The following is a 70,817-nucleotide window of genomic DNA, read 5'->3' as shown; positions in this document are numbered from 1 at the left end:
AGCTCTTGTGTCATCTCTAATCTACACTCGGCACCACATTGACCGACAGTCCAATCATGTATGTGCCTTTGCTGGCAGCCTGCTTCTAATTCACCAAAGTTTGATTTTGTTTATCCATTTTTTTTTTCTTCCTGGCACAAAAAGAATGTCCAAATCTGCCAATATTTCAGAAGCACACACAAACTCCTAAAGCGATCTCCTAATAAATAGCACTTGATTTAAGTTTTACAGCACGACCCATCAACAGGAAGAGCGGGCGGCATGACTTGGGGCCAACAGCTTTAATTGGCTGTCTGCAGGAATTTGGGCTGTGGCAAACTAATTGACCCGCAACTCCCTGGTGCTTTATCAACAATGCCAGGAACGCCACGAGGCTGATAAGCAGCCAGCCTTGTAAACCAATATATAACCATTGGCCAATTTGAAACATGTGTTATTGACTATTTTTGGAGGATTCCTCTCTTCTATTTGACTGAATGTTAGCCTCTAAGCGGACTTCTGAAAGATTTAATAACTGGTGTAAAGCTCTACTGGCTGCTATCTGAAAAAGCCCTAATTAAAAAAAAAAAAAAAAAAAAAAGTATTATTATTATTATTATTATTTTAAAGAATGAAATAATCATAATAAAATTTTTTGAATTGAATTGAGATTGAAGTGATTATTATTATTATTATTATTATTATTATTATTATTATTATTATTATTATTATTATTATTATTATTATTATTATTATTAATAATTAAAAATAATTTAGGTCATTGTTATTTTTTTTATTTTATTTTTTTCTGCTTTTATTTTTGTCTAACAATAGAACATGTTCACTTTCAATGCTTACTGTTATGTAACGTCTTTAAGCTATATAAACTGACCGTCTAGGCGTATTCTCGCAAGCTCGTGTAGGGTCACTGACCTTTTGACTCGGGACAAGAAAAATGATGCCATAAACGCCCTGAGTGGGTGCGACAGGTCGCAGTGATCAAAACCAGCTGCCAATTAACTTAATGACTGAATCTATCACATTCAATTAGTGGGAGTCGACGAGCTGCCAATCCAGCCCTCGGATCGCTCTTTAAACAAAAACACAGTGACCATTTTAGGAGCCATGTCTGTGGCTTTGTGATCCTTATCTGGCAGGCCCTGCGTCGTATTTGAAGCAGCCCCCCACACACCCTTGATGGGTCCCACAGATGAAATGTTGCATGGAAGGGATCACGTCAACCTCTGGAATCCATCGGCCGCTCGGCTGACAAATGCTTTCCAACAGAGAGAAACTCCCTGATGTTTGACTGTGACGAGGATAGGAGCAGAATATAAGTGACCAATCCATCGTAAGTAAGATAAATGTAACAAAACGAGAGCCACTTTCGCCCAATGATCAGACTTGGGCAAAGGGCCTTCTATTATTCCCCAGAGGAGCAGCTATCTGACAAGGTTGTGCTCCATGGTCAGTGTCTTTAACCCCACATGATAACACTTAGCCCAGTCATAAAGAATTGGCCCCTTTAACTGATCCATTAGTGTCTGATCCCTGAGAGCGGACCCGGCGGTGTCTACTGAAACTTACCAGGAAAGCTTGAAAGGAAACAGCATGGCAGACGAGCGGCAAGATCAAAGTGCGTCTCCCTCTTCCTCTTCCTCAGCTCTCAGTCTCTATCTGCTCCTCTCCTATCTATCTGCACATGGGACACAACAGTCAACGTAAATCTGGTATTCAGCTATGTATTAATATGTGCCATATTTTTCATAAATTCAATTAAACTCAATGGCTGGCATAGGTCGGCCTCCAATGTATACACATTTAAAAAAAATTATCATAGGAAATAATAGAAGTACATCGATTCCAGTAGTAGTAGTAGTAGTAATAATAATAATAACGATAGAAATAATAATGTTACTGTTTTTATGTGCAGCAAAATGTCTTTGACTGTCAAAAGAAGTGCTAAATATAATAATAATAATAATAATAATAATAATAATAATAATAATAATAATAATAATAATAATAATAATAGATTAAGCATTCTTCACTGTCAAATACAATGGTACTGAGTGCCCCAACTGTGGAGTTTTTGGTCACAAGTCCACACCTGGTTGATTTTTTTGCTTTGAGTTGCAAGCCAACATTTGAGGTATAGCGACCTTCAGATCTACAGTAGTGGAAAAAAAATATGGAGCAAATATAGTAATGTAATGCACTCACATGTGGGAAAGGAGAGCTACACTTGCCAAATTATTTGAACGAGCTACGAGACAAACAGTCAAACACACAAATATACAATAAGAACACTCATGCACCAAATTTTCATATCACAGTTTGCTAGGCAAAATTAGCATTTTGTGCCACATCAAAACTTTAAATTACAAAACTGAGAATTAATCACCTCAATGGTCCCAAAAAGCTTCACTGGGCACACGGGCTTGAGTCAACGCGTCAGTCGGAGGTCGAGGTTCAAGTAGCTCGGTGCTAGCTACAAACAAATTCCGGCTATCTACTGCTGTGGCGAAACGCGTTGCAGCGTCGCTGCCAACTTAGTCATTATCATCTCCGCAGCGGCGAAAAAGCTACGGATCTGACAAGTATGGTTCTCACGAAGAGGAGATGAAGAAAGACGGAGAAGTCATGCTAATTGCTAAGCTACCCTAAGGCTGACATGGCTAGCACGTATACCACTTTTTCACAGATGTCTGGCTGGAAACGTGTTAAAGTGGAGAACATCCAAATTTGAACATCAAAACGGGAGGCAAATTAATGAGTGTCAGGTCTCTCGATTGAAAATCTACTCGCTAAAAGAAACAGAAACTGAAAATAATTATGGTATGCCACGCCGTATGTCAGCCAGGAGGAGGAAGGATAAATAATACATTAATATTTAAAAAATAAATAAATAAATAAATAAATACATTTAATAATAATAATAATAATAATAATAATAATAATAATAATAATAATAATAATAATAATAATAATAATAAAAATAATACATTAATATCAATAATATTATTTTCTTATCACAATAGGCTCCTGAATTTTGATGTTGACATTTGAGGTTTGGACAATAAATGGACTCAAATGATACCAAAATAAACTTAATCGTTAGTGTTGCTTGTGGATTTAAGAAACAAAAACTCTCAAACTGTTGACTCGTATTGTCATTTTGAGTTGTTTCTGGTAACATTTCTGTGTATACTGTTACCCACTAAAAATGATTGATGGCTTGTTTTATTTGGCTTAGTCATTGTTATCTTTTAAGATATTGTTGAGGAATCAATTTGCAGTCAGATTATAAAACAACTGAGGACTGATTTGTTGCTGAGAGATGGTCAACGGATCAAGATTTTAAGATTGTAAGTACAGTCAGTTTTGCTTGCCACTGTTTGAGGGATTAATTGAACAATATATTTATTGTTGTGTGTGTATTTTCCAGTGGTGTCGAACGGTATTGCGTCATACTAGAAGCTGTTTCTAATAAGTTTTCCCTCTCATGGAGCCAAGCAATAAAAGCACCGAAAAGAGCTAACATATGATTGACGGGATGTTTTTCCCAAATGTCTTTCTCATCTTCGCACACTTGTTATTGGCCCTTGATACAAGCAGTTAGTGGTATTCATTTTAAGTGTGCTACTTTTATGATGATCAGCTATCGTTATGATCTGACACGATTCTGAGGGCGAGAACATGTTGTTGTCATGGCTGTCGTGAGACACCGTAAGCTCTCATTCCTGTTGACGATTTCCTGTCTCTGTTCTTTGTCGTCATGTTTCTGCCATTTTTCTTATCTCGGAGCGTCCCTCCGCTCATGCTCACTGTCCTCTCAAACTTTCCCATGCGCAGTTTCTCTTTACTACCCTGGCTTCCTCCCACCGGTGTTTTCAATTAAGCACCGCTCACATTGTAACGTTATCAATTAGTGCGAGACTCGGCACATTTAACGGGCCCAGGAGTGAGCCTTGGTGATTTAGTGGCTGCGAAGGAGATGGATGCAGACAGACTGATACGAGGCTTTTCTGTGGGAACCGAGTCGATGTGGTGTGTACCTTGAGGATTTGGTACTGTGTGCGGTTTTTGGTCCCAGTAGTAATGTGGTTTAAAATCCTTAAGATGAAAAGCCTTGTGAGAGGAAATGCAAGGGAGAAGAAAAATGTTTGATATTTTCCGTAAGGTGAAATATGTTTTGGATTTCAACCCCACACTTTTTTTGTTGTTGTTACACAAATTGTATTCTGGCTGCGGAAACAATAGCCGACAAAGAATTTGATCCTACATTTTAGATGTCCTCATACGGCGCACATAAAGACATGGGCTATATCAATAACTAATTTAGCAAATGTTGAAGTTGAAAGAAGCTGATGAAGAGCCTCATGTTCATTAAAGATTTATATATACACTCACTACACACAGTCTCTAATGTAATCAAAACCTGTGAGTTCTGTGACCTTACATAACCTTGAACTTCTAACTTACAATAGCTGAGCACATTAACCGCAGCCTAGCTTCAGCTGATAGGACCTTGGAAAATGTCATCATTAACTCATTAGCTGCATGACTGTGGTTAAAAAAGTCATACTAAAAATATGTTCAAGATCATTTGGAAAGTAACACTACAATAAATCATCTTCTGATATCACATTAGTTGAATGATATTCTGTAAGAGTTTTGTATTGGAATGTATTGGTTGAGGGTTAAGCACATAGACATGAATATATAAAAAAAAAAAAAATAATGTACAAATTAATTTGTGTCAATAAGTTTAGATAGAAGCCTTCGGGGATTTGCTTGATATTAGAAATATATTGGCAGTCCACTGTTATAATTATACTATTTGATTATTGTCACAGAATAATAATTAGGGCTGTCAAAATTAGTGTGTTAATATCGAGTAAAATTAACGCTCGTTTAACGCCGCTCTAGCAATGCCCGCCCCTTTCACTGGTTGCCAGCAATGTCCAACATTAAACGCGTATGCTATCTACTGGCAGAAAAATGACCTCAACAAAAATCAATGTCTCACACTCTTTAAAAAAAAAAAAAAAATTATTATTTTTTTTTACAGTACAGTACATCATTTTAACTTTAACTTCAAATATAAATTACTATATCACAGATATAAAATGTGTGATTAATTTGCACGTAATCATGTCTTCATTATTGAAGTCATGCGATTAATCCCGATTTAAAAAAAATAATCGACTGACAAACCTAATAATAATAATAATAAATACTTTGTGTATGTGCACTCGCGTCTGTTACAAGAGACCAGAGTGGGTTTGTTTGCTTGTCAATACACAGCAGTGGCCCCCATGGTGTCTTCCTCTTAATTACCCATCATTCCTCCCAGGGCCTGGCCCCTCACAAATTACGCCACATTGTCCATCGCCGATCGGCCTGTCATCGCGCGGCTCCACATTTCAGAGCGCGGCTCATTGTGGAGCGAGAGCAGAGCTGGGGGGCCCAGATGAGACGCACACAACGCAAGCATTTGTGTGCGTATGCGCACACTCTCTAGCTGGCCATTAACTGTGGTGCCAGCTGACTGTGTGACCCAGACGCTTTTCTGCCACATCAGCAGCACCAAATGACAGCGGGACCGTATGAATATCCACTACACGTCAGACGAAGAGAGGACAAGTGTATTGGACGGTGTCTGTGTGACGGTCTCAGTGGAAAAGTGTCCTTTCGGTTGATTATCAGCCTAAGTGCATTACTTTTTTAGAGAGAGAGAAGAAATGACCTTCTGTTCTGCATAGGTTGATGAATGTCATGAGTGAACGCCAGTACCGCTGCATTGCCAAGTTGATGCTCTTTGAGCAAAATTGAGCAAAAGTGTGATGATTGAGAGACAGAAAAACCGGCACAGCACATTGCACGCTACGTTAGTGCTGGTCACGAAGCTCAATTGACAACTATTGACTTCATTAGCATTTTCCTTCGTTTTACCCCAAGAGACCGGCACACAATTTAGATGGAGCAGCCCATTAATATATTTACAATATAGACAGCAAACTGAACAATCAACATCAGCGGCAGAGCCAAGAGTCATGCGGGCGAGTATGTTAAAAGCCAAAAACCAGGGACGATTTTTTGTTTTTTTCGTGCCAGGCTAGTCCTGTTCAGAAACAAAGCAAAAAAATAATCTGTAATAAGATGACAATCTTTAAAGCAGTGTTTACTTGAGGTTCTTAACTAGTCATTAATGTGACATAGTCACATATCAGACTCAGATAGCAGAAAGTGGAGAGAAACAGAAAAATGGTTTCCACCATATTTTTTTTTTTAATTATTATTGTCATTAATATAGAGCCACATATTTTAGTGCTCAAGGGGTATTTGTACAAAATTTGGAACCATTAACTCCCATTATAAATCATAATTTTGCATGTTTTTTTAGTGCAGCGTACACCTGATGTGTTGTAGTGCATTTCCCATGATTACCCAATTTATCCCTTCAGTGGAGCCTCAACTAAAGGTGGAAAATAAAAAATGTGAGTTAAGAGTCATAAAAGCATAATCCACCAGGTGTCGCTGAGGTATTGTAATAAGTTATAGAAATTACATAATTATAGATTTTTTGTTACTATTCTAGTTGGAAATAGTTTCTTTGCATATCTAGAAAAGCTCAATAAAGCAAATTTATTATGATTAGTAGTTGTCGTAGAGTAGTTGTTCAGTGTGTCGCAACCACCCTACTTTTCAACACACACACCCAATAGGGTTGCAGGGTGTGTCCAAACAGGTCCACTAGAAAATGGAGGGCTGGCCGCAAATGGCCAAATTTATTTAAACAATAAAATACAATGAAGACATTAGTAATATACTCAAATGTATACATATATCTTTAAAAAAAAAAATTGATTCGACCGTGCCTCTTACCCAAGGATAGACTCCAGCTCACCCGCCACCCCAATGAGAACATTTTATGATGGATGGTAAATTATAAATATTTGAAATAAATCAATTATTATTTCAATAATCAGGTAAATAAATTTTCCAGACACATTTGAACCTTCTCAAACGACCTGGCCCATCTACTAATAGAAGTTTGAGGTCTTCTGGGTGCGAGTCTTGTTCCATGGTGTTTTTCCAGTTTATTAATCCAGCATCATACACAAATGCAGCATTCCTTCAATTTAATTGTCTGTTCTTCCAACTGTACAGTTCTCCTCATCTTGCTGGAGAAAGTCACTTGAGAGGTGGAGAGTGTGAGTGCCAAGTTGTTGCATCAGCTGAACATTAAAAATGGATTGAAAAACAAACACATAGTAAACTATAATTGGAGGCCTTGGCAATGAGGGCTTTTAATTTTACAAGTTCTCCCTTATTATTAGCCTAAATGCGAGTAAAACACTAATTAATAATCACAAGCACATGCTGTACAAAGCATGGAATATTTTTTTTACTGGGACGTTAGGTGTGAATGGGATTAAAACGTGCAATAACGGCCGCTCAAGCGCTTCAAACAACATGGCGAAACGACGCTTTTTACAGGCAAAAATACGACCTTAATTTCATTCCAAATCATAGTCGGCTGCACTTTTCATCAGGACAAAGATCGTTTGCTCAACTTTCCATGCGGCCTGAAAAAATGACCACAACGTGTCATATGTGCATAAAGAATGTAGCACCCTGCGGCTCCCAAAAACAAATACCTCTTAATTACAAGCAATTCCCCATAAGTACTCACTGGGACACATGAAAGCATCAGGAACTGAAAGAGTTGCGAATTTGGGGTTAGGGTGGGAGTGCGGGGGTTTGTGATGTGACTTTCACAAAAAAAAAAAGAAAAAAAAAATCCGGACTCGGGCCTTTCTGTGGAGAAACACATCCCTGTTAGGTTTATTTAATAAATAAATAAATAAATAAATAAATAAATAAATAAATAAATAAATACAAATTCTCTTTAGGTGCGAATGTGAGTGTGAACAGTTTGTTTATACGTGCCCTGTGATTGGCTGGCGATCTGCTAGGACAAACTCCAGCTCACCCACAACCCTAATAAGGGTTACAAAATGGATGCACGCAAGGCTACTCATTCGATACACTCACTTCCTTTCCTTCCCATCTAATTCCCTCTATCAACCAGGATGGGAACGCAAAGGGGGTGATCATCCACATTTGGTACGGATTAAAACGAAGCAAATTTTTAAAAGGAGTCGGGGGGCTTGGAGACCGCAGCAGTGCCGCACATGCATCAGAAGGCTCCTTCTAATTTAGATGTCTAAGAATTCACTGCCTCATGCCAGTAAGTCTCAGCCTCGTTGAAAATAAATGGCACAGGGCGGCGTGCGCTCGGCCCCATTTGTAAGCCATTAAAATATTTTCGATGTGACATATTAATTAAGAGCGTTGCCTTGAAGGTTCTGAGTTTGCGAGTGGGAACGTGGCGCTCCGTGCATTCTGCATGACGTAGCCAGCGCCGAGATACAAATACGCTCGCTGATGAACGCTTTCAATCATCTGTGACTCGTCATTTCATGACAAAACAAAGACACGTGTCTATTGAAATGACTCATGTTGTATTTTTACTGCAAGTTGAAGATTCATTCTAGGGATGCACTAATATCACTTTTTTTCATGCCTATACACTCTAAACCAAATTTAGTAGAGTCTACTAGAAATTCACGTGGAAACCCTGTAAAGCCAAACATATCATATTAAATACAAGACATTTTGACCCCTCTATTTCATGAGTATAATAATTCGGGACACATGCATTGCACAGATAATCCATTAGAGGGTAGTATCACCCATCTTCTCGGACTTAGAAGAAGAAATTGTGAAGAAGAAATTGTGTCAAACTAATCATGAAAGAATATAATGATGTCACACATCAAATTAAACTGCAGAACCGGAGCTACAAGAATATATAAGGCATTTTTACATGCCGCAAACGTCAACTAATTTAATTATCAAATATAGAAATTGGTTTTATGCCACACAGTGAAATAACTCTGCTTTCCCACTGTGCTACTTCATGCAAAACACTAACCCTAACCACTAACCCCTAACCCTTTCGAGCAAAAGCCTGAAAAATAGCTTAGGGCTTAAAGGGCTAATATGTTTATTATTGTATTTTTGACATACAGGTAATTGTCGTAATTATACAAATTTAAAGCATTGTGACCCGTTGTATCAAATATGACACAAATCAAAAGTCATATGTGGAAGTTGATTTTCAAATTTATTTATTTATTTATTTATTTATTTTTTCAAAAAGACCAAAACTCTATTTACAAAGAATCAGAATTTTCTCTCCTATATTTTATGGTTCAGGCTTTATAAGGCTAAAGAATCATTGAACATGAATGCTTTGTTATTGTTATATAATTCAGTGATTGTACCATACCTGACCTATTGCATTGAAGTGTGGGGGTGTGCAGCCAAAACCTACACTGAACCCATCTTTCTTTTACAAAAATGTGATATTCGTGTCGTTTGCGTTTGTGGATACAGAGACCACACTAATCTATTCTTTATACACCTAGAAACTTTAAAATTTAATGAATTGATGGCCTTTAACCGCCTTAAAATACTGTACAAAGTCCATCATGAAATTTTACCAGTCAATATACAAACCAAATTTATAAAAAGGGAAAGTGAGTGCAAATTAAAAGGAACGGACAATTTTTCCTAACCTAAATATAGAACAAAACAAAAGGAATGATGTGTCTGTGGAACAATCTGGATTATAAAACAAAAATCTTCTCAGTCTATTTGTATTTTTAAAAATTGTAAAAAAATAAAAAAATAAAAAAAAATAAAAAAAAGCACAATTACTGCAAAAATATATAAAGCACAACGGCATGCAGTTGAATTCTTTTGAATTCTTTTGTAGTATTGTTACACTGAAAGCGTCTTGACCGCTCACTGTCATTCATTTTGTGTTGATTTTTTTTTTCTTCTGTTGATCAGGGGTAGACAAAACAAGTTTTACTTCTTTCTGTCACTTTCTTTTTTGTTTTGTTTTACTTTAATGTGCTTGTGCCACTGATACAAATCCCTCAGGGTTGCCGTCTTCATCATGTGGATTGTCTTTGTATCTCTTGGAGAATTAGAGCGCTAATAACTTTCATCCCCAGCCCCCTGAGCGTCACTAAAATGTTTACAAGAGGGCAGCCAGCTCCTTTTGGTGAAGCCGTGCATTCATTACACCAGCCTTTGACTCAATTCACTGCGTATAAATATATCTATTTCATTATGGAAGCCGGTCAAATATTTGTTTCGGTGGTCCCTCCCTCCACCCCCAAATATAACGTAAATTGCTGCAAGCTGTTGCACTTGGAAACAGCATTCTCATGATGCTTGTTTCCCTCTGACACAAATCACAGCTAAATGTCGCTTTGAAATGACTAATGGCAGCCAGTTTATTCCCCGAATATCACGGCCCCCTCGGGAGCCCCTTGGTTTCGATTGCTATTGATGTTTGTTTTGAAATCACTGGTACTGTAGTATGTTTTGTACTTTGTCAAACATATTTGTTTGATCTCGAGTTACACATGAAACAAAGGAAGCTTTCAATATGATGTCATTGTCAGGAGGCAACTGAGATAAATGACAATGTAGCTGGAAAGTGGCATTCTGCAGTTCCGAAACAGGATGAGCGGCTCATTTTTGAGTACCGTAAAGTTTGGACTATACCCCTTATATATATATATATATATATATATATATATATATATATATATATATATATATATATATATATATATATATATATATATATATATATATATATATATACATATAACCAGAAGTTTATATGTAGTTCAAACATATTTAGGGTGGTTTTTTACTCACTTTTGACTCCCCCATGACATTATTCCTCTTTCCTATAGCACCCATTACAATTATACACAAATTGTATTTTGTATTTGAAACATCTTTTAATCACATTATAACTTTTCAAAAGATATGCTATCCTGTCTGTGAAAGTGGTGTACGATAATGTCCAAATGCCATCGAAAAAGTGACCATACATTTGGAAGTATATAGATTACATATTAATTCTATATTCTGCTCAGTCATTTGTCAGATTTTGCATCAGGGTTACTACAATTTCATTGCCATTATTTCTAAATAATGCAATTTCCTGGCCATTATTTCTTTAAAAAAAAAATGCATTCTTTGACAGCAAAGTAAGAGACTGTCTTCATTACCATGTATCTAACCATTTTTTTTTTCTCAACTAGGGCCATCTAAAGGTCATTCACGACGACTGTATTTGTTTCTCAGCTCTGTTTGGTCAAGAATTGGCTAAACCAAACTAGAAAGCTATGCATATCTGTTTTTTAAATCTTATTAGTTTCGAGTGGTTTTGCAAAATTACAAACTAATGAGGAATTTCATGGCTACTGAGTCATTTTCAAAACGGCCATCATGAAGACAAACCTGTAACTAATCTCAAGCATTACATCGACAACAATGTAAAAAGGAATAATGACAAAGTGTACAATGAGTTGCATAGCATCGTTGAAAGCCTGGCACCACATTGGGCCTCTGCAGCCATGGGAGATGACCCCTAGGTGGCAGCCTACCTCATGAATCCTCCACTGTAATAATAACATCAGCCCGGTGATGAAAGCACTGGCTTTTATTTGCTCAGTAGGCAACAAAAGGCAGCGCGTCTGAACCCGCGCTAAGTTATGATCAGTCGCTCCCGCCCTTTAAACATCAGCTTGATAGGATCTGTTGTGTGCGCTCTCAGCTTGTCTAATGTTACTCCCATCAAAGAGGCCCCAGTAGAGCTGAATGCAGGATGATGTGTGTACTGCCTCTGCTTAGTGGAGGCATTTCCAGCTGGCGCCAGCGCAGAGGAAACCCACTGAGACACACAACAACACATACAGACATCGGGGTCAGGCCCGATTCACCCTCCTATTGCCTGCCCGCAACTCCCCTTTTCAGGCTAGACTGCCTCTCTCTCTCTCTTTTGCTCTTTCTTCAGGGCTCATCCATTTGATCCTACATGCTGGAGCCCTAATTCATGTGGATTAAGCTCGATAAGGGGGAGGAGGGAAGGTTGAGAAGCCAAATCAGATCCGACAATGGAGCTGTAAACAAAATTAGCTCAGCTTTGATTACCACTGTCAGCGACGTTTTCATTTATTTCAAGTCAACCCAAACATTTTCTTTACAATATATTGTATGCGCCCCCACTAATAAACACAACATTCTGATTAATATTGTGCTTGTGGACCTCACTTCACAAGGCTATACCACAAATTACGATCGATTATTATTTGGAGTGCGCGAGCGAGCGAGCAGCAGCTAGCAAGAAACTAGCAATAACTCATAGGAGTGGCTAGCGGGAGAAGCTAGCAAAAGCTAACAAGAGCAAAGATTACGAGACTTGTACATTAAAACCATATATACTGTAGGGGTGTGAAAAAAAAATCGATTCAGCAATATATCGCGATACTACAGCTCGCAATTCTCGAATCGATTCAATAGGCAGCCGAATTGATTTTTGCACATCCATTTTTGATGGAAAAATATTCAACAAAACGTCTTACTTAGGGTTAGGATTCACACGTTAAGCATAGAAGAATTTTATATTAATGGAGCATTAAGCCTTAATATTTTATTTCAATGCTGTTCAAACATGAAACAGATTACAACCTGTTTGTTCAGTACAGTGGCTCACAGTTATAAGACTGAAGTTTCAGATAAATAAATAATACCTTTTCATACAAATCTTACAGTTCTAAATTTGAGTAAAAAGAATCGCAACAACCGATTTACAAATTCGTATTAGGATTAATTGGTATTGAATCGAATCATGACCTATGAATCGTGATATGAATCGAATCGCCAGGCACTAGGCAATTCACACCCCTAATATACTGTATATATTGATGCGATAGAACTTTTTCTTTTTTTTTTTGCATCCTATTGAAATTACTCGTGTGTTTTTTTCTAAATGAATTATTAGTTCACCACTAGATGGTACGAAATACACACTGTCCCTTTAACGATTTTATAATTCACATAATTTGAAGTTAAAAAGTGTTGTCAACATTCTATGTGTTTAAAAGTGACTCCAAAGTCTTGTGCTTGGGGAAGATCACTTGCACCCCCTCACCCCCCATTCTGGGACTATTAACAGCAAATTGAGTGTTAGCACAGCACTGTGGGTCAATACTGGGGAAGGCAACGCCTTAAAAAGCCAGTCTGCTATGCTGTTTTCTGTTTAGCTCCTTCCTTAAGCTTCAGAAATAAAATGGAGATGATGGATTTGTGGCTCCCCCTTGCTGGAATTTCTGGCAAAATGTGGGCAACATTTACCAAGCGAAGAATATTTAAAACCCAATAAAGGTTTTTGAACTTATTCACACGGTCACACCCAAACCCAACTGAAGCTAAAATGTCACCAATATCGCTACAGAGAAAAAGAAACCTTAATGGTGGAATATAGAGTGTGTTTAAAAGTTTACAAGGGCCACACACACACTCAAAACCTCGAAGTGCTGATTCTGACCACTTGTGGGAAATTATGTGAGTGCAAATGAGACACAGATGAATATCTACTCTTTATGTGAACAGAATTGTTGCTAACTTAAAGCTACAAAACATCAGCAAGCCACATAATAAAAGTGCTATGGATAAAAATGATAGTACACTGCACTTAATATTTTGTTGCTCAAGCTCCACAATTAAGTCATGTGTATCTGTCCACGTGTATTTTGGCTCGGCCCTCATGAGCAAATTGTCCCGGGTTTGCGACTGCGTGTTTCTGATCTTTTCTCAAATGATCAGTAATATTTTAGAGTCGGGCTCTTGGAACCAGAGGACAAGCTTTCTGAAAGTTGGCAGCTTTTGATGAAGAGCGGTTTGAAGTCTTGACATTTTATTGTCAGATATAGCAAAGCAGCCCACAGAACATAATTCAGTCATTACTTGTGTTTTAAAGCACAGTAGTTTCAAGTTACTTCACTGGCCATTATGTCCGTGTGTTTTGTTTTCGAAATACTGACATCAAGAAGTCCAAAGGAGTTGCAAGGTCTAGCTTGAGTCATTTCAGAGATCAAGAAAAGAGACTAGTGAATGAAAGAAGTCAACATTTTTATTGATCCGTGCAGTGAGATCCGGGCAGATGGATGTGATGTAAGGACAAGCTGTGCTGTTATCTCACTCCTACACACGAACAAACGCGCATGTTCAAAAACATAACAATTTAATCACCATTTAAAAAAAATAAAATAAAAAAGGAGAAAGAGCTAAAAAATAAAAAAATAAGTGAAGAGAATGTGTCAACATAACACTGAAAATATATTAAAATGAAAAAAAATCATACAAAAATAATGTTAACAGACTCACCAACATTCAAAATGAATATATAATTAGTTGTAAAGTAACATTGCTAGAAAACATGAAAAACAGCTGTACAATGTCAATGTGTTATTCTTGCGCAGACAAAAGCCGCTACATCAGATAAATTCATATTTCAAAACCACGAGACTCGTTGTCATTTACTTACATACTACTAATAAAAATGACAATTATTCTTGTATGTGCCATAACAGTCAGTTCTGACACTCAAACATGTCTTATTTAAGGTAAGTTTCATTATAACGATTTCTAAAATTAACAGCAAATAAAGACAACCTTCACCTTCAACATTCCACCATGACATCATTACACCACAAATATGGATACATAGTGACTTCATGTGGTGTTATGTCACGACTGCCAACATTTTAATAACATTCTTGCATTTGACCACAGCCTCTAACGCGCACTCGCACGCTCACAATTCGATTATGGGATGTACTGAAGCATCACTGACGGCTCGGTGAGAAGAAAAAAAAAAGCACATCAACATTCACTCTTCTCCCTCCAGTTCCCCTTTGACTGGTCGTCTGTCATGTTTGATGGCGTCGGTCTCCTTCAGCGCTCTGATGACCGGCAACCACGGCGACGGCAACTCGGGTCCCGTCCTCTTGACCTGGTTGAGGCGGTTGAGGGCGGCGTACAGCCCAGAGTCGGTGCTGCCTTGGATGTCTGCGGGGTTCTGCTGCTCGCTGGAGAACATCTCCAGGGCGGCCGGAGTGCAGTGCCTCTGCTGTTCCCACAGAAACAACAGTGTGACTGACATACAGTCACAGCCAGCCTCTCTCTTTTTTTGTTTTGTTTTTTTTGTTTTTTGCATTAAAGGGATAGTTGACTAGTTGACTATCTAGTATTTTGTCTAGAATTAATTTGATAACTACATTATTTTTTGTATACAATTAATACCTTTAACAACAACCTGTTCCACTTGGTGTCGACTGAAGATGACATCACCTGTGCTGAGGAAGTAGGTAACGACCAATCATTGATCACCTGTTTTCTGGGTTTGGTCGGCAAACTGATCCATGATTGGTCGTTACCTACTTCCTAAGCACAGATGATGTCATCTTCAGTCGACACCAAGTGGAACATATTGTTTTTCATTCATTCTAGACAAAATATGAACTTTTTACTGCTGAAAATGGCTCAATAAGTCAACTATCCCTTTAACTCATTCACTGCCATCGTCAAATGATGCATTTTTGCTGGGCTGGCAGTGAATGTGTTAATTAGCAAAGAGGCTAATTTTTACCTCCACCAAGCCCCAAAAAATAGCCAGTTAGGGAGATGCTACAAATCTTTTGGGGAAAAAAAAACAAAAAAACAAAAAAACAAATTTTAAGGTGCGTGCAACTTTCGAAATGTTAGAAATATTAATCGCAGATATAACTGTATAAATCATAGTGAGGGAAAAATAATTTGCCACTTATTTGTCATTAAGTAAGTATGGATGAAATTGTTCCTCTTAATTCCATATTACCCAGTTTATTCCAGTCTCGTGCTGCTTGCATTTTATTAAAACGAGATGTATTGAACAACAAAATTCCAGTTAGCCAAGATCAATGTGAATATTTTGGTTCATCTGCTTCTTTAGAGTACTTCTAAACCTTTAGCTACTTATACCAAGGCACAAAATTTTTTGTCTGAGAACAAACAAAATGATCACAAAAAGCATGTACAATATAATAAATATCAGTGATCTTATCTCAATCTATTTACAAACTTGAGTACTGTAACTCAATGTGAAATCTGGGCCAGTTTAGTTTACCCGAGTTTCAAGTTTTCATGGCAGTCACGCTCGTGTAGATCAGGAAAGGAAAATGAAAGACAAGCAGACATACAGTAGCTGTTTGCCAAAATGGCTAACTGCAGCTTCTGCCATCTAGTGGAAGAATGTTTAATTGTCACTTACTTGCTAATGCAAGCACACATTGATCACTTCACAAGCAAATTAGGTCCCTCATTATCTGACAATTAGCATAGATTTTAAACATAGAAGGCCAAGACATCCCTAATGAAAATTAAATTGGACTAATAAACTAGCCACTAGAGGGTGCTAGAACTGCACAAATGGAAATCAACCTGACTTTTTTTTAACAGATGTGGTCCTTTTAAATATTGTGAACATGACGCCGACGATATTGTGGCGGTTTTAATAGCACAAGATCACGATATTGCCCTTATCGTTACATTCCTACCGAAAACCCAAGATCCACACGCGCAAAACCAGTAAACTTTACAGCAGGGGGCGCTGTTGAATCAGCGCCGTATTGAGAGAGGGTTTGGCCAACTCATTTTAATGGCAGAATATCACTGCCAAAAGTCATGTGACTTTTATCTGTAGTTGTAGAATTGCTTTTTATGTACGCAAAACATTTTTTTTTGCATTTGAAAGATTTTTTTATTTTTTCATTTTTTGAAGATATGCTTCATGTTGTGTGTAGATCACATTTTGTGTGCGTAGATCAGGTTTTGTGTATGTAGATAATGTTTTTTGTGTTTACGGGATTTTGGCATGATTCTAACTCCATAATTTGCTCCCCACCCCCGTTTTTATGCTCTCGGCATAAAAACAGATGTATCGTCATTTATAAAATATGGTAATTGTGTGTGACAATCCCTCTGAATCACTGTACAAATAAATTCAATGAACAAATGAAAATCATTATGACCTTGTTTACAAAAACTGGGCCCTTAAAATCAACTCTGTAAGCTCATGGATGAAAGTAATTGACAAAGGATATTTCCCTTATAATTACGTAAAAAGTAGATTCAGTTAGTTATCTCGTTTTTATTTATTTATTAAAAAAAACAAAACATTTTTCAATCGTAGTTCTAGTTATTTTGTTCGTTTTCGTTAACCATGATAACGATTCAAGGTACAGACTCTCCTGATCATCTCTAACAGTCCTTAAACATCTCAAAAGTATCATCCCTCCTCACTCGTCTTCCAGCAGTGCATTCACTGGGAAAAAATGCAAAAAGCAACTGTATTCGACAAAAAAAAACTTCAAAGGTTCTCCGTCCCCCCTTCCCTGCTGTCCCCTCATAGCTAAGCCTTTAATCACAGTTTAGTCACGCTCGGCCCTAATTAAAAGACCCTTCCAATTCACATCTCGGCCGAAAGCGAGCTCTTTCCCTCCATCTTCTCTTCCCTCCTGCGAGAGAGCATCTTTAACTAACATGCGTGGCGACGCTGCCTTGGTACACGATGCCCCCGAGGTGTCGTTAGGAGATAATGACTTTCCTGCTCCAGTGCAGAGAAAATTCTTCTCAAGTGACGGATGTGAGAGCGTGCCGGGAAACTGAGTGCCAGATGAGCCACATTCTGCGTTTTACTGCGATAAAGTTCGCTTCGGACTGGATGACTTAATGAGCTAGTTTGTGTGTGTTCTGTACCTGAAGGATGAAACCCTGTGGGCAGGTAAGACGGTCGTACCACATGGCTTTGTACATGAGGAGCAAAAGGAGGCTGGTCAGGAAGGCCAACATGATGAGGATCAGGCCTGTGATCTGAAGGACATTTTTTTTTTTGGCAAATGGGAAGAATATATCTTTTAGATGAACGTGGCAAAAGAATGTAAAACACATTAAATTCAGTTCAACAGGTTTGATCATTTGGAGATGTACAAATTTTAGCTGGCTTTCTAATGATGCACATGCACCAAGTAGGAGGATTTTTTGATTTTTTTTTCTCTTGCTGGATGTACCATCACACGACAGCGGGCGAGCCTGCGCCCAGCCTACGTCGATGCGCTTTTTTTTTTCCAAGGCGGCTGTTATGTAAAATTTAACACTTGAGTCGCTGCTTGTGTCAGCTGTCAGTGATGATAAAATTGATATTGAATCAATTTTTGTTTTCAAGCCTGATATCGATACATAAAACCATGAAGTCATTATGTTAATATGTCTCCCCCCCCCCCCTCCATAAATTCATAAGAAAATAGAATTTTCAAGACCAAAATGTATCTTAGGCTTTTCTTGAAATTTATTTTTCACATGAATTTAAATATATTTTCTTACATTTCCAAAATACCTGATTCATAATCTTTTACATTTATGTTTACAGTTATTGAATAAGAATTATGAAGATATTTTATCTCATCCTTGTTGATGTCAATGTTTGTGATTATAACACGTTATTTTCATTAATAAATTAAATCATTTAAAACCAGTTCATTCTCTGCCGAACTTTATTTGGAATTTAATGTTTGTGGCGTTTTTGTCATGTCCTTCATATTTAAAGGGACTCTTGACTCATTGAACAATTTTAAGCAGTAAAAAGTGAATATTTTGTCCAGAATTAATTTGAATACTTCATTATTTTTCATGTACAATGAATACCTTTAAAAAGTAATTTTTCTACTTGCTGTCGAGTGATGCTGAGGAAGTAGGTAACGACCAATCATGGCTCCGTTTAATGACCAAACCCAGAAAACAGGTGATGTCATCATCAGTCGACAGCAAGTACAAAAACTACTTTTAAAGGTATTATTTGTACATGAAAAGTAATGAAGTTACCACATTAATTCTAGACGAAAATCTTAACTTTTTTAGTGCTGAAAATGGTTCAATGAGTCAAGTATCCCTTTCAGAAAAATTGATGTTCCATAATTAATCAATTTTGATTGAATTCAATTGAATTGAATTGAAAAAAAAAATGAAATCAAATTTAACTGAACTGGTGATTCGAAATCAAATAGATTGAGAAAATTAGAATCGATACCCAGCCCTCTTGAATTGAGCTAAAGATAACCTCCTTTTGATTCCTTTCATCATCATCAGTGACTAGCCGACGTCAACGAGACTTTTATCAAATTATCTTTCGACAAACTAGTGTACCTTGGCTCTGTCAGAGACGTCTTTGTACAAGTTGATGTTTAGCTTCTCAATGCTGGGAATGAACAACATCTTCTTCTTCTTCTTCTTCTGCTGCTGCAGTTGGTAATGAGTCGTCGTTTTCACAATAACCTGAAACGAGGAAAAAATAACACCCTACAAATAAAATAACCCATATTTTCCAACTAAAGGTGGACTAGTTGTAATTGAAGAGTAAGTATGATGCAACAGATTAGATGGAAGGTTGTCGCGAGATGTAATCTGCTCACCATATCTGCAATGTTGCGGTCATGCTGCAACGTTATCAGCAGAGAAAAGCAAGGCCGGGCTTACCTTGTCCGCAAACGACTGCTGGAGCTGGCTGACCTCCAGCGGTGTGATGAGGGGGATGTTATCAAAGCCATCATCTGCAGACGGCTGCTTCTCCATCTTATCAGACAGATTGGTGCCCAGCTTCACCATGGCTGCACTGTTGCGGGCCGGACAGGCGACTCGGACTTACGAAGAGTTAGCTTGCGGGTCCTTGATGAGAAGGAGAAACACAATATGGATGCTAGGGATGGCCACAATATGTTACTTTATCACTTTTATTAGAAAGTAAAGAAAAAAGAGAAAAAAGGTAGGTTTTATTTGCTGACAGATGTACCAGGTCATATTCTAATATGATTTATAATAAATAAATAAAGAAAAAGAAAAAGAAATAAAGTTTTTAATATTATTTAGCTGTTATTCTCAACTGGTGGGTCGGACTTAGGGCCCTTATTATTATTATTATTATTATTATTATTATTATTATTATTATCATTATTATTATTATTATTATTTTTATTATTATTATTATTATTATTATTATTATTATTTTTATTATTATTATTATTTATTTATTTTCAAAACAGTACTGAGGCATACCAAGTTCCCATATACAATTTTGGCGAAGCTTCAGAGAATGTTGCTTTCGTCACTAACTACTCTGTAAACAAATACAGTGCAGCTCAGCCGTTGTCTAGCATGTCATAGGAATTAAAAAGTACAGTGCTCCTCAATTAATTCTTTTTCCAAACCCGTTGGAAATTAACATGCTTAGCAAAGCCGCCATTTAAAAAATTTAGAACTTTCTCTCTCAAATAAATTACATTTTCAGTTGAAGTGACCACATAGGCAGTTGCTAATAGAAACTAAATCAAAATTGCCTTGCTTGCCCAATAACCCATCTAATGTTTAACAACAAGCGTATGTTTTTTGTACATTCAATTACCGAACAAAGTATAAAATGAATGAATGAGATTTCAAAAATGCTATGATTCATCTGCTGGTTTCATTCAAAGTTCTGTCTTCGCTGTTTAGTTTGGTTCTCATTGATACCATCACAAGTGATCATCCAAATGTGGCAGGAAGTGATAATGAGTCATTCCGAGGTCATTCGCACAGCGTAATCATGTAGAGCCCACTGCTGCGCTGACTCACCAATGACGGATGCACATAAACGCCTTTAACGGCAAAAAAAAAAAAAAAAACACGAATATAAACCCTTTGTGATTGTGTCCCACTTTGGTGAGTTTGGTCTGAACAAACTGAAAATCTGTAAGCTTGTGTGTTTTTCAATCAAATCCATCTACGGACACAGAATCAAATCGCATGCAGTTATGTGGAAGATAGACCATTACTCAAGTACATCGAATGTTCTCAGAGTGTGAGTGGGTGGTGGAGGAAAGTGTGAGAGCGATGAATCATCCTGATTAGCATCTGTGATTAGCAAATAAGATGGGCGCCTCGAACAAACACCTCGAACATTCACACATGTGAAAACATATTAGCTATATAGAATGGCTGCAAATAATATCAAATTCCATTTTAAGATCATGTGCATCTCTGTATGCATGATTTATTGAGAAAAACACGTTTTGTAAATTGACATTAACATTATAATGTTAGAATCATCACAACCAATTCATCAGTTAATTTAGTAAGCATTCTATTGATAGATTTGAATTGATTGTTGATTAAAAGCAACTGAGGCGAAATACAGTGCACTACCGGGTACAACCAGTACAGCTGATTCAATTTATGGTTGAAAGTAGGAGTGTGACGATATATCGGTGTCGCGATAAATCGTGATTTGTCTCGATAGATTATTGATACGTCTACGAAAGTATCGCGATATTTGTAGTTAATATACAGCCACTATAACGGCTCCATTGTTCATGACTTATAGAGCAATTACTTGGTGGGCCACTAGGGGGAGCGCCTCATAAGCGTGGCGGGGAAATGGACGGGCGAAGAAGACTCATCAGCTTAGGTTTTTTAAAGTATTATTATTATTATAATTATTTTGTATTATATTTATATTTTATTTATATTATATTTGTTTTGTTTTTTTATATCATTTATTTATTTTTAATATTATTTATAATTTATTTTTTTATTATTATTTATTGATATTTATTTTATTATTATTTTATTTTAGTTGTTTATATTAGTTTATTATTATTTTGTAATTAGTTTTATCGTAGATTATCGTGGATTTATTACCTGAGCAATATATCGATAATCGTGGTATCGTCATATTGTGAGATAATCGTTATCGTGAGCCTTATATCGCATATCGTATAGTATCGTGAGGTAGCCAGAGGTTCCCACCCCGAGTTGAAAGAATGACATGAGGTGACCTATGAGAAGATTAAATAAAGTATACACACAATTTAATAAACAACATTTAGATGTACTAACACTTTGAAAATACACAAAATTGCAAGACTAAAATTCTACGTATTGTAGTGCCTTGTGCCTTGATGAGGCTGAGCCTGGTGGGGTGATGTGCGATGCCGTCGAGTGTGAGCTGTGGCAGACAGCAGCTTCTGTGTGACTGCACGCATTGTGTTTGTGTTTTAATCTTCTCTCAACGTCCACTAAACGGCTGAAAAGTGCATCGGTGACTGTGGCTCTCCTTTCCCATATAAGTATAGCGTACAAATTCATCTAAAAAAAGCAATCACTTAAAATCTGCAGAGCTCTGCAACAGACGGATGCTTTCAAATGCGATTCAGCAGTGGCACAAATGGTGAACCTCAATCTAGCAAGGGAACACTGTACTGTACATCCATTTTATAAACATCATTATTGAGCTGAATACATCACTGGCACAGAAACGGGATTTAAAAAAACAAAACAATTAACCTACAACTTGACCAATAATTTTCCCCTATTTTAGCTAAAAGTAATACAGTCGAAGGCCAATCTTTAGTGTGAACAGTGTTTTGTATGCATCTCAAGTTTAGGTTTGATTGCCCATGCAAATGTGAACTTGCTGCATTGAAGCTACATGATCAAACAAAAGGAGGTGCAGTCAGACAAAAGAGCATCAATACAACAGCAAATCCGTGTAGAACTGACAAAAATGACATCTAAATGTGATGATGAAAGCTCCTTCAACAGATGTGGCGGGGTCACTATCTAATACAGCCAACATTGAAATAAAGAATTCAGTACCAATAATGGTCCATCATGTCACAGACAAGATAAATGATGACCTGCACTAATCAATGACTATAAAATGAAAACACATTCGTCCACGACGGCATTGTAACAGCTGCGCCGGAATATTTCAGCATCTAATTTTCTACCTCGAAACACAAGCTGCTGCAGTCCGGAAAAGAGAGAATGAACTTACTGCGGATGTCTCTGCTCTGTGGCCAAGCGGAGGTGATCGCACTCCAGTGATGCTGCCGGGGACTTGCCTGTGAAAGATGGTTGCCGTGGTGATGTGTTGTGTGACCGCACTGCGCATGTCGCCCAGCTTGCGGCACTTTCCGGAAGTATGAGAATATCAACTCAGCCTTGAGACTCATCTAATGGCAAGTCAGAGACGGTGTGCGAATATCAAAGTCAGCACAGGCCCATGTTTGGAAGTCAATTACAATTTAAGAGCCGTAATTTAACTCATGATGACCAAATAACACACATCATCATCATGGTTTGTATAATAAAAAAAAACAACAACAACATGAACTGAGTAGCAAGACGCAAGACTAAAGTAGAATTATTTTATGGATAACATTCAGACAATACTCAACAATAAAAAAAAATAGACTAAGTGCAATTTCTGGAGAAATTGCATGGGAATGCTGAAAGCTGAATGCTAATAGCTGAATGCTTATGAAGTCAATTGAAAGAAAAATATGTGAAAATTAAAAAGTTTTAATAATTGAAGTTGAAAGATAAATGAATAAAAAGAAAACTTGAACTGCAATCTGTCTAAAGTGGTATTTAACCTTTAAGCAGTATCTTATTTTCAAATGGCTTGGTCGGAACCAACAAAAAGACCAAAACGGGTCACAATACTGCCTACGGGTTTTAATCATTTCAAGAAATTATAATCCATTTCCGGATTCGGTAGTCAGTTGGTACCAAACCATCCATCCATCCATTTTCTTGACCGCTTATTCCTCACAAGGGTCGCGGGGGCTGCTGGCGCCTATCTCAGCTGGCTCTGGGCAGTAGGCGGGGGACACCCTGGACTGGTTGCCAACCAATCGCAGGGCATACCAAACCATCGAATGTATTCAAATGTGGTCCAAGCGGGGTTTCAACCCAGGTTCTCCATGGGGGAAGCAGTCGCTCTAACGACTGAGCTACCGTTCCTTGTTCAAATTCAATGGCTAATGGCATATGTATTTTAAAAATGGACATCTGATGATATCCAGCGTGCAATTAATCATTTCAGTTGCCAATTTATATATTTGCAATTTAAAGTCAGAGGTGGGATTTGAACCCTGGACCTACTGATTGTTGTACAACACACTTAACCAAGTGTGCCACGGAGCAGTATCAGAGAGCTAATAATGATGAAAAATATAAATATAAGGGGAAAAAATGAATTTATAAAAGATAAAAATATAAGATAAAGCTAGTAATGATGATCAGATGTATGTATGGAAGTGGCCGTGGAAAGTGGGGCTTGGAAAAAGTTCCATGTCAGTCCCATTAAAAATGAATGGGGAAAAGTTTTAACGTCTTTAACGTTTAATTGTGCGAGTACTGTAAGTAATGTGGAATCAGACCATATATACCCCGGCAGGCGTGAATTTTTTTAAGGAAGTTGAAATTTGAATGCTATAAATCAGAAGTATAATGTGGGAGTTGTTTCTCAGCAAAAAAGTGAGAATTAAAAATCCAAATAACATAATGTGGGATGCTTTCAGTATTCCCACAATTACTTAATTAAATGGCCACCACAAACTATATTTAAGAGGCCCATAGATAAATATAAATTTAATTATTTACTAGGTAGTTGTAACAAATAGTTACTAGCAATATGATAGCAATTGCTAGCTAGCCAAAGCTAACTAGCTACCAGCTGCTGCTAGCTAGTTATTAGTGATATATTGTTAAAAACATTATACACATCTGAAAGTGTTAACCTGACACTTCTAACAACAACACCTGCTCACTTAGCCCCATAGTGTGGATGTGTTGTTGCGAGAACAGATTTGCAAAGGTTACTTTACTGATTGAAGTCTCATGCTACCTTGGATGTAGAAAACTTTAAAGTTTATCGAGGAAAAGATAAGGATAGTTGCTCTGATGACAATTCTCTACGTGAAATGTGCTTAGTTACTTCTCATTAATCACTTACTATCCGTACCAATTATCTTCACCAGAGTAGCGGGTGTGCTGGAACCTAACCGAGCTGACTTTTTGACTGGGAAGTGTACTGGTCGCAAGCCAGTCGCAGGGCACATGTAGACAACCAACCAGTCGCGCCTACGGACATATTAAGAGTATCCAATTAACCTACCATATTTTTTTCTATTAGGTGATTCACTAAAATAGTTGTTTTTCTTCTGTGGAACCTATAATACTTTTATTTATAGATCATTTTATTTTATATATAAATAGTTTTATTTTGTTGACAATGTCTGAGCATTTTCCTTTTTTCTTCACTGTGACTTAGGAGATTCTTTCATCTTTTCCACTGTGGTTCTGGAAACCCTGTGTAATGTTAAGTGGTAATTCAGGAGAAACCCCTTTAAAGTTGGGCAGAGGGTCAAAGGCTAGTAATCCTGGAGCAACCTTCGTAGCTACTTGTCTATGACCTAGGAACAGATATGATTTGACCTCAGTGACCTATGGAATCTTCAAACATTTTTGTATCAGTGACATACCGCCACAGACAGCATGATGATCTGTATGAGCTCACTGGAAGATTGTAACGGGGAGCAGAAGCACATGAAGATGTACGTCTGTAAAAGAGAGAAAAGAGCTTTAAGTACGTGTGACACGAGTTTGTTTAAGTAAGCTTTGAGTTGGAGTAGACACACAGAACAGGCTAAGCTGTAGATTTAGCTCAACCTTTTCATGGGGACAAAAGGCCCATGCTGGTTTCCCTCTTTGGCCATGCATGACATGTGAATTCATTCCGCCTTTAGGAAAGCACTCGTCCAAGAATCTTAAGCACCCCTGCATGCCACCTCTCCCTCTCACAAACCATTAATTGAGGCTACATTTCCTCCTTAACTTGAAATACATCCCGCCAAAATGTATTTAGATTTGATGTCATAAAACCCAACTTTATAAATTAAAATTAAATTAAATTAAAACAATGGGGAAAACATTTGACTTCTCTGCTTTGTATTTATACGAAATAGGCTACATGGTAACGGCTGGTTTTAGCATTCACATTCACTGTCAATTTCAGATATGAGCTTCTATGAGGAACGTTCGAATGCAAATTCAGTGCAATAAAGGTGTGTGTGTGTGTTTGTCTTGTCTACAACACACCTCAACAGAGTTGCATGAATGGCGATTTCAACTCTCACGCGTTTGAGTCAATTGCTTGACCAAGGGCGCCACCAGGTGGGTAAATGACCACACTACAGTGTTGCTACTATAACCTGTACACCTGGAATACAAATATTCACAGTCACAGGCAGCTAATTTGAAGAGATGGCACAAGTATTTCCTCATAAGTAAAGTACAGTTCATACTTGTATATGTTAAAAAAAAATACTTAAATTTACTTATGTACAAAAGTATAAAAGTAAAAATGCATGTGACGGTTCTGACCAAGTCATTTCAAAATAAGATACTGCCTACGGGCTACCATGGCTTGTACTTTTTCTTTTCTTTTTTTTTTTGACGCACAATAGTTTCCCTCTTTTATAAACAGAAGAAACGCCGCTTTCAACAAAGAAAAGTAGTTAGCGTGCATCTTATATAACGATGTAAATTTGACCCTAAAAAAACAAAAAACAAAATAGAGGTCATTATTAACTGCGGCTCGCATAGGCATTCTGTTGGGTTTGTAGAATAAGAATTACGGTAAGAAAAAAATATATATAATGTTTTATCTATCTAAGGGGGCTGCTGTTTTGCCCTTTAATCGACTGAGTGAAAATAACATCACAGTGAGTTTGTGCACGTGAAGTCTCACTTATTTTATGGGTTTGGTCATGTGACGTTCAAGCAAAGCCCCTGGGCACTGTGATGTCATTTTCAGTCGACAGCTTGGAGAAAAGTAGGCACAAGATTTGAAATCAGCTTTTTTTTTTTTTCTTTTTAAATCAGAATACCATTTAGACAAGGGGCAGCACATAGAACATATTGTCTAGACCATTTTTGACTTGACTTCCTCTTTAACGAAAAGCTGTACTGAATGTCATTTGCACGTCCCTTTTGAGGTGAATTGACTGCATACCATTGAAGAAACATGCATAGGCCTATTAAACATTTTTAAGCTTGACCAATCATTGTTTTTAAGTTCGAGTGCTGAGAAGAGAGGCAAGCAACCTTTGTTGTCTTCCAAACCATTTTAAAACAAAATGGAAAGACTGGTGGGCGGCACAGTGACTGGTTAGCACGTCCGCCTCCCAGTACTGAGGATGCAAGATCAAGTCCAGGCTCCAGCCTTCCTGGGTGGAGTTTGCATGTTCTCCCCGTGCCTGCGTTGGGCCTTCTCCGGGTATTCCGGTCTCCTCCCATATTCCAAAGACATGCATGGCAGGTTAATTGGGCCTTCCGATTTCCGAATTGTCCCTAGGTGTGTGTGCTTGTGTGTGGATGGTTGTTTGTCTCTGTGTGCTCTGCAAGTGGCTGGCAATCAGTTCAGGGTGTACCCCGCCTACTGCTCGAAGCCAGCTGGGATAGGCTCCAGCACCCCCGCGACCGTTGTGAGGAGCAAGCGGTAAAAGAAATGGATGGATGGATGGATGGATGGATGGAAAGACTGGTTACATATTTACAAAACAAATATTGGACAATATTGTTTTTAATGTCATAGCAAATATATGTATTCAAATATATGGAACTTTTTTTTTTTTTTTTTTTTTTAAATAAACCATTGATCCCAATGTCTTCATTTGCTGGATTCAGACTGACATTCCTCGATTCCTGGAATTGACAGAACAGTGTAGTTGGAAAAATAATACAAACAAAAATACAGTGGTGCATTGACTATTGATTGACCAAACATAATATTTTCCAGACACAAACCAAGCAAGGTTACTGCATATGCCATCGTAGGTAGTAGAAAGTTTGCGTTACAATCGTGAGAAGAGTTTAGCGAGTTCAGCTCATAGTGAGACTGAGGAACTAAAAAATAAAAAGGCTACAACTTTCAAACCACGCTATGCAGTTAGTCAGCGTGAACTCATGGTCCATTTATTAGCTGCGTAACTCTAGATAAAGTATTTCAACATCAAAAGCCAGTCACTGCCACAACTTCTTTCACTTTTTATGTTCTTGCTGTATTAAAAAAAATAATAAAATACTTTACCGTTTATCTTCAACTTGAGTGCTTTGTGTTTTGAGCGTGGTCACGGGAGAAATGACCTCTTAAGTCAAGACACCACTGTTTTCAACAAAATCCAAGCATGTGTTTTTGTGTGTATAGTCTTGTGTGCAAAAAAATGGACACATACTTGGGATCTCATGAGGCCAAAAGTCATTACAAGCAGGGCACCGAGGCTCAGTCGCTCCCCGGAAGAATCTCGCCACGCATGGGTTGTGTATTTTTATGCCACATGTCGGACTCTCACAGATTTGGCCCTGAAAAATGAAATTAAAGGACTTGTTTACTTGTCGGTTTGACACAAAAGCATCAAGATTGCTTTTAAAGACTTTTTCTTGAGGATGTTTTTGATAGGAGTGGACCTGCAAGGCGATGTTGCGACAGATTGGGCACATTTTGATCTGGTCCTGATACATAGTGCGGATGTATTGCTCCATCTCGATGATACATCTGGTGGATAAGCTGTATTCACCCTCTTTCTGCAAAACAGATTAAGATAAATGCAGCTTTTTATTATTATTATTTTTACTTTTATTGCAAAGTGCAATATTGCAGTTTTTCTTACCTCACTGAGCCAATTATCTTGCACAAGTCGATTGAGCAGCTGTTCTGTGTCTATCTTCTTTGTCTTTTTGGTCAGGGCGATGGCGCTATTGAGAATTTCAGTGGAGTAGACCCAGCCAGTGTCCGAGTCCACGACCAGGTCCATCTTAACATGAATAGTGCACACACACAACGTTCACAGTGGGTTTTTGTTCTTCTTTGTTGCTTTGGTTAGAATTCATAAAACATATTGTAGGAAAGTGTCCAAAGATGCCAGTCTACATGACTGAACGCACTATTTTGCGGAAAATCTCCAGTTCATGATCGGCGTAGTCTGACGTCATTCTGGTGACATCCGTTTCAATCATGTTGACCTGGACAGCAAATCATTATGTAATTATTTGCACCAACATTTTCAATCCAAACATACATGAATTACTGCTAACTGTCAGCTTCCCGTTTAAACTGAAGCCTTTATATTCCTTAGAAATATCTGCTATGTTTTGGCTTTCATTTGGAGAGACTGATTGTTGGCTGGGCTGATAATCAGCGCTGATATTTGACATTTTGATGCATATCAACACAGGCCTTTTTAAAACATTTCCCTGCCGGTAAGAGATCATCTTAAAATTGGGTAAATTCGGTTTATTTTTTTACATTTTCACTTAATGTTCTAATAGATGGTGCTGAGCATGGGAACTCGCTGCACTTTTTTTGTTTCAACTTAAAACAAAGCTAAGTGAAACATTAACATTTCAGCTGTACTGCAATTTTGGAAAACTTTATTTACTGCAGAAAACTTGGAGGTTTTTATTTAATGAAGTTTTCATTGAACTTTTCAGACATTCTGCCGCGCCTGCAAGCTACCTACAGTTTATTTAAAAACAAAGATGTTGATTGTGTAAGATAACGCAAACAGCAACACTAAATTTCAAACATATATGTTAAATTATACGTTAGCCTGACTCTGGTGCTATATTTGATCATTGTTTATATTACCTTATGTAGCTGAGGCCCTGCGTCCCCTGACTGCACGTTTGTGCTAAATAATATTACAAATGTGGTCAAATTTGTTGTGGTCAACCTACACAGGTTTTACTGCAGTTTGTGATCTGAAAGGCTATGCTTTATTAACAATTACAATACAGTATTCTTATTAAACAAATATGTTCAGCAAAGATGACAGATCACATACGGATGATGCTACGACATAACTTACCAAAGCATAGTGCTGCAAACCGCTGTCTTCACACACCCCTTTTCTAATTTGCATGAACATGGGTTCCAGATTAGAGTTGATGATATCAATAAAGTCATCAAGACGGTTTGGGGAATAAGAAGCTGAAAACGAAACAAAATAACATAAATCTCCACATTATGTTTATCTACCTTTCATGATTATGTAAGAGCATAACGAGTAACATATGGAAAGGCCGTAAGTGCCATGGTGTGTTAGTAATGTTCGTTTGTGCAGTGACTCACTATTATGTGTTGTACAGCAATGGCGATGAAGCTGCTTTGCACTTGATTCATCAACAATGCCACTGCGCATCAGCGCCTGCAGGAATCTTCTGTGGCTGTCGTCCATCTGGTGACACAAATACTGTTAGGTCAATTCTGTTTGCTAGTTACATATCAACATAATGTGCTTACATAGATGGAATGGAACTTCTTTCAGGTGATAACGCCAGCCTGTTAACCGTGACACTATGTGCGTTCTTACGCACATGAAAATGTTATGGTGTTGCTATAGGACGTATTTTTAACATTTTAGGAGAGAGGAAAAAAACAAAAACATTACCAGCTCCTCGACTTCCGCGCTCTTTCGCCTTCGTCTTTTACGTCGTAGCTGCAGTAGCTACTAGCTAGTACGGATCCACTAATGGCGTCACCTGCTGCTCCGGAGGAGTAAAGACAAGGTGTGGATCAGAAAATAAATATATACCACGTTAAAATGTTAAAAAGTGTGGTTTCATGTACATGTTTTATTTGTTGTAGACTCAGGGACGACGTACACAATGAACATTTCCCAAATAACTGTAATGCTCGCCAAAATAAAAAGATTTTGAGTGCATTTGTGAATATATAAAATCTAACATTTTGTTTCTTTCTTTTTTCATTACCTTGTCTGATGTTCCCCTGGCAGTTTGAAATGTAATCTGTGTATGTAGCTTGTTTCTGTCTGGACCTCAAGTCTGTAATCAATTTATTCATTCATATATAGGATTGAATAGATTTGTAAACTATAGTTTTCATTTATATTGTACACAACGTCCCAAAATCATTGAAATTTGTGCTTATATGCAAGCTAACAGGTGAATTTTCCTTCTGTCTGATCAATATCCCTCTTCTTCTATGTTGACACATTCAGTGAGTGCATTTCATCCAAATTATGACTTGTATTGTAATTAATTACATCAAAACAATGGTAATTGTAAATGCTTTAATAGCCTAACAAATTAAATAAGAAGATATTAATACAAGGTGTCCAAGTATTTGATTGCAATAGTCTATTATAAACATTATTTAAATACAGTTTTCATTGACATTGACTTTTACTGCAGCATTTCAACGAATCATCCTTAACATTATCCCACACATCTTCAACTCAGTTTCATCCAAATGTCCAAGGGTTGAATTCTGGCCAACATTTTAAAATGAAAGTCAGTGATGTCCAGTCACCAACGTGAAAAATCTAAAGGCAAAAATTCTGATTAACCTGTTTATATGGTTTACAGTACTCTTACAGAGTGAACAAAATGTCTAAATAATGGTCAAAAATAACATTGATACAATATGAAGAATTGACTGATTGGTATGTATGGTATGACTCTCATACTGACACCAGTTATTCACACGTATTTCACTTATACGACTCACACAGAGAGGGCACTTTAGAGTATAAACCCAATATGGATTTGGGTTGTGAGTAGGGTGACCAGATTTTCAAAATGAAATCCACAATTTTTCTGAAAATCAAATATACAATAAATTCTCACCAGGAACAAGTGCAATCGCGAGTCAAGCTGGTGAACAGTTGTTGTGTTGTTTTAGCTGACGAAAAATGCTATTTTCATTGACAGTTCAGCAGCGCTTAAGTCAATACACACACACACACACACACACACACACACACAAAAAAACGGAAAAAAACCCAAGAAAAAACAACAACAGGAGCAGAGCTGCGTAAAAGTGCGCCAAAACAGTGGGGCTCGAGACACAAGGCTGAAAACCGGATGTCTGGTCACCCAGATGCAATCCTCTGCATCAACGAATACAACCCTTTACAACAGCATTCACTACAGCAACAGCTGGATTGACTAGACAAAATAAATTAGCCACATACAGTAAATAAATCGTGTCATCAGGGCTTTAGTGTTTTAACACATTACTAATTTTGAGGGAACATTTGTTTGGTTTGCCTTTCCATCCATCCATTTTCAGTAACGCTTATCTTCATTACCGCTGATCTTCATTAACGTTGCTGGTAAGCTGGAGGCTGTCCCATTTGGGTAAGAGGCGTGGTCCAACCTGGACTGGCTGCCAGCCAATCGCAGGGCATGGTTTGTCTTTCTCCAGATACAATTTCAATTCCTGAAATTAGGACTACTTGTTCTTGACATTGTTTGCCTGTGTTAAATCCCTAATTTAATCAATTCAAGTTTGTCAAATGCAAAAGTAAACAGGATGTTAAATGGGACACAATCATATTGTCATTACAGAAGGAGAAACGGTCAGTGAGCTCTGTATTTTTTAGCGACGATCATGCCATTTCTTGCTTAATTGAAACCAAGAGTACGGGAACATAATACTGCCAAATGCTATTTGTACCTTCTTCCAAAAGTGTTTACCCGCTCACCATTGGTCAAGAACCCTCATCATGATATTGATCAAGTTTTCTGAAGAATTAAACTGTACAGCATGTGCAATCATAAGAACGCAATACATGATTAAACTTCAGTGATTTGTTGAGACCTCAATGCATGTATTACTTCTGTACTTCTGTAATGACCCTTAACTCTGTTGTCTTCCTTTCACTTTACCAAACTTTAATTTTAGAGCTTAGATGTCAGAAAAAGGGCTTCTGGGCTAACTGGATTTTGCTCTCCAAAGTGCCCAATGTGGAGCCAGCATGCTCATCGTCGAATGTCTTCATTGTTTTGGTTGGCAGCAGTTCGCTGAGAGAAGCCTGAGAAGAAATCATTGAGTGAAAAAGAAGCATGTCAGCTGTCACTGATGTAAATGTCAGTAAAGATACAATCCTAATCAAAGGTATTGGATCAGCAAGGTCAATTCCTTTCATTTTGTTGTACACTGAAGACATTTGGGTTTCAGATCAAAAGATGAATGCAAGACAAAATATCAGAGTTCCATCTATTGTTTGATGGTATTTACATCTATAGAACACTCAAAGGGCTCCCCCAATTTGCTGGTATCCATGCTCAAAAATTGAATTATTATCTGTCTAGTAAATTGGTTAAGATAGGAGTTTCTCATGTCAGACACCTTTTAACAGTTTGGTTGCCAACCCTCTTATGTCTTATAATATTGTCCTATTAAGATTATCCATCTGTCTGAGGTATGTTAAGAGTAGATCTGTCCAGACTATATGGTCCAAAACAATCTTAAATATTAAATGTAGGGCTGGGCGATATGGCCCAAAATTAATATCACAGTATCAATTGCATCTATTCACTATATAAAATTTAACGTAAAAATAAATAAATAAAAATGACCGGAAAAAAACGCTTGTGGAAGACAGTGAATATTTATAATTTACACTAAACATAAAACTAGCCTTCATCATATTATAATGAGATCACGATCGGCATACCTTGTGTTCTAGTGGGTGGTAGGAAACTGTTCATGTGTGGGGATGGACTGTTGCAACTTTTCCTCTTTGGCCCTTCTGCTGTGGCAAAGCTGTGCAGTAACATAAAGGCAGTCAATATACTTCTTCTTAATGAGCTATATTCTCCCGTTCGCCCTTGTGCACTTTTCAACTGCATGCATTCTCCTGTCCAGACTTCTGACATACCCACCATGCTTAAAGCGATACTTGACTCAGCCATTACCAACACCACACATTTGAAAAAAAATGGTGCCAAATGTTTTTAACATTTTTACAGGTTGAAGTGATGTGATCATGTGCATATGAATTTTGGTGACAATTGGTCACCGTATATATGGCATGAAGGTGACAGACTTAAGTGGATGGGAGAATCCATGGAGCCACAAAAGTGTGCAGCTTTTCCCTCGTACGAACATGGGTGAATATGGCCTATAGTGAATCTTATTACAATAGCTCACCGTTCTCTTTTCCATGAAGCTAGTTAGGAACTCATCTATGTCGGTGCGTCCTTCTAAAAAGTTTTCAGCTATTTCTTCAGACTCCTCCTCTGCCTGATGTGCTGCAACCTTTAACCGAGCCTGGAGAGTACGCATACTACAGCTCTACAACGCAGGAGAGAAATTCAATTAGTTTAATTCTATTTCATTGTTATTAAAATCTACAAAAGGCTTGAACAGCGTGTAAAGGCCTACTGTATTTTAAATAAGAGATACAGTATGTGAGAAAGTGTTAACGCCTATTGGAGAAAAGTGCATGTATAAAAGTGTGTGGTGAGGTGTTTTACAGAATTAAAACATAAAATAAATGGAAAAAATATAGTATGAACAAAAAAACGTAGAATAAAAAACATATATACTGCGCTGCATAATAAGTAAATAAAAAATACTTTTAATAGGAAAAAAATTAATGTACAGTAAATGAAAAAAGAACATATTGAAAAAGCATTTATAATAAACTAAAAATCATACCAAAATGAAACAAACATATAATTAACAGAAACATAAAAGAACTTTTCTTTGGGAATTTCCATTATCATAAACCTAACACCCTCGATAAATGATTGAACACTCTACTGGAAACAATGTGAATGTGTAACAATTTTTTGGGACTGGTTAAGTGGAAGAAAAATAGGCAGAAAACCCGCAAAATAGTGACGTAACATTGTAAAAATATTTACAATGATCTGAAAATAGTCCTACACTAAATATATTGCTAAGGTTTATGTTTAATTTCTTTTACCTCAAACCGGCTATGCCTAATACAAACTAATCCCCCCACCTTAAGATGGTGCCACATAAGGAAATCCATTACGCCTCATTGAGGTTTACCTCACTGAGATCATGTTGTTGCTGCATCTTTGTCTCAAAGGCAAACTTCAGTTGTGTCAACTGTTCAAACTGAACACACAGAAGGAATGTGAGTCACTGGAAAAAACAATTACTACGTTTTAAGGAAATATTTTTGGAATCATAACATCAAACCTTGTAAATAATTTCCTGTCTTTTCCCTTCCAGTTGTGGCTCCATTTGAAGGTTTCTTTCTGCAAAAAGAGACAAGTTTTCCCAAATGATTTAAGCGCCTCCTTCTATAATGGCTGAGCATATACAGGCCAGGGTCGGGAGAGGAACGTACTTGCCATATCCACAATGTTATTGACAAGCTCTTCTTTATCATCCGTGACTTGCTTGAGCTGTGGCAGCATGATGAAGAATCTCAGTAAAACATCCTCATTTTCGGACATGTCGGAGAGTTGTGGGAGACTGGGGCAAGGCGCAGCAAAATGTGGATACGTACAGGACGGACAGATAGATGAATAGAAGAAGCACAATGAAAAGAAGAAGTACAAAGAATATTTTCTTCAATTTCACTTACACAAACATGCTTGAATAACGGCTTAACATTTGAGAGATTACATTACTTCAAGTCAGAGAGTTCAGGAAAAGACTCTGGAATCTCAGGCATCTTATACATATGTCCATTCAGACCAGCCTGAAAAGAAATGATAATAATGGATGAAAAATTTAACTGATTTAAGTGAACGGCAGTCTAATAATTCATTTGCTCCCCAAAACATATAAAAATGTTCTATTTTAAATATTGACATGGTCCCAAAAACATATTTATACATTTTTCATGTTTTTTTTTTTTTTTTGTTAGAGCCTACAGGCTTTTGATGCAGCCTCTGACCTGAAGAGGTCGCTTGAACCAATGGTAGTTATTACAAAAAACGGCCAGCAGGTGGCAGCAGAGTGTAAGAGATCACGACGGACACCTGCGGCTTGTATTCAAGTGAGGCCTAGCATATATACATATTGTATTATTTTTTTAAATTTGAACGGCTTATATTCAGGCGCTCTCAATACTCCGGAAATTATGGGCAGTTTTATTTTAGTCAACATCTAATTAGTGAAATTGAACCAAACTATCCTAAATCCTAACTAGCGCTTTGAAACATTAGAACTAAGTTAACATCTTCAGGTGTTTTTCATCATTGTACCTGTAAGTCTCCAACAGGTACAGGCAATGGCAGGTCGGTAATGAGACCGTAAGGGGCTGGACCTCGAGGGGACCCATGGACTGCATCAACTGCAGGATGAATCACTGGTCCCACTCCAGATGGAGCCGGTGCGAGAGGTGGCGTTTGACTTTGTCCACCATGTCGAGGCCCATAATGGTAACCCGGAGTCTGGTAAGGAGGGATGCTGGATGGCTTGTACATACTGCTGTCGGTTTAGGTCAAATACCATAATGTTATTATATGCATCTAATTAAAATGGAGCTGTTTAGTTGTTTGTACAAAGTCTTTTTTTTTTTATTTGTATCTCAGTCAATGCAATTCTTTTTTAAGAATTACTGCAAGGAAATAGAACAGACTCACTACGGAAAACCAGACGGGCCAGTGGACATCAGGGCGGGAGGACTCTTCCAGAACTCATCCAGCAGACTTTGAATAACCTTACCCAGGTCGGAATGCATCCCAAACTACAACAAAAAGGAAGATAGGAAAAGCATGATTGCTACCAATTATCTCTTTTCCTGAGGTGCCACATTAAAATTCAGGCCCAAGTCCTTGAACAATAGTTTAACAATTTGAAAATGTCCCAGCCATACTTACATTCGAGATAAGGGGGCTTGTAATCAACGTGCCATTATTGCTGTCCACGAGGTGGTGGCCAACAGGAGGGTAGATGCTAACCACTGGCTTCTCCTGCGGGAACTGAGGCGGCAGAAGACTGGAAGCAAAGAAGAGGCTCACAACCTTAGCTTGATTAATTAGTCTGTCTGTCTGTCTGTCTCTCTCTCTCTCTCTCTCTCTCTATATATATATATATATATATATATATATATATATATATATAGATATGTCAAACGATTACAATTTTTATTCTGATTAATCACACTTTTTAATTTTGATTAATCATGATTAATCAGCTAAATTACTTGCGTATTCGCAAACGTCCAAATTCCAGACTGTTTGAACGGTTGGACATGGTCAGCAATTGACCCCTCTAGCTCTCAGCATAGGCCAGCATTAGACTAGAACTCTTTTTACAGATCAGTATGGCCCATTTGATTTACCTGACTGTGAAACCATGCTCAAAGCATATGATACTCAAAACCTGTAAACTGTATCTGCAAATATGAACTCACATGTTAACAGTGATGGTAGAGTTGTTGACTGTAAACGGGATCCTGTATTCCACATCTTTCTGGATTTCTGCAATGCTGTTTGGAGACAGAAATCCAGTCAAGTCATGAGCCATCTATTTGTTTGTGCAGTAGTGATGTTGACAAGAATTGCAAACAAAATCAAACAAAAATGACAGTAACGGCTTTAACGGATAATTAGGTTAGTCAACCACAAAAATTGGTCAAAACAGAACAAAAAAAAAATGCCTCAAAACAGACTAATCATTTTAAAACCATATTTGCGGCACCCAGAAACAATGTTTGACACTTCCGTATTCCTGCTCGGACATTTGTTGCTGATAGATCATGTCTGACTTCCTTCCTCCCAATGGAGCCACAAAAAAATTAATTAAAAATTAAAAAAAAATAATAATAATAATAATATGCCACTTTAAACTAAGGACAAAAACTTTTATTTATTTATTATTTGTTTATTTTTTTTACTGGTCTGACTTAGCAGGAAGACAAATAGGAACAGCCCCCATAAAATAGCACGGTAAAACTGCAACACGAAGGTATGGTCATTGGTCAAAAATGAAAACCTGCGATAGAGTGAAGCCCCAACAACCTAACGCAAAGTATCAAAGGAACACTCTATTGCTCCATCTTCTGATCAGATTGGTTATTCAACTCCTATCACTCACTTGACCGTGGCCCGCAAGGCTACTTATATGATAAAAATGAAGTAAACATGACTAAATTAATAGAGACTTTCTCTTCAAAACACTCTGGTGAATAAGGATAATTCAGTTTGAGAAGCAAAAATAGTTTCTTCCGCTTTCGGCTCTGTGTCAAGGTCTGATTTATGAACATGCTGCATTAATGATACCCTCGAAGCTGTTTTAAAAATAGTCATCTGCAGTAAGATGACTAGTTTGCTCTTGTTTTGGTTCTGAATGTGGCGATGGGCTTCGGCTGTTGCTAGAAAACAATAAAAATTTCTTGCTTGATTTAATTAAAATGATATGATTCTATTTTGTTTTTTTCTTTTTCTGTATGTGGCCTTTTTACCACAGTTTTAGATTCTCTTTCACTATTTTAATATAACACTGCACAGTGCTATTTCTCTTGTTTAAAAAACGTAGCAAACAAATGTGTATGTTTTTTGTTTTAGTAGCTAGAAGGGATTAATAGGATTTCAATTACCGGTAATTGTTTCAATTGGAAAAATGTTTCTGATATATGAATGAATTGCGTTACAAGCTTGGTCACAGAACCAATAAAAAAGTGGGTTCTGAGACTTGTCGTAAGGATCTAAATAGTGTTAACTATTTTCCAGAAGAGACTATCACAATGGATACCAAACCAGTGATGTCACGCTGCTGTGTGCGCGCAGGCTGACAAAGCAAGATCACATGTACTTGGTAAACAACGACGGTAAATTAAAACGGGGCCGAGAAAAACACTTTTGTGAAACACACGTGAAATTCAGTGATATCACAAGACGTGCTGATAGGCAAGCGACAACTCGGCTTGTTAACTCTAAAGATAGCCAAGGCCATAGTCACCGTTGACGACTGGATTAGCCAATACGCTGGGCTACCAGGAAGTATTAGCAATTAGCACCAAGGCACACCATCAAGCACCCACGTAACAGGTGACCTGCACCTGACCTGTCCTGACATCCACTTCAAACGAGTCTTTAGATAATCAGAATAGAACACTGCAAGTTCCACTCCTGTAATCGCTAACAGGATGACTAGCGCAGTTTAGTCACATGTATTCTGTGAAGCTACCAAATTAGCATGTCATTGTGATTAAAAATGACTAACACAGTCCACTGGTATAACAAAACGATGTGAGTTTACGGCAACCAACATGACCGCGTTGACGTTACCTGGGATGAGCAGCTTTTAGGGACTCAATCTGTCGCTGTCTTTGTTGTTGCAGACTGTTGAGTGGCGTGTGAGGTCCAGAACCCTTTGACATGGGGAAAAGCCAGTTCATTCTCTCTAAACCAAATGCTAACACTTAACTTGGCAATAGAATATAAACGTCTGGTGCAAACTGAAGCGAACCAGTGGAACAACACACGCTAAGTGGAGCTTTGTGCGGCTAACCCCATTAGCTAGTAAATAACGTTACCGACCCGGTTTTGTACGCACGCGTTTACAGCTACGGTACAGAATCAGACGGAACACAGTGTTGTGCCAGATTAAATGTACTCGCTCGGGTCTCTCTTGTAATCAGTATGTTTCCCGTTTGGTTATGAAATTAATGTCGCCGGTACGTGAGCTAATTCGGGCTAAAGGAAAACAACATTGACGCTCAAGCAACTTCTTTACGTAGTTCGTCAGAGCAGAGCAGGACAGCAGGTAAGGTGAAACTTCCTGTCTGTTCTTTCAAAATACAACACACATAAGGAAAATCATCAACTCGTTCATTTTAATTTGATTGATTTGATTACTTTATTTTTAATTTGAAAATTTGATGTGGATTGATTTTTCAATATCGCATATACTTACTTGCACGCCATCACAAAGCAAGTTGGAAACAAGATAAGAGATATAGCCTTGTCGTTTATTTCTTAGGAGGAGAAACGTATTCCGTCTTGTCTCTCGAGGTGACGGATGTTGGGGAGATATTGCACTAAATTTATTTTCTGGCTCTTGCGGTTTTTTTGTTTTGTTTAGTTTTTGCACTAAATGTAAAGGACTATTTATTTTTATTTAATTGCATTGGCCTTGACAAAAGTGTGGTTTCTCATTTATCTTTTATGTATTATTTTCACGTTCACTATGTTTTGTATATTGACTTTTCTGGCTCTTGATTTACTATTTGTTTTGCACTTAATGTTAATGAATCCTTAGCCTATTTATTTTATTCTATTTCTGATTACATTCAAGTCTATTCGTTTTTGTTTGTGATTTATCGTTTAATTCATCATTTCCCACTACATTATTTGACAGACATGCATAATGATTTTAAGCGTTGTCTTTCATTAACGCCTACCGCGCCGCGGTAAAAAACATGAGGTCAAAATGAAAAACAAATGCTGAAAATATAAGCACAAAATTATTTTGACCAAATTCGGTAACCACTCTGAACATATTCCTTCCATCAATGCTCCAAAATGAAGCAAAGAACGTTCATCAATGGCGAAGAACTTATGATCGAAATCATTATTCTATGCCAGCTTCACGCTCAGGAAGGAATATCTCCTCTCGTCATCGTAGTTAGCGAGACCAAACACTTTAGAAACACATTTCTCAAGTCAAGAACTATAGAAATGATCCCTGAAAGTATAGTCTTGCCTAGCTAACGTGGGACGACGGGAGGTCATACGCGAGAGTACTATTTTCACATCGAGGTCGCGTTTGTAGTTACCTTTGTCCAAACCTCACCACATGACGTCTAGTAACGAAACAAAAAAGTACAAGTCAATATAAATTGATCCGGATGCCTCAAAAAAGAAATAATTAAGTTATATCACAGTAAACAATCCCAGAATGCTTTGCGTTATCTGTTTTGATATCATTCGTCTTTTTAACCGAAATCACGTATTTTTTTTTAAGGTCAACGCTAAATCAATATTATCATAAAGTAAAATACGTAGCTACATTAAAAAGGCTACAACGACCCCAAGTGTAATAGTGTTTCATTTAGCGTTTATAATGATAAAATTAAAACCACTGTGTGCCGGTTATAAAGTTCCGACAGTAAACTAGTAAGCCGGTAGAAATGTTCCGCAACAGTCACGTACTGTACTGTATTTACAAATGTGATTAAAACAGTTTACCACTCAAAATTAAGGAAACTGATTCATGTGATATACAAACGAGGCATAATATAGGTCTTAATACTGTTATGTTAAATCCTGAGCACTACCCACAGCAGGTCAGACTTCGGTTTTGACTTGCAGTCAGCTTCTGAGACACTTGAGGGCAGCATTTTGACAACGAGTTTAAACTTTAATAACCATTTACTCTTTTAATGAGCTGTCTGCCTCCAAGCTCTTGTTGTGATCGTTTAACATTGATCATGGTACAATGTGACCCGCTCTAATATTTAATCATAAAAAACATATAACACAATACAATGTATTTAAAAAGAAAAAACGGAGTACTGCAGCATAATCCAAATTTTTACTCTATTTTTTTCCAAACGTGTTAAATTGACCCATAACATGAGGGTTAATTTGTGCTGCTTTTATATTGCTAATAGGCTACAATAACGCATCGCCGTTTTCAACTGACGTCGAATGAACATGAAGTAATTAAAATATAACTATAAAACGGTAGTTTCTATTCACTCTCATTTGTATTACGCTGGTACTTAGGCAAATGTTGACTTACCTGGATACTATTTACAGAGGAATGGAACATTTTAACTCCTCATCAATGCAAACTGAAAAGTTAAAAAGTTAGCGTTGTCTCTTCTAGGCTCATCATCCTCTAGTTAAAAGCTGTTTTACGTGACGTTCATTACGCATGCGCAAAGAAAATCGACTCGTTATTTCACCAAAACACTTCACCAAAAGTATTATTCAACTGATTTATTTAACTGGGAGAAGAAACCTTCTACCTTAACACGAATACATTTATATTTCATATTTTAATAGAATATGTACACTAGCGTGACATTTTTAACAACTGTCATTTTATTACACCACCAAACATAGGTAAGCAGTACATAAAAACACTCGAAGCAAACATCAGTAATCAAATAAAGAGGTAGAAATAAATATATAAAGACTGAGTGCATGTTAATCATGCATATACATTAGTAAGTACATACGTAACTTAAATTTCTATGGGCTATAATGGCCACTAAGCTATTTCAATGTGTATAGGTTGTTTCTGCGGGTGATAAAGATTTGTCATGCTGTGAAACTATTAGTTAGAACCCTTCCAAAACGTTCAGTAAATTTCTTCCTGTTCTTCACTGTTGTTCCGACATTCAGCAAGTCTATAATGTCTGTGTTGCCCATCCGGGACCAGTCTGTCTCTTGACCGGATTGACAACACAGCAGGGAAGGGAGATGTGGTGTTGCTTTCACCTAGTAAACAAAGAGCAAAGGATGGCATGTTCGTGATAAAACTGAACAGTTATGAATACGTTTATATTGTGGCATATTTCATCCAAAGTGTCAAAATCACATTCTAAAATCGACTACTAAAATGGCTAACACAGACAGGTTGGTGTATAACAGCTGATATTTTAATTAGCAAAGTAAAATTGTTGGCTATATACTTATCTGCTTGCCAGCTCTCTTTTCAAACAGGATCTAAAGGAGATGGCTCGCTCCATTGCTTTATATCCCTGAGAATTTGATGTCATGACGTGACAGAAAAGGGAAATGCAGGGAGATGAACGAGCAGGGAAAAATATGTTTGGAGCAGTATAAAAGAGATGAAAGCAAGTGGGGAATGAATTAAACATTGTTAGCATTATAACAAGCATTTTTGGAAGGTCAACAAAGAAAGCCAGATGCATGCCAATTGTCGGAGAGGAGGGAAAAGACATAGAAGAAGTGTTTAGTTATTAAAGAAGTGACGTCAAGCAACTTACTGGGTCACAAAATAATAATAATAATAATAATAATAATAATAATAATAATAATAATAATAATAATATCTAACGTTAGCTTAATTTCATTGAACAATGTTGACAGTCAACTGTGTCGACGTATCACAAAACTCCACTAGATGGCAGTGTATTTGCTCTCTAAGCCGCTTGGTGCAGTGACATGAGGTGGTTTCCATTTTTCTTGGGAGTTTTTTCACCACTTCAAATAATTAGGTGGAGCTGATAGCTGCCTTTTTTCCCCTCCTAGCTGTCATAGATGGCAAAGATCAAACATCTGGGAAAAAATCTCCACAGCTTTCACTATACAATGGTGAAAGGAACAGCAATTCTTTTGACAAGAATCAGTTCATTAAAATGTTTCATTCAAAATATTTGTTGACTGAACCATACAGTGCTTCGTCATTTCATTCATGATGCATGAAAAACAAGTTATTGTGCAGGAAGACACTTAAATCATGCGCCTGCTCTCGTATCGATAGAAAGATGTACTTCCTCACCCTGGCGCCCCGGTGCAGCCTGTCCTTCATGATGCCAATGAATTCTTTGTAAGAGAGCTGGTCATCGTGATCCACGTCAAAGATTTTGAAGATAGTGTTGACCAAGTGACGTGTCAACTTGAGGCCAGTGGCCACATATACTGCCCTTGCAAACTCATCTGGCAGGAGACAAAGACAAATAGTGTGTTTCCCTGCACACAGAAAAAGGGGAGTACATGTACCTATAACTTCTACAGCTCTGTCCCAACCTTGTCCAATGGAACGAGAAGCAAAATTGTACATCTGCATGGCAATGGCAAAGTCTTCAAGGTTGTTGAGAAATTGGAAGAAGGAGCGGAACTCATCAAAGGTGATTCCCTTAAACAGCAACGACAACAACAAACACACATTAAGACTCTTTGAGGCACATCACCTGAGTGACGTTATCTATTTATAAAAAAAAAATAAAAAAAATAAAAAAGTTTAAAAAAAATAAAAATAAAAAAACAGCAAAACAAAATGTGTAGAATGAGCCATTCATGGCAATAATAATAATAATAATAATAATAGTCTCCGGTTCGAGTCCAGGCTCGGACCTTCCTGGGTGGAGTTTGCATGTTCTCCCCGTGCCCGCGTGGGTCTTCTCCGGGTACTCCGGTCTCCTCCCACATTCCAAAGACATGCATGGCAGGTTAATTGGGCGCGCCGAATTGTCCCTAGGTGTGCTCGTTTGTGTGGATGGTTGTTCGTCTCTGTGTGCCCTGCGATTGGTTGGCAACCAGTCCAGGGTGTCCCCCGCCTACTGCCCAGATCCAGCTGAGATAGGCGCCAGCAGCCCCCGCGACCCTTGTGAGGAATAAGCGGTCAAGAAAATGGATGGATGGATGGATAATAATAATAATAATAATAATAATAATAATGTAAAAATATATATATATTTATTATGTGACTGGCTGGTGGTAACCCTGCTTTCACATTGTAAATGGGAGGTTTATTGGGAAATTAATTAGCATATGACAATGTCAATCAATCAATTTCTGACATTCTGTAAATAAAGAGACATATACAGATACACTAATAGATGTATACAGTTGATCAGCATTTGCCCATGCATGTGCGTGTGTGCGCGTGTGTGGTCGAGCGAGGCAGTGGAGCGTTGAAGTGTGGAGAGTGACAACAGCTGCAGGAAGAAATGGTGGTGGGAAATTTCAGGTGCTATTCATGGCTGGGAGGCAGCAGCACTCACAGAGGAAGAATAAATCAAACAGATGCGTGAGGGAATGGAAGAAGTGCTGCTGCTGGCTACAGATAAAATGTCAAGCCAAAACATCACTTGAAATTTGTGTAGCAAAAATTTGCGGTTACAAATGAGTGGATATCATTTGTTTTTCTTTTTCTAAAATCCCTATGTTTTTTTATCTTGTCAATGACAATTTTTAGCAATTTAATTTTAAACATCAACATGCCACATCTACTCTGTGGGACTAGTATGTGTTTTGGCAAGTATGGCTCCTTCGCCAACTTTTATCAGATGAAAAAAATTTATTCATTTAAGTATTTAGTTCACATGAAGGTTTTGGGGGTTTGTTTCCCCCCAAATGGACAACAGACCAAGAAGTCTATTGGGATAGTGTACAAAAAGTACCTTTTCGTCAGGTATACTATGTCTGACATTTTCCAGGTAGGCACCAATATTCTCCACATTAGTGAAACGCAAGAGGATCTTGGCAAAGTCCTCTTCACTGATGGTGGCCATTCCTTTAGAATAGGTCAGAAATTCAATCTCCAGCACCTCAGTCTGGAGGTTGTCCATGAACCTGAGTATATAAAACAAAGAATTCATTTGAAATTGGGTAAAAAGGAAAAAGAAAAAACACCTCTAAAATAAGGGTGCATTGAGTCATCACAGGCGTTTGTGCAAGCTACAGAATAATACCTATAAAAGTCATCAAAATTGAGCTCAGCCTTCCCTTTCTTCCCAAAGAAATGGACCAGCAGGGTGGTATCAATCGTTAGACTCTCATCTGCACGCTAAAATCAAAAGCAAAGGACACAAAAAGGGAAAGAAATAAGATCAGTGAGAGCCCATTCAACAAGAAGGTGCAACATTTTTTTTCTTCAGAAAACACCGTCCGTTTCTCAATACCAAAGAAGGGAGCCAATACAGTCTATATGAAAGCACATTGAAATAGCTAATAATCTGAAGTGGACACTATTAGAAGTAAAATTTGATCAGCTCACAGATTAAAAAGACCACGCATACAAATACACAACAATGTATATTGAGAAACTGAATGAGTAGGACGAGACCATTATTAATCCAACAATGCAAACACACAGTCAAGCTATTTGGTGTATGCAGATCATAGCAATCAATCAAACTAATCAAAAACAGTCAGCAGCTACCATGACACCAATTCACCAGCCCAGGTTGCATTCATGTTGTTGTTTTTCTAGAAGTTTTACACATATATCAAGTTATCCAATTCATCCTTGAAATAACAGTTTCAACATCTGACAGCGGTCTTGGCGAACTTAGTTTGTACATTATTTGAGACACGTATCATCATCATTACCACTAGAAACCAAGTGAAGATAAAAAAATGCACACTTGAAGACATCCTCTGAGCCTTCCAACTATTATTTCTTGCTAGTAGAGCTAAACACTGTTCTAATAATCTAAATCATGTAGCCCAGACTGGTGACTTTTGTTGTTACAGCAGAAAACCGACTTTTGCAAATAGCACTTACATTAAAGCACATAACTGATACAGCTGAAACTGTCATGCTCATTGTCACCAAACATGCCGGAAGTAGAATCAGAATAGAAAGGAAGAAGATGTAAAAGAAGAAGAGGCAGAAGGAAAGACTGACGTTGAGACAGATGAAGTGGTTGGTGTAGATGCAATCAAGCTAGCACATCCATGCATTTTGCTGCAAATGCCAAACAAACAGATTCACACCATTAACAGCACAGCATAAAAAGCACACATGCAGAGCATGTGAGATGATTCCACCTTTTTTCTTTCATTTGATTCTCTCATAGTTGCGTCCGTCCAGTTAGGCAAGTAGCCCTACATTCAGTTATTATTAGAGCCAACTCCATGCTATTTGTTATATTTACACAATATAATCTGTTAATTATCATGCTTTTAAACACTTATAAAAGCTCTACAGGGAAGAGAAAAAACAATTACGATTTGTGAAGGTTTCTTTTGAAGTGACTAAATGTGGGGGATATTTCAGTATTGGCATGAATAGAAATGGGACATTGGGCTTTTGATCGGTTCCAATAAAAAGTCATCCAGCATCAAGGCAGAAAAGGGGGAAGTGGATAATACTAAATCACAGCCATGCCCATCACTGCCAAACCATGTTTTTGATGGCCATGCTACTGTATGCAGAGATGATGCTGGATCAAATCTCATGTTTGCCAAAGATGGAGGAGCAATTTTTGCCATTATCATAAACATTTGCACCAAAACGTTAAATGGGGTTCTACCTCAAGATTAAAATCCTAAAACCCAAAGCAGGACAAAGATGAAAAAGTCAAAAAGGGCAAATATTTTTGCCTCTTTAAGGACACATGAATTAAGATTACATTTTGCATGATTTAGATTGTTTCAAAAGGAGGAATATTCAAAAAATAATAAGGTACTAGAAATTAAATATTGTTGGGTATAATATTTGGAACAAGAGCTGAGAAACCACTGAATTAATTTCAGAATTAGGGTTTGGCCTCTTAACCATAACTCTTTATTCTTCATTTTATCAAGACGTGTTGAACTTTACCTCTGACCTCACAGATGTTCTCAGACCCACTCCAATACCTTATATAATGTTTTGTTTTGTTTTTCCTGAATAGTGGAAGCTTGTATAGCTTCAAAAAACGAGTAACCTACATATTTCCTTCAATATGCACTTCATGTAATGGCCAAGTGTCCCAAAACATTTGTGAATGTTATGTAGTTTGGAACATGACTCAAAATACAATGCAGGAAATAATTAGAATGAAAGTAAGTTTAAAAAAAAAAAAAAAAAAAAAAAACACCAGTTTTTGTGTTATTCACTTTGCAGTCTGGACACAGACACAGGACGTTCCTCTATATGAAGAACGCAGAATACGGTCTTGTGAACACGTCAAGCATACTGTTTCAAAGAACGTACGCGTAAATGTTCTTCCTAAGCTCTGACCATGGTCGCCAGCTAGTTGCAGATCTTATAAACAACCATTCACTCTTAATTTAACCTAAAAAAAAATGTTTTGGGAATGTGGGAAACTGGAGTACCCAGAGAAAACCTAGGATTGGGCAGAACAAACTCAACAAAGGAAGGTGGTAGCCTCGATTTGAACCCCCAAACTCAGAACTGTGAGGCAGATGGAGTAACCACTCATGCCATGTGCCGGCCATCATAGTATAAATATTGACCTCTTAACTAAACCTGCGGCAATGCCAACAGATACAGATATAATGCCAATGTGACCATAACAAAGTTATCATTCCTGAAGTGTGGCGGTGCCATTGTGAGCTCAACCACCACCATGATGACAACATAATTACTCTGCTCACAGGCAGCTGTGTGTGTGTTACAAAACACTTTTGATCATTTATGGCAAACGTAAAAACAGTAATTACTGATGTCATCCTTCGAACTCTTGATTTATAACTCAGAGATACCAGGTCTTTGTCAGTCTTTAGTCCGCCCGTCAGTTAGCAACACTTTCCACAGACACAAGCTACTCCACGTTTTCCTTCCCATGACCTGCTCTTTTCTCCCTTGTCTCTCACCTGTCATTCCTTTTTACCTCTTATTTTCCTCTCATACTGCATGTTCTCAGTTTACCCTTATTTCCTTTCGCCTCATATTGACTGGCAGTGCCTCCTCCTCTAGTTGTCAATAAGCGCCTCTTTTGCCACACAAAAGCAAAGAGCTTGACTAATCTGTTGAGTAAACACATCCTTCTTTAAATACAACCTGTTTCTTTCTTTTGCACTCAAAGTGCTTCCCGAGGCTCCCTTCTACCCACCCACTTTGTACTTCAACATTTGTTGTCCGCTGACCTCTGGCCGCCAATTGAGCCTGCCCTCACCTTTTTGGTGATTTTATCTCTTCCGCTTTTGCTCGATTTATCTGATCAACTAGTTCTTATCTCAAGTGTATTCTATCAATTCGGTGCATTCCGGTTTCCACAATTGAGTCTACCTTTTGCGTATGTTTGCATAATGTATTCATGTTCTAGCGTCAAACAATTTGAATTTGGCAGATGTTTTCCATTGTGTTTATTGCTTTGTTTTTTCTTGTCATTTTGCCTGGTCCTGTGTGCACGCTGTCCATCTGACATCCCGGCAGATGAAAGGCTCCTGAGTAAATACAAGGTCAGACCCAATACACTTCACTGTCATTACCTTCACCTAAGCTTCCGCTGCCACGGCAGCGCCACAGCACAAAGCTTGTCATTAGACAGCTAGCCATAGCCAGTGTGCTATGTTTTAGCTGTTTGTAATCATTAGCGACACCTCCAAGATGCGTTTCAGGTGCTTTTTTTTTTTTTGCACAGATTGCTGCCTTACAAACTATTTCATGTAGTTTTCCAACCACCGTGTGCTCAGTGATTTCCATATCTATAAATGGTAGAGATTGTTATTAGGCAGAATTATGATCATTCACCAATTCAGTGTCATCAGTGTCTACACTTGGAAAATTGTAATATGAAAACTCCTGTACATTTCATTTCATTCATTTAAATATGATGAAAGATGAAGACAGTACATCACCTTTTTTAAATGCGATAATATTTAACAGTTTTTCAAATCAACATATTCTAATGTACAAACATTTCTGAGGTTAGAACTTTGAATTCTAAACTTTTCTTCTATTTACTACATACTATATAAGGTTAAACTTGCTGTAAATGATGAATGGTTTGACAACGCTGGCCACAAAACTACACATATTGAAACATAAAGATAGTAATAAATAAATAAATAAATAAATAAATAAATAAATAAATAAATAAGCCAAGAGATTGGGTATTAGACAAACACTACATTATACTGTGTCACTTAATATTATTTGCCAATCATGTCACACCAGCACAGTACAGGTTTAGAAATAATAAGAACAAACACATCGAGAATAAATGTACTATATCCATAAGAACTCTTTAAAGTATTTCTAAAAAATAAATACATTAAATTAGGTGAATAAAAGGGAATACAAGTTGAAGTTTATGTACTGTAATGAGTGCATAAACTTCAAGAAAAAAATATGAAGTCTAAGGAAATGAAAACGTGGAAAACAAGGGGGAGTCTGGGAACAACATGGTGGCATATCTCAACTAATGTTAAGTAAAAAAACAAAAACAAAAAAAAAAACAAATGAATAAAGACATTTGAGACACATCTTGACTAAAGCCAACATAAAAGCCCTTGCAGTTTGATAATGCAACTTGACAAATGCGTAATATTTATGCTTTTTTGTTTGTTGTTGTTTTAAGGGAAATCGTGGAAATAGTCTCTTTGTCTTCATGCATTTAGGTCTTTGGATGATAAGGACACAAAAAAAACAACAACAAAAAACGGGTAAATGTTAAACACAGTGGGAATGACAGGATAGAGGACAGTCGGGTCTGTATACCTCCGCCAGGTCAGAAAAGAGGATTTGGCTGGCGCCTCGCCTTAGAACGTCCCAGTAACTCCGTGCCACAAACTCTTGACTGTCTTTTTTAAGCACCTGTAGGGGTGGTCAAGGGGGGCCAAGGTCAGTTCACTTCTAACACCGCCACTTCAGGAAGTAGCTTCTGCATTTTACCCATCATCAAATCATATTAATACAATGTGGGGTGTTTCCCCCCACAGATTCAGATTCTTGGGGCTTGTGTGTTTTTGCTTTTTAACATAAATATTTGGCACCTGCTGGCCATAGCACATTTACTAATTGTAGTTTTTTTTCCCAACCACATACAGAAGCAAAATGCGGTAAGAATAATGGAAATGTTCTGACTAAAAGCATGACTTGTGTCATTGACCCTGAGAAAAAGCTAGTTGTACTGAAGTGGGCTTCCTCGAAAAAGTGGAGTTATAGTTCTGACCACCTACCTCTCACGAGGAACACTACTGAAGCCTTTTTTCATGAACATGCGCTGCTGCTAACTAGCGTCATTGAGACAAAATATCTATCCACCACAGCACTTCACACAGATCTCACTACTTAGGGAATCCTCAAACAGCAATGTTTTTTGTACTGGTTGAATTATCCCTATGTAAAGGCGTTTAATATGCCACCAACAAGTACAGTTTTAGAGCGATTAATTATTTTAATCTGGAGAATTTCACCCTTCAATCGTCTGAAACCGTCTAAGGTGAGCAAAAAGAACACTACGGGGGTATGTTTTTGGATACATACGCTGTTCATGGGGGCAACCTGATATCCATACAGCTGCATACTCTACCACACAGAGAAGAGGCATGAGGGAGAGAGAGAGGACGGCAGAGCATGCAGTCAGAGAGGAAGGAGGAGAGAAGATAAAAGACATGTTAGTACATGCAAGGAGAGAGGTTGTGGATACACTCCGCATAGGGAGGGACATGTCATTTCCAATGCCTCTCTGATTATATCTTAGAGCAACACATTTCACAAAACATTTAAAATGGGCATCTAAATATGATCTTAGCTGTGTACTAAATTCAAAGTATATACAAGATGTATTTAAAAAAAAAACATATGTAATATGGAGGGCTTGACATCAACTCCCACTTTGGCTAGTACTATAGTTAAAAAACAAAAACAATAACTTGCTCATATCTCAACCAATTTTCATGGAGTTTACTTATTTGGCAACTTAAAAGATCTGCTAATACAGAACACTTGGAGGGGAAGCCCCAAAATTATTTCCTTACCTACGAAAAGTTATATGCACTCCCCTTGTTGTGGTTTGACATGATGATTGTGCATAGTTTTTGGTTCTATCTTAAAGTTATCTAAACATTTACAACTAAAAATGTTAAAGGCCAGAGTATCAGTATTAGTAGTATATCTAATGAATACAAGAAAATGTTGTTCCTTAGCCTTAATCACAGAAGCATGGAATAAGACAAATTATAGAAGAGTATATCCATTTGATACAGTACAGTTGGGATGTCACCATCATGGTACAACAAAAACTTGTAAGGCAGCATGCAATCAGTCGTGGTTAGATGACGGGTTATTATCCTATTATCTCCTAAGATGACAATAAACTGTGATTTAATGATCCATCATTTTAAATGCATCCACACAGTTTGGCATAGCAATTCAGTAACCTCAAATGCACAACACCACAGCAACTGTTGCATCACAATACCTTTGTGAATGATTTAAAATGATCAGAGCCTATAATTTATACTGTTAGGATTTATCAATATTATTACTACTAGTATCAATAATACAATGGATCAGTGGAATCAGTTTCAAGTCTACATGGACGATCCATAATCGTCACACCGTCGATTATATTCAGGACAATTGGGAAAATGTGTTGTTGTTATATATATATACTATTATACCGTATGGATCCTTGATTCTGATTACCAACTCACTTACCAACTGTGCTGACTTCTCAGCATCCCCTTTCCTCCCCTTCTTCTCATTTTTCTTCCGGAAGATCTCCTGAAGCTGCAAAGGGGTCAAGAATAAAGATATTTATGACATGAAATGTTTTTTTTCACTGTGATCAAATATAAAGCACACAGTATTGGTACTCATCCACTTGATTTGTGCAAACCCAAGTGATTAAACCAAAAATACATTTATTACAGAACCTTAAGACAAAACCTCATCATTAATCTAAAAGATAAATCTGACATCAGAATGAAAATTATCTCATGGATGATTGGTTCACTCTTCCTATTAGCGACTTACCACCAAGAACTCCCTCTTGTCCACCATCTGGTTGCCGTCTGCATCAAACATATTGAAGGCAATCTTAAAACCAGCATGGGGCTCTGCAGCAGAGAAGAACACACATGGTGAGAGTTATCAAGAGAGTCTGTTAACGGTAATTATAAATAACCAAATAGCATACAGTCATGACAATGGGCAGATACAGTATTCCTTCAATTCATTATCTTAACCTATAGTATAGAGCTTGAGTGGAGTGGATTGTTTTTGGTCCTCATCACATGAGCTTTCACAAAAAAACAAAAAAACAAAAAAACAAAAAAAACCTTTCCATGTATGGAGTGCAATCTGTACCAATACAGTATATAAAGTATTGCATTTCACAATAATACTAAACTATATTTTTAATTTCATAATACAGTAAGTCATTCAGTCCCAGCCATTTTCACTGAAGCAATCCCCTTCACTCCCGACTGTTTTACTGTATTTTGACTGATTTTGCAAGGCCCACGGAATATTGTGTTCTATTGCTATAAAAAAAAAACATGGAACAACATTAGAGTCTCTTCAAACAGTTTGTTTTCATCATAGCCCTGGTTGATCTCTTATACTCTGCTGCCACCTGCTAGACATTTTTGTAATTACTATAATTTTTCACCTGTTCTCTATAGGCTGCATCAAAGCATTCTGTATTTTCTATCAAAAAAAAAACAAAAAACAAAAAAAAAAAAAAAAACAAAAAAAAAATGTATAAATACCGCAATTTCTGGACTATAAGCCGCGACTTTTTTCGCACGCTTTCAAACCTGCGGCTTGTACAAAGATGCGGCTAATATATGCATTTTTTTTCTGACGGCCGCCAGGAGTGCTCAAGCAGAAAAGGTAAGAGTGAGACAGGTGGAATATATGTGTCGAGGAAGATGAAGTTTAACGTAACTTCGTGCTTTGTGCATGAATAAAATTAGCATGAACAGACCCACATCATGGAAAATACAAGAAGTCTCAGTCTCAGTGACTTTTACCGGTATGTTATTTTTAACCCTGCTGTGTTACTGCCCCGTCACAGGCACTGTTTGGAAAGAAAAGCTAAGGTATATTATTAAACCTTTGAAAACTCTTTCTGTGTACCATCTTTCTTTGTAAATATCTCATGTTTCAATGTGGGCACATGCGGCTTATAGTCAGGTGCGGCTTATGTATGTACAAAATGATTTTTCCTTTAGAAATGTACTGGGTGCGACTTATAATCAGGTGCGCCTTATAGTATGGAAATTGTGGTATGTCTTTGGGATACTTAATACATTTAAAATAGAACGTATTTATACGTTTTTGGGAGCAAAATGCATGACAGCTTTCACAACAAAAGTTACATTCACGGCTAGTTGAGAATAAAGTGACATCAAGTCTGCCATCGCTGCAAGCTGTACCATACTTAAGCATACATTAGTATATTTCTCAATACATATGTAGTTGGTTGTGGCTGAAAAAGCAATACGTTGAGTCAAAAGCCTCTCATATATCCACACAATAACATTTTATTTCACACCTGTTTCCTCTCTTTGTAATATAACAGATACGGTGGCCAGGTTAATTTGCTTCTTCCTTTACAATCACACCATGTTGCTTGTGGTTTATTGTACCTTTTGTGTGGCATCTGTAAATATTTCTCAATAAGAACCCCAGGGGTCACTGTTTGTCCGTTGCAGTGAGTTGCTATTTGTGCTGGGATCAAATGTTAGCCGGTCAGCCGGTGACTGATTTGCTCATGGTTGTCTTGTTCAGTCACTTTCGGCCACATTAATTGGTTTGCTGCGGGCCATATTGTTTTATTTATAATCATTTGTTTTGGAATGGAATTGTAATACAGTATTTATTTAATATTACGATTCACTTTTCATACCGTTCTTGCTTATGACCATGTCATGGTATGTTGAAAATGTAACTTTAGTGCTGAAATGTAAAATGTAACTTTAGTGCTGAATCTTTGCACTGTATTTACCATGGCAAAGTGAATTTCACTCTGCAGCTACATACCTGGAGGGGACATTGTAACTATGACAATACCTGATGTAATACATTCACCAACTTTGGTCTCCCAAATAAGTATAGCACACAAACAGCAGGATATGGACATACTCACTTGTCAGGATGCAGAGCAGGAACAGGTATTCAGTGTATGAGATGATACCTAGCAACAAGACCACGATGTAGTTAGAGACACAATAACACAATATTTTCATGTATCTTCCTGGAAGTAAACCAATAATCCACTTGGCCACACACTATTTCTAGCAATGTGACAAGGGGCCGCGTATTTGAATAAGCAGGTGAAAAATGTTTCAGGACATGATCTTTTCTTGCTTCGGGCCTATTAACAAACACTCTTTTTTGCTTTCTGATTGTCCAGATTGTTCAGGGTGACTCGCTTGAGTGTTACGGAACATTGCTTTCTCGTGGATGTGGATTTGTGTGTATGTGTGTTGGTGAACATGACACCAGGTAGAACCAGTGACAGGCTTGTGTGTCCTACTTTGTGTAAAGGAGCTGATTTGGAACAGAAGTCCCACCCCATCCCCCTCATGTCATGCACTCAAACCACTGAGTGTGCATTCACCAAATGCAAATCCTGGTTTTAAAGTAGTGCTGATGATGATTCTTAAGATTGAGAACTTTTCTGCAATACCATTATTTTATCAATATCTGTCCCTAAATCTCATCCATTTTTTTTTTCTTCAAGAACATCAAACCCCATTCTTATAATCCAACTACAAAGGAATCTTAATATCACCGATGGAAAAACATGAAACACACACACACAGAGCATTCCATTTAATTTTGTCATTCTCAGAATCTTGTAGCCATTCCAAGGAATTTAGCTGTTCCCGCTCCGCATAGGAATACGTGTCCAGACAAACACAGTTTGTATTGCATACATATCAGGACATTAACTGACATATTGCGAAATTGAATGGGGAAATGCCCACAGATATAAATCTCCTTTTTGAGAGGGGGTTGCTATAATACTAAAAATAATATCTCATTGGTGTTGCATACTTGGAGGTATGTTATACAGTATGAGGAAATGAGAGTAGTGAAGAGAGGAGAGGCAATGTGGTTTATTTTTAGTTTGGTCAGCAGGTTGGTTGGTTGGCTGTCAGCAGAGACAGCATGCCTCCAACCCCGGATTAGAGACACCTACTGTGACTCACAAAAACACACACATTGGCAGGTAAACCCGGAAACTGAGTAAAATATGGAATTTGAGATGCTATTTTCCAAGTGAAGTAAATAATGTGGTAAATAAAACACTGACGCCAAAACAACAATTCATAATCTGTAGTGATCAGTAGACATTGAAACCATTTCACTTACTTAGACAAGGTTACAAATAATAGATTAGGTTTGCAAAGTACCATTTCTGCTTGTAGTCTTTTTGTGTACAGTACATGTGTGTGTTTGAGTGCATATTGTACCTCGTTCTCTCAGGTTACGGAATAGTTTGGAGGATCCTCTCCATACGGGGGGAGTATCTGATAGGATTTTCTCCAGCTCCTGGAAAAAATATGCACCAAATAAAAGTCGCTTGTGAAGATTCTCTTGGAAATGAGCAAATATTATGTTTCATTCACAACAATTTACTGTCTGTTTGAAACATATCACAAATTCATATATAAGAAATATTTTTTGTGCTTGTGGCAAGTCTTCAAATTCTGAATATCATTTTTTTTAGAAGCTAGTGGACACCCTAAATTGAGTTGCGTGATTGCATTTTGAGACAATTGAGTTCACATTGGGTGCATTCTTGGCTGTGACCAGCAGAGGCACTGTTGATTCATTCTTATACTGTTGGAAGTTTAATAACATCCACTCACGCCTCCACTGTGGCACAACCCCTCCATGCAGCATTAATCTGCTCAATGCAAGATGAACAATAAGATAGCTATTGTCAGGGTCCATTAAACTGAATATTGTGAAAAAAATAAGTTAATACAGTAATTGTTAATATTCCTCATAAACAAAATTTTGTCAATGGAAATCAGCACAACTATATATCTCACTACAAACATAATATGAAACGGCCATATTATTATATACAGTGCCAAGTTAAGAAGGAAAGTCAAATTCGAGATATAAACAGATAACCACATGTAGAATACAACAAACGCTGGCAACATGGTGGAAGGAATAAAGAAGCTTTTAGAGTGTGTCCCCCACCTGTTTGGTCAGGGACCTCCAGGGCCTCTTGCCTGCCAGGGAGCCAGACAAAAGAGAGAAAAAGAAGGGAAAGAGGAGAAGAGGGTTTGGGTGGGCTCTGTCAGATAGCATCTGTATTATCTAGAAATGGGTCTTAATGCGCACGGTACAGTCACAACACACAGCACGCACACACATTGTATATACAAACTGTGATCATCACAGGCCCATCTAAAGTGCCCTGTGCTCATCTTTGTAGTAGGTGGAATGTCCCAGTAAAAGCGCAGGCTACTTTTGTTCTGTTTTATACAACAAAGTTCATCTTAATTCAACTTCAAAGTGGGCATTAGAGGATGTCGGCTGCTGAGTGGGTGCGTATGTGTGGCTGTATCATATGTCAGGAGCAGAGCAGATGTAAACACTCATACAGGTGCATCAGGCGCAACAATCTCACACTTAAGAACAAAATAAATGTGTTGTGCGGGGATAAGGGTAGTTTAGATATTTATTAGTTGTAAAAAAGTGTAAATGTGAGCAAATGTTAAATAAAGGAGGTCTGTGTGCATCAGTGTCAACGTGTATATGTGTCTGACTAACAAATAACCTTAGACTAAACAAAAGCTCTGAGGCCATCTGCTTTGAGGTTGCCGCAGCAAATTTGCTTCGAATGGCAGCAGGTCGGCAGAGATGGACAAGACAAGGTCAACCTGATGGAATTTTATACATTAAAACTCAACACAGTGATAGATGTTCATTTCAGTCAACATAATTACCCACATTGGTGGCACAGGCAGGCACTAATAATGGAAATCCGCGTTAATAATAAAAATTAAAAATAAAATAAAAATGTTTTAAAAAATCCCGTTAATTACATACATTTTTTCATTTATTATATATGTTTTTTTCGTTTTGGTATGATTTTTACTTTATTATAAATGCTTTTTAATATCATATGTGTTTTTTTTTCATTTACATTCATTATTTCCATTAAAAGTATGTTTTTTTTTTAAATTTACTTATTACATTATACAGCACAGTATATATATATTTTTTTTTTTTCATTTATTATATATGTTTTTTCGTTTTGGTATGATTTTTAGTTTATTATGAATGCTTTTTCATTCATCATTTATGTTGTTTTTTTTTCATTTACATTTTTTCCACTAAAAAAAGTATTTTTTAAATTACTTGTTATACAGCACAGTATATATTTTCTATCGCTGGAATTCAATGTTGTGAAGCGAAGGGACAGACACCGTTGGAAAGGTCTCGTCGAGTGGATGCCCGTATGTCCTCGGTCGGACGTTGGGTTCAAGAGTTACGGCAAGCGCAAAGGCCAAAAAAGTAAACAAACCAAAAAGCACATAAAAAAAATAACACGCTGCAAAAAAAATCCGCGAAACTGCGATGCTACGAAAGATGAAACCACGATAAACGAGGGACACTGTATATGTATTGAAAGGCGAGGCTCACTCATTTAAATGTATCGCTGAGGGTGCACCGCTCTAATATCTTGAATACAAGTTTAGCAATTTTAACCACTACTACACATGAAATTATAAATATGGTAAAAGTATTGCTGTAAAATACAATTCAAGTGTACTGTATTTGCTGTATTTGTATGGCTTTGTATGTGTGGCTTTTTGTATGGCAACTGCAGTTGCAGTGTTGCACCATTATAGAGGCGCTATATCAACAGCAATGCACTGGAAAGACCTGAAGCAGCAACAGAAGAAAAAACAGCTTTCTTGTTTGTTTGTTTGTTTTTGTTTGTTTGTTTGTTTGTTTGTTTGTTTGTTTGTTTGTTTGTTTGTTTGTTTGTTTGTTTGTTTGTTTGTTTGTTTGTTTGTTTGTTTGTTTGTTTGTTTGTTTTGTTTTTTGTTTTTTAAAGAGACTACATTTTTATGGAAACTATTGACAAAATTTGTATGCATGTGTTGAGCTTAATTTAAAGTTAATTAAACTCATATTCCAAAAAACAAACGTGTGCATACGAACTGACACCAAAACACATTTTATTTTACTCATGGTAGCATGTGCTGAATGATGTCTACAACATCAGTAACAACAGAAGGCCACAACAAATACAGCCAATTTTACTCTGTATGTTATGTGTAGAAAACAATGCTATACATACTCCTCGGTTCACTCATGGTGACTGATTCGATGAAGTTCTGAGGAGTCATGTAGAGCTGCCCTTCATACTCCACAGAGCTAAACATTCGGAAACGATGCTCATGGGACGACATGTGCACATCTCCCTCCTCAAAGTCCATTGGATGTGCCTGTAGAAAAAGATGAAAAAAACAAAAAAACAAACAAAAAACGGTTACACTTGAAAACTGATGCAGTATCTGAAGGTTGAGGATTACTGTTTGATTGTTGTTGATGATTGTTACTAATACTATCCATTTTGTCATTACTTGTCTCCTCAGAATGACTAAAAAAATGAAATAAATTATGAACTACTATACAGTAAATTATGGGGATGTAACGATAATGGCAATATCGTGATATCGCGATATTAAAACTGCCACAATATACCGTTGTCATCATATTAACTCATTCACTGCCTTTGACAAGTATACTTGTCAATTGTATTTTTTAGAGCGGTGCTAAATGGGGGCAAATCTGAGCATGCTCCACTGTAAATATCAAACTTGGAAACAACTTTACTGATGCCCAACCACCGGTAGATGACATCATAGCCCCATTTTATAGGAAATAAACACAGTTTCAGAGTCCATGGGAGAAATGGCTGCATTTTGGCAAACCTACATTTTTCTGCTGTCAATTATAAAAGAACGGGACGGGACAAAAAGTAGGGAGTCTATTCTGTTATTTGGTAGATTCGGTTTATATATAATTATTGAATGGAATATCACGTGAGTATTGGAAATGTAAAAATTTTCTATAATGACTGGCAGTGAATGAGTTTTAAAAGCAGCACATCTGTTAAAAAAACATCAGTTGATTTCCATTTGTGCAGTTCTAGCACCCTCTGGTGGCTAGTTTTTTAGTGCAATTTAATTTTCACAAGGCATGTTTTGGCCCTTATATGTATATAAACCGAGTCAATATGTGGCGATCTCAATGTGGGCTTGCATTGGCAAGTAAGTGCCTCAATATTAAGTGTTATTAGCGATTGTAGGTTGTTTATAAGCATTGCTGAAATGTACAAAAGCACAATATTTGTCTTTTTTCTTATTTATTTATTTTTACAATATTGCGACCTTTTTATGTATCGCCAACCTCCCCACAATATTGTGCTAATTATCATATCGTGACCTTCATATCGTGATAATATCGTATCGTGATGTTTGGATATCATTACATCCCTAGTAAATTATTCATTGTTGACTTGATGTAGAGAGCTCAGCCCCATATACACAAAGCAAGCCTATAAAAAAATGTCTCATCCTTTTTGCTGGATTCTATTTTCTTTTTTTTCACAAATCTTCTTCAAATTACTGTCAGGCCCTTTAGTGCGATTTTTTTTTCAGTATACTTTCAACATGATTGGAATCTCTAAGCAGCCAGTCCATCAACTTGATTAGCTGCAGTGCTACACCACCAGTTGGTGCTGCATGAAGCTTTGTGATTACAAGACAGCTTTCCAAATTTAAACCTGCTTGGCCACAGGGCTCATTGCAGCAAGGTTTCTGCACAGCTCAGCTAACATGCTAATGAGCGTACCGATCCATTCATAAAGCTTTGATGCTGCCTTCACTGAGGGAGCTTAAATATGAGATGAGGTTTCTGCTCCTTTGCAAAGAGAACCGTGTGAAGGCTGTGGTTTTGATTCTCACTAAGGAATAAAGTTAAAAAAAAAAAAAAAGTGTTATAGAGGCAGTTAGCTTCGAATGCAATACCTGCTAGATAAGTAACAATGTAAAAATTAATTAGTTGTTTTAAAATAAACATTAAGTGATGTAATGTGCTTGTGTATAGTCAAAAATAACCTTACTACAGTATTGCTTAGTCTTTCTTCTCTGACCATACAACAGATGGTGCTTTCCCTTTAGAGTGATTCTGAAACATTTTACACCAAGTACCACCTAAAAAAATAATTTGCCCTCCAAGAACACCAGCAGCATAATAGGTAGGGCAGGGTGTGCCCCAAAAAAAAAAATAATAATAATAATCAATTCTCAGAATCGTGATTCTCATTTAGTACGATTCAGAATGGATTTTAAATGTGCTAAAATCGAATAAATTAAATAAATATATATTATTTTATACTGTCTTGCCCTTGTTTGTGTCCTGTGAACGCTGTTCATGTTGTACCCGATTTGGGCACTTAAGGGCAGTGTGGTTTCATGCGTTCTGATACACAGTTAAGTTGTGTAGAAGAAGAGAGTAGAAGGAAAAAGTCACGATCAAGTTGTAGTATGCCAATAAAAGTTGATTTTTTTTAAAAAAAATTTGCAGCGTAGGAAGAGCATATGCCGGTGAGTAATGTTAAAATACTTCTCTGTATACATTCCTGAAGCGTTTTGTATGAATCGCCGTTCTTTTGAGAGGTAAAAGTGCCGCGAGTAGGGCGCTAATTAGCATTAGCGTGTCAGACTTTGGACTCTTCATCATGCAGTCAATCACAGGGCACAGGCAAAACAAAACAACCATTCACCCTCACATTCAAACACCTATTGACAATTTAGCGCAGTGATTCCCAATTTGGCAAACTCGGTCCTCGAGGGCAGGAGTCCTGAAGGTTTTAGAGGTTTCCTCTTCTAACATAAGCTGATTCCAATCATCAGGATCATTATTAGGATTATGCAGAGCTTGCTGATGAGCTGATCATATATCATTTGTGTTGGAGAAGGGAAACATCACAAATCTGCAGGACTCCGGTCCTCGAGGACCGGGTTTGCCGACTCCTGATCTATGCCAACGACGTATATTGACAGGGGGAACAATTACATGCTCTTCCACTAGATGGCAGAAGATATATAACTTATGTATCCACTTTTTGGGACATTTTTGTTTGGTGAAGTACACAGAGATTGTTTTCTACTGTAAAATATGTGCTGATGTTTAATGAACCTAATAAACCAACCTTGCATGTTTTTTTGGAATGTGAGAGGAAACCAAAGTACCAAGAGGAGACCCAGCAAGCACAGGATGAACATGAAAACTCCAGGATAGCTGTAGCTGAGGCAGACCTTTAATCACTCATTCGCCGAGCCAACGCTGTACACCTGCTTCTCAAATTTCAATTCAAAGCTTTGTTGCTGTGACTGCTCATGTTGACATTTCAGCACCAGCTGGAACGGAGAGCGCCATCGCTGCATGTGCGCGCGCACATCGCCCAGCTGCCAAATAGTGAGCAGTCGTTTTCGGAACAAACAAACATTATATTTTATACGGCCAACATGAAAACATAACGACTTCACTATGAACATATTCTTACATTTGTGAGAGGCGGTGTGTAAATAGTCGAGGATTTCTTTCACAAAGGATGAAATAAACACAAGGCCCTGGTGGCCAAACACGACCAAGCATCTAAATTAGTAGCGACGTCTAATGAAGTCGCATAGCCGTGATGTTGCTTTAGTACCGCCCCGGTTAGCCACCCACCTTCTCTTTGGCTTCAACGGCTGGGATGGATGGCAGCAAACCGTGGATGCTGCGAGTCCCCATCGTCCTCCTCCAGCTTCTGCGGTTAGTCATGTCCTCGTACAAGTAAAGTGCCACTGCGCCTCCCGTCGCCAGACAAAGCCCGAAAGTGAGACACTTCCGCGCTTTTGAGGCCGTCTGACGCCCGGACAGCTCGTTTCTCGACACCGAGCACAGGCTAAGCTTAACGGCCAGCGAAGCCGCTCTGCGGAAGGCGGCCATTGTTGCTGTTTGTGTTGTGATGCCGCTTGGTGTGGTCAGAACTTTGAGGACAGCTTGGAGCTATCACGTGACTTGGACTATCGCGAGAAGTGCTGTATAATAATGTGAATATTAACGTGCGTTTAGAAAACAGTTGATTACGACCGACCAATAACCATGTTTATTTGTTTGAGTCAACGTGTCTGTGTTTATGCCATTAATAATATTTGGCAGATTCATTAATTAACATATGGGATGTGGCCAAATGTTATAGTGAGTCAGTGGTGAGGTGTCAGGGCCAGCAGAAGCTGGGCTTAACACTATCAGAAACACTGAGCTACATTTACAACCTAAATTCTAATACGTTTTCCCTGGAATTATATTAATTTATTCATAACACTGTAATTTCTTAGTTTCTCTTGGCTTGACTGCCAACGACAAGCCAAAATTTGCCATCGTTGCTACAGTGGCATCATGACTTATTTGTAATAGAATGTTATTATAGCACTAAGTTGTATTGGCTTAACGTTTTTATTTTTTCCTACAATCAATAAATGGTCCTTAAAGGTCCTCACTAATGGTCCGACGGTCTCGATCATTGGCACTTATTTTATAGTTCTAAACTTAAAATTATGTCTGAAGAAAAAGAAAACTCCCCCAAAACAGTTTATTCTATTTATTTGTCTATTTATTTATTTATTCACTCATTCGCCTACTTCTTGTTATTAATTTACTGATGTAAAATTTATTTACTTGTATACAAAAAAAATCTTGTTCTTTAGTGCTCGACCAATTTCTATTTCTTGCAGTACTTTGTATACAGCAATGCTTGTTTTAAGCGCTTTATAAATAAAGTTGAGTTGAGTACTACTAACTTGATGAGCTTTTCTCATAGCTTTGAAAGTCAAAGAACAAAGGAAAAGTTTCACCCAAACCATTACTCAATTGAATTCAATATCACAATGGATCAAACACTTTACCAACAGTGTTTGATACAAATTAATTCATTTGTTTTTAAGGCTTTACATTCTCTTTGCATTAATAAGACTGGTGGTGACAGGTCATAGTAGCATTCTGTATTTCTGGCATGTGTGAACAGCTTTAAATAACTTATATCAAACCATCACAACAACCCAGTGACCCTAAAAGAAGGGAAAATATAAATAATGCTTCATATTGACACATGAGGGTGGGAGATGGAGTGTGATAAAATCCCATCTTGTGCATTGAAAAATAATATCGACATTAAATTGCAGATATTGTGATGAACTTTTCCAGACTAGAGTTCACCCAGACCAATCTGACAACAGTGTACAACATTAACCTTTAGGCTATTTAATTATTACTTCATCCAGCTATTCGATCAGTACTTTCATTGTGTAGGAGGGTCCAGGTTGGGAAGAGGGGGGGGGGGGCTGGTACCCTGGGGGCCTCCTCCACGCACCTCTTACATCCATAAATAGTTCTTACATGGTTGGCTCCTATCTGCCCCATGCCATTAAGGAAGCAGCAAATCAAGAAATCATATAGGGTAGTCACGTGACCATGGGAACGCTCCACTTTTGCACCTCATGTGCCATTGTAGTTGACGTCTTCATTGTGACCAGATCAATATCTAATATATCAGGACCTGATCAGCCTGGGGCGATGCTGATCGATCCTTTGGGGGGGTAGAGTTATTTTGTGGTCATAAATACAAATGAATCAAGGGAAACCAAGAGGAAAGATGCACATCATATAGATACTCTTTGTCTGGTGTTTTCAATGTAAAAACGCACACGTAAAATAACATTGTCCCACAATGCCTCTGCCCTTTTGTCTATCTGGAGAAATAGACATGAGTACAAAACGATCTGCTTAGTGGTCAAAGCGCATATGAACACATACACCCACACGCATACACACACAAACACAAAGCACACGCTACCTCACCTTCAAGTCATTCATCAATGCAACTCTCCAGAGAGGGTTGGGCAGCTGCGTGTGCGTGTGTGTATGGTCACCAAAATCAATGCAACATATGACTGGAACTTGGGCTCCTGCTTGAGACAAAACTACTTTCCAACAAACAGATAAAAAGTGTTCATGAAGAAAAGATGCAAAGTCCGTTATTTAAATGCATTATACAGTGCACATTTTTTTTTAGAGTGGATAATGATTAAATTAAATATGATATTGTTCACAACCATAGTAATATACTGCATTAAGCTGAGCTCAGGAAGGTTTAAGAATACGTGCATTGCAACATATGTAACCTAACTTGAAGGTGGCATCATGAGTTTCTACTGAGGATGTGAGCCAGGCTTCTCTGTTCTCTCAAATAAAACTCCAAAGTTACATGGATGCTTACACTTATTTGCCTAAAAACATTCGGATACGATGAAAGTTGGCCTACTTCATAATACATTTAAAAAAATATGTCCAAGAGTACTCAGTAAAACAATCATTCTGACTTTGTGTGCCAAGTAGTACCTTTACTAATGCCCACTTTTAAACTGTTTGCTCATTCTGTAACAATCACAATGACATTTGTATCCTCTGGTAGTAATCACAGCATTGTGGTTTAATGTTCGATTGCACTGCAATGCTATTGAGCGCTATTACGGTGACTTCAGTTAGCTGAATTGTTCGAGGCATCTTGTAGTATAAAGCATATGCTACAAGCTATGACAAATGAAAAACAATCAAAACCAAGCATTGTTATCTTTCTAAAAGCCGAAATACAGCTCAAATCACAATGCTGAATTTGGTAAAATTGCTTATTTTTTTCTGCTGCATTTTCCTGGATTACCTTACAGACACTTGCATTGGAATTTAATTTGGGAGGGGGAAAAAAAAAAAAAAAAAGTTTTGTTTTGAGAACCGGTCCCCAGTAATATGACTACCAGTATATTGTTTGTGTTCTTGCTTGCAAAAACGCTTATCACTCAGTTCCTCTTAGGAAAAAATAACAATTATTATCACTTGGACCGTGACTCGGCCACTGACAAGACCATCTGAAGCAGTGGTGTCCAACATACGGCCCACGGGCCAGAAACGGCCCGTCAGGGGGTCCAATATGGCCCACGAGGACAGAATACAAACTGCTGTTTTTCACTCAAATTAACTGTTGATGCTAATTTTGTCCAATTGAGGGCGCACTGGCAACCAGTTAAATGACTGAAATTTGGCTGTTACAGTACTCAAAATTTGATGCAAAAATTTTGCACTAATTTTTGTTCAGAAATTTTCAATTACGCTGCAATAAGATAATACAAAATACTTTCATAATGTGTTTGTAATTATTTGCACAAAAAAGGACAATTTTTATCTGTTGTTATTTATAACTTATTGTGTCACGGTCACGGACATACTGGTCTGGTGCACTTGAGATCAAATTTGGGTGAATGAGGCCCTTGCATTAGAAAGAGTTTGGCACCCCTGGCTTAAAGCACCTGAAGCTCAATATGCTTCTAAGGAGGTTTCCTCCTATTCTGACTGTAAGTTTGCTGCAGTTATCACCTATATGTCTATCACAACCCCTATTTCTGACAGCATAGGCCAAATCCAAGTGTCATGTGTCGGGGTATTTTGGAGGTCTGCAGTTCAAACAGGTATTTCCCCACTCCAGCTTGTTTTCGCCTGATCCTCTTACAAGATCTTCTCCACTTTGAAGCCTTTCCGTCTTTGATTCGCCCTTTAAAGACCACAATTAAGGATGTATGAGCTCCTGCGCTGTTCAAAGATCCCCGGAAAGTTCAATGAAGGGATTGACAGTCAAGTGATGTCGTTTGCACAGGTGTGTACGGGCCGTTGTGTGTGAGTTTGCGCCTGTATGGGCCTTGTAAATGTGCTGCTGGCTTACATAAAACGCGGGGGCAATAAATCATCAGTCGTCTGTGAAAATTACGCAAACGGGGGCTTTCCTTCTCCTTGTCGCTGCAAAGTGCACCTGATCCATTTGTATTTGGGGGCGTGTAACGCGGTGCCTATGGGGCTGTATAAAGCGTTTAGGGTAATCGCAAGATCACTTTTACTGTTTTGTCACGCGCACACTTTCTCGCAATGTTTATTTTTCACACCAAGGTCGCTGATCACTTGTGTAAGTGCACAAACCATTGATTAGTTTAATTCCCTGCCATCCTATGAATGATAATTTACAACATTTTTTTTCCCTTAAAGTATCACTTTATTTTAAAGTAAAAAAAGACATGAAAGGTCGTGAAAGTGCGCACCAATCCAAGGTGTGCGGTGGGGTGAATGGGCTGTCTTGAGGGGCAGTGCAGATATGCGCAATAAAGGAGGAGATCAAGGCACATTTGCATAAAAGATCACTCGGGGCGAGTACCCAGAGTATATAGGCGGATACGCTGCTGCTGCCTCTTGTGCTTTCAAATATGTCGCTATAGAGCAGGAGACTAGCATAAATAAAAAGTAAGAAGTGACATAAGGAGGAGAGAGAGAGAGAGAGAGAGAGAGAGAGAGAGAGAGAGAGAGAGAGAGAGAGAGAGAGAGAGAGAGAGAGAGAGAGAGAGAGAGAGAGAGGAAACCCTCTAACGTGCATCGGAGCAAAGAGGAGTAGCCTACTGTATCCCGAGGAGAGGCAGCGCACTGCCGTGATGATGATGATGATGATGATGCGCTGATAAATTGCAGTGCAGAGGAGGAGAAGGGACACGGTTGTGCAAAGCGCGATGTCTCCCTACATCCGCTCCACGAGGTGCTGATTAACTGCGCTGCAACTTTTACTTTTTGCTCCAAGAAGCTCTACGGATCTCCACTTCGGGTCTTGCAAACCGGATCGGTTCGTTCGCACTGTGATGGGGGCAGCAGCAGCTGAGGTTGGGCTCTTCAACGGATTTCTGGACAGCTTTGGATCCGCGGTTGGCGCTCATTTCCTTCTCACCCCGGCGGGCGCGGTGGAATACAACACGGTGAGCGGACTCACGCAGCAACAGCAGCAGGAGCACCTGATGTCGTCGGAACGCCTTTCCCGGAGCTTAGCGGACCTCAGCCACCTGAAGGGGATTCTGAGGCGGCGACAGCTCTACTGCAGGACCGGCTTCCACCTGGAGATCCATCCTGATGGTACCGTGCGGGGCACCAGAGAGGACAACAGCAGATTCGGTGGGGAATGTCATTTTTTACTTTATTTTTTTACATTTTTTTATATACAATATTGATTTTAATACCTCGAGGGGAAAAATAACTTTCACTCAGTTGTATTGTGTTGCACGCCAACACAGAACAAAGTCACTCACATGCAGGCATTCATGAGATATGTCGAAAGCAATCTCTACAACAATTTAGATGCCAATTTTATATTATGTCCAAGTGCAAGACTTGACCCTTAAACTACCGTACATGGCATCATGCATGATCTGATACTTTGACTAGCAAAACCAAATTTTATAAACTGCTTTATAGTAAGATGCAATGCAGTTCTTCACCCTGGCAACCATTTACATTGATACCCATGGACAATTTGTGGCATATCTTCTATTAACCTGAAACTCCACATGAGAACAGTGACGTGGATGTGCTAACCACTGGTTCATTGTGCTGCCCAACAATAACCATATTGTTAAATGAATAGCTTATTGGCTGGCAGTGTCACTCAAAAGCATTGTTATCTTTTCAAAGGAAGTGTTTTGATCCACCATTGAATCTTTTTAGATTATGAAAGTGTCTATAATGTTGTGGACAGTCAGGCTATTGATACGTAACAACATCATGGCATATTGAAGTACAGTACTTCTATGTTTTGCCACTGCGATGACAGCTGCTGCAATATATAGAGCGATATGGTCAGTAATGGGGTTCCATAAGAGTCCATTTGTATCACATACGGCTGACTAATAGGCTCCATAAAGCGTTTGACTAAGGCAAAATACAAGTTGTTTCCAAGCTTTAAAAGCCAAGTGTCAATGTTACAAAATGTACTTTATATGCTCAGAATGTAACACGGGGGCGTTTTGTTTGCACATAGATTCAACGCTTTTCATTATGTCTTGGGTTATAAAGATGATCAAAAGCTTTATCATACACATCAAAGTAGGCCGCTTAAAGATTTATTTTGCAGCTCTGAGGTAGTAACTCTTCTGGCTTTTGATTAATTCCCCCTGAGATCCAAATGTGACTTCATGCCAGAGGCCATTCCAGACATCTAACCTCACTTCTCACAGCCATATTCAAGTTACTGTGACTTAGCTTGGAGTTTCACTTTAGTTTAGCTAACAACTTGTGACAAAATTAATCGAGTAGGTTGGCAATGCGAACCTGAAGATGATGTTTTGATTTTTCCAGGTGAAGAGCAATGTGTTTTGATGTGGTGTAACATGTGCACATGCAGGTATTTTGGAATTTATCAGTCTGGCTGTGGGGCTGGTGAGCATTAGAGGTGTGGACAGTGGCCTTTACCTCTCCATGAACAGCAAAGGAGAGCTGTATGGATCTGTGAGTATATTTTATTATTCAATGAGGAGGAATAAAACTAGTATTTTAATTATTGTCTTTTATTATTTAAGTATAGCAGTTTCCTACAGCTGGGGTTGTTGTGCAGTGCTGTATAGATAAAGCTGAGTTGCATTTTAACAGATTATTCCATGCCATTCAAATTAAAGGCATTTTAATTTAAAAAAAAAAAAAAAAGAAAAAAAAAAAAGAAAAAATAAATAAATAAGCAAAAAATAAACACAAAGTTTCTGCAACTCATGCCTTCAACTAAACCTATAGGAACTTGTCACATTATCACGATACAAAATTCCAGGCCAATGCCTTTCTTACACAGGAGCGACAATTGTAGACTTCACTTAAGGTTGTCTGTAATTTTGTTTACAAACCTATGATTAAGTCCATAAATCCACCATACCTGTTCTTAACCATGCGACCCGAGCTCCACGTTCTCCGCGGTAAATACGTTGAGGTGGCCTCTCTGAGTTGAATATGAAGACAAAACTAGAAATGAAGCCTGGCCAAGTGTTATTGTTCATGGCAGCCATATTGGATGGTGCATAGTCTCATCAAAGGCAATAGTCACTCAGATCTCTATTGTCAAGCCGCTGCAGCTCATTTACCAACAGTTAGTGAAGTCAAATCAAGTCAGCTTTATTTTATAGCGCTTTCAAACAGCCTGAGCTCTCACAAAGCGCTTTACAGAAAGACAACACTAACATAACAAAAAAAGATTAACAGCAATACAATACAATCACAAATCAACATTCTTCCATTCCTACCACATACGCTTTGAATTTTGAAGCAGTTCTAGATGAAAGAGGACAGAATCAGTCTCCTTTCAGCAGTTGATCAGAGACGTGATCGCAACATGCATGTCACACACGTCTGCTAAAGTTGTCACATTCTAGTCTGTTGACCTTACGTTTCTTTGGTTTTACAGCAGAAGCTATCAGCAGAAAGTGTTTTTCGGGAGCAATTTGAAGAGAACTGGTACAACACCTACTCATCCAACATCTACAGACATGGAGAAAGAGGATCATTTTACTTTGTTGCTTTGAACAAAGACGGCACACCGCGGGATGGGACGCGATCAAGGCGACATCAGAGGTTCACGCACTTCCTGCCGAGGCCGGTAGATCCTGACAGAGTACCAGAACTGTACAGGGATATACTTGGACAGAGTTGAGGCCTAACCAATGTGGGCCAAAAACTGAACGATCGTGCATCTAATACTTCACCTCTTTTGAGGCGAATGTTTGATTCAAAATGGATCGAAAGAAATGCACCAGATCCAGACTCCCAATTGTTGGTATGATGGAAGGATAGCGACACTCTATCAACCACTTTGCAAGGGAGTTTGACAGAAAAGCACCAGGGAATGTCTGGGATAATGCAACAGAAACAAACCCCCCATATATTATATTATTATTGGCATTTGCAGTCATGATGGATTTTCCTTAAGCCACCAAGCAGATCCGATTTTGTTGTTGTTGTTGCTGCTTTTCTGTTTCATTGCAGGATCCTTTCTTTCATACTATACATTACTGAGGCTGCTAAGTAAACCACTTAAAAACTAAACGTAAAATCCACTATACAGTATGGCTGGCTTGCAAAAAGGGTAGTTTTATGCACTGGAAAGCAGCCATGTTTGTGCTGTAGAAGGGAGCTGAAGCCATCTGAAAGGTCCTGATTGCTGATGCACTGATTATGAGAATGAGGAATAAGACAGAAGACAAGCAAATTTGTATGATCTTCCTTTGTGGTGGCTGCTTTCTGCTGTGAACTCTCACACTACGACCCGGTGAAGGAATTCTACTGTTCTACTCGCTGACTGCAGTCAAACGATGAGCACAGATTGGACACAACGAATTTGCATACCTGTAGACAGATTGTATTCTTATTTATGAGGCTAGAAATCATGGGAGAAACAGTATATTTATTTCTTATATTTATTTATTTTAAGAATATATTTTTACAGGTATGAATCAAAATAAAAAATCTTTTTCTGCCGGTTTAATTTGTGTATCATTTCTGCATATTCATGTCTAAATGTCTATTGTTGCAATGAAGTGTGTCTTTTTCCTGTAAAGTGTAGAGATCTTCAAATTTAGTATTCTTTTTATCTCCCAAAACAACAAATGTGAACTTTTCTTTCTCCGGATTAAACAGAGAAACATGGTTTTCATTACTGAAACAGTGTACTTATTGTCAATTATTTGACGATGACAAGACACTGGAGCTCAAAGGTGCTTTGTGGACACTTTTTTATTTTTTACTCGCGACGTCCACCTCAGGCCAAAAGACTAAATTTTCTATACAATCATGTTCTATGCGCTCCCACTAGTCTAAACACGGCATTCTGATTAATAATGCGTTCGCTGAAGTGGCAAAATCCACCTGTTCATATCAATCTCAAGGGGTGCGGCCATTTTGCTTCATGCTGTCAACT

At 37.9% G+C, this 70,817-nt stretch overlaps 5 protein-coding genes and 1 non-coding gene across 14 annotated transcripts; 1 reads left to right on the top strand and 5 right to left on the bottom strand.

Moving 5' to 3' along the window:
- Positions 1-14,041: 14,041 nt before the first annotated feature.
- caly (calcyon neuron-specific vesicular protein) lies at positions 14,042-22,984 on the bottom strand. The gene is made up of 5 exons (XM_077525055.1): positions 22,832-22,984; positions 19,498-19,686; positions 19,168-19,296; positions 17,725-17,838; positions 14,042-15,058 (listed from the first exon to the last, which is right to left on the bottom strand). The coding sequence occupies exons 2-5, from the start codon at positions 19,624-19,626 to the stop codon at positions 14,819-14,821; spliced, it is 612 nt and encodes a 203-aa protein (XP_077381181.1). The 5' UTR covers positions 19,627-19,686; positions 22,832-22,984; the 3' UTR covers positions 14,042-14,818.
- A 4,410-nt stretch (positions 22,985-27,394) lies between these two features.
- On the bottom strand, positions 27,395-30,383 carry nsmce1 (NSE1 component of SMC5/6 complex). Of its 4 annotated transcripts, none has more exons than XM_077525054.1 (8): positions 30,146-30,345; positions 29,975-30,080; positions 29,712-29,833; positions 28,789-28,866; positions 28,515-28,658; positions 28,312-28,428; positions 28,080-28,206; positions 27,395-27,549 (listed from the first exon to the last, which is right to left on the bottom strand). In XM_077525054.1, the coding sequence occupies exons 2-8, from the start codon at positions 30,078-30,080 to the stop codon at positions 27,515-27,517; spliced, it is 729 nt and encodes a 242-aa protein (XP_077381180.1). In that variant the 5' UTR covers positions 30,146-30,345; the 3' UTR covers positions 27,395-27,514. The 4 variants fall into 4 exon arrangements, with proteins under 4 accessions (XP_077381180.1, XP_077381178.1, XP_077381179.1 ...); XM_077525052.1 differs by lacking the exon at positions 27,395-27,549 and having other exon boundaries at positions 27,559-28,206; positions 30,146-30,210; positions 30,294-30,380; XM_077525053.1 differs by lacking the exon at positions 27,395-27,549 and having other exon boundaries at positions 27,559-28,206; positions 30,294-30,383.
- Positions 30,384-30,920: 537 nt separating this feature from the next.
- Positions 30,921-41,442, bottom strand: vps37a (VPS37A subunit of ESCRT-I). Of its 2 annotated transcripts, XM_077523880.1 has the most exons (13): positions 41,330-41,442; positions 38,872-38,954; positions 36,996-37,070; positions 36,460-36,577; positions 36,223-36,326; positions 35,842-36,067; positions 35,263-35,333; positions 34,977-35,104; positions 34,826-34,884; positions 34,673-34,741; positions 33,803-33,946; positions 33,327-33,415; positions 30,921-32,681 (listed from the first exon to the last, which is right to left on the bottom strand). In XM_077523880.1, the coding sequence occupies exons 1-12, from the start codon at positions 41,357-41,359 to the stop codon at positions 33,335-33,337; spliced, it is 1,188 nt and encodes a 395-aa protein (XP_077380006.1). In that variant the 5' UTR covers positions 41,360-41,442; the 3' UTR covers positions 30,921-32,681; positions 33,327-33,334. The 2 variants fall into 2 exon arrangements, with proteins under 2 accessions (XP_077380006.1, XP_077380007.1); XM_077523881.1 differs by lacking the exon at positions 41,330-41,442 and having other exon boundaries at positions 35,842-36,064; positions 38,872-39,381.
- LOC144021464 (small nucleolar RNA U3) lies at positions 40,071-40,286 on the bottom strand. The gene has a single exon (XR_013284155.1). It is a non-coding gene; the product is annotated as a small nucleolar RNA U3 (small nucleolar RNA).
- Positions 41,443-41,611: 169 nt separating the features above from the next.
- micu3a (mitochondrial calcium uptake family, member 3a) lies at positions 41,612-62,023 on the bottom strand. 4 transcript variants are annotated; one of them, XM_077523875.1, is made up of 16 exons: positions 61,694-62,022; positions 58,251-58,398; positions 56,135-56,166; positions 55,393-55,471; positions 54,060-54,107; positions 51,941-52,023; positions 51,623-51,694; positions 50,447-50,488; positions 49,679-49,774; positions 46,542-46,556; positions 44,976-45,070; positions 44,685-44,856; positions 43,309-43,417; positions 43,061-43,218; positions 42,232-42,296; positions 41,612-42,036 (listed from the first exon to the last, which is right to left on the bottom strand). In XM_077523875.1, exons 1-16 carry the CDS (start codon positions 61,952-61,954, stop codon positions 42,030-42,032), a joined length of 1,482 nt encoding a protein of 493 aa, XP_077380001.1. In that variant the 5' UTR covers positions 61,955-62,022; the 3' UTR covers positions 41,612-42,029. The 4 variants fall into 4 exon arrangements, with proteins under 4 accessions (XP_077380001.1, XP_077380003.1, XP_077380004.1 ...); XM_077523877.1 differs by lacking the exons at positions 41,612-42,036; positions 46,542-46,556 and having other exon boundaries at positions 42,228-42,296; XM_077523878.1 differs by lacking the exons at positions 41,612-42,036; positions 46,542-46,556; positions 50,447-50,488 and having other exon boundaries at positions 42,228-42,296; positions 61,694-62,023.
- A 4,249-nt stretch (positions 62,024-66,272) lies between these two features.
- On the top strand, positions 66,273-70,325 carry LOC144020674 (fibroblast growth factor 20-like). Of its 2 annotated transcripts, none has more exons than XM_077524378.1 (3): positions 66,273-67,039; positions 68,265-68,368; positions 69,312-70,325. In XM_077524378.1, exons 1-3 carry the CDS (start codon positions 66,733-66,735, stop codon positions 69,552-69,554), a joined length of 654 nt encoding a protein of 217 aa, XP_077380504.1. In that variant the 5' UTR covers positions 66,273-66,732; the 3' UTR covers positions 69,555-70,325. The 2 variants fall into 2 exon arrangements, with proteins under 2 accessions (XP_077380504.1, XP_077380503.1); XM_077524377.1 differs by having other exon boundaries at positions 66,278-67,039; positions 69,309-70,325.
- Positions 70,326-70,817: the final 492 nt, after the last annotated feature.

The sequence above is a fragment of the Festucalex cinctus genome, chromosome 6 (genome assembly GCF_051991245.1).
Source record: "Festucalex cinctus isolate MCC-2025b chromosome 6, RoL_Fcin_1.0, whole genome shotgun sequence".
Classification (NCBI taxonomy): Eukaryota; Metazoa; Chordata; class Actinopteri; order Syngnathiformes; family Syngnathidae; genus Festucalex; species Festucalex cinctus.
This window is presented reverse-complemented; position numbering and strand designations above follow the sequence as displayed.

Bases quoted from the DNA above. Each gene is read 5' to 3' on its own strand.
- caly (XM_077525055.1), bottom strand. From the start codon at position 19,626: ATGGTGAAGCTGGGCACCAATCTGTCTGATAAGATGGAGAAGCAGCCG. The intron at 17,839-19,167 runs GTACACTAGTTT...AATGTCCTTCAG, and splicing joins ACGTCTCTGACAGAGCCAAG to ATCACAGGCCTGATCCTCAT. The intron at 15,059-17,724 runs GTACAGAACACA...CTGTGGGAACAG, and splicing joins CACAGGGTTTCATCCTTCAG to CAGAGGCACTGCACTCCGGC.
- nsmce1 (XM_077525053.1), bottom strand. From the start codon at position 30,080: ATGGACGACAGCCACAGAAGATTCCTGCAGGCGCTGATGCGCAGTGGC. The intron at 28,659-28,788 runs GTGCGTTCAGTC...ATTCATGTTAAG, and splicing joins TGGAGATTTTCCGCAAAATA to ATGGACCTGGTCGTGGACTC. The intron at 28,207-28,311 runs GTCCACTCCTAT...TTCATTTTTCAG, and splicing joins GTCGCAACATCGCCTTGCAG to GGCCAAATCTGTGAGAGTCC.
- vps37a (XM_077523880.1), bottom strand. From the start codon at position 41,359: ATGTTCCATTCCTCTGTAAATAGTATCCAG. The intron at 36,068-36,222 runs GTGAGTCTGTTC...CTAAACCGACAG, and splicing joins GGCCCGTCTGGTTTTCCGTA to CAGTATGTACAAGCCATCCA. The intron at 34,742-34,825 runs GTTTGATGTTAT...CTGTGTGTTCAG, and splicing joins GACAGGAAATTATTTACAAG to TTTGAACAGTTGACACAACT.
- micu3a (XM_077523875.1), bottom strand. From the start codon at position 61,954: ATGGCCGCCTTCCGCAGAGCGGCTTCGCTGGCCGTTAAGCTTAGCCTG. The intron at 55,472-56,134 runs GTGGGGGACACA...TATTTTTTCCAG, and splicing joins GGAGGTCCCTGACCAAACAG to GAGCTGGAGAAAATCCTATC. The intron at 43,219-43,308 runs GTTGGGACAGAG...GTCTCCTGCCAG, and splicing joins TTCTCGTTCCATTGGACAAG to ATGAGTTTGCAAGGGCAGTA.
- LOC144020674 (XM_077524377.1), top strand. From the start codon at position 66,733: ATGGGGGCAGCAGCAGCTGAGGTTGGGCTCTTCAACGGATTTCTGGAC. The intron at 67,040-68,264 runs GTGGGGAATGTC...GTGCACATGCAG, and splicing joins AGAGGACAACAGCAGATTCG to GTATTTTGGAATTTATCAGT. The intron at 68,369-69,308 runs GTGAGTATATTT...TTGGTTTTACAG, and splicing joins AAGGAGAGCTGTATGGATCT to CAGAAGCTATCAGCAGAAAG.